This window comes from Prionailurus viverrinus, chromosome D3 (assembly GCF_022837055.1).
Source record: "Prionailurus viverrinus isolate Anna chromosome D3, UM_Priviv_1.0, whole genome shotgun sequence".
In the NCBI taxonomy this organism is placed as follows: Eukaryota; Metazoa; Chordata; class Mammalia; order Carnivora; family Felidae; genus Prionailurus; species Prionailurus viverrinus.
The window spans coordinates 29,487,577-29,548,050 of NC_062572.1; the positions used below are offsets into that span (position 1 = coordinate 29,487,577).

At 47.5% G+C, this 60,474-nt stretch overlaps 2 protein-coding genes across 7 annotated transcripts; one reads left to right on the forward strand and one right to left on the reverse strand.

Annotated features, from left to right (window-relative positions):
• Positions 1-420: 420 nt before the first annotated feature.
• Positions 421-34,056, reverse strand: CDC45 (cell division cycle 45). 4 transcript variants are annotated; one of them, XM_047828553.1, is made up of 19 exons: positions 33,718-34,054; positions 33,528-33,587; positions 32,669-32,761; positions 31,085-31,222; positions 29,976-30,122; positions 23,934-23,989; positions 22,253-22,301; positions 20,419-20,480; positions 18,638-18,688; positions 17,169-17,288; positions 15,439-15,570; positions 15,069-15,167; positions 14,315-14,476; positions 8,687-8,825; positions 8,520-8,603; positions 6,797-6,915; positions 4,190-4,266; positions 2,154-2,220; positions 421-1,638 (listed from the first exon to the last, which is right to left on the reverse strand). In XM_047828553.1, the coding sequence occupies exons 1-18, from the start codon at positions 33,766-33,768 to the stop codon at positions 2,156-2,158; spliced, it is 1,704 nt and encodes a 567-aa protein (XP_047684509.1). In that variant the 5' UTR covers positions 33,769-34,054; the 3' UTR covers positions 421-1,638; positions 2,154-2,155. The 4 variants fall into 4 exon arrangements, with proteins under 4 accessions (XP_047684509.1, XP_047684508.1, XP_047684510.1 ...); XM_047828552.1 differs by having other exon boundaries at positions 421-549; positions 33,718-34,053; XM_047828554.1 differs by lacking the exon at positions 31,085-31,222 and having other exon boundaries at positions 421-549; positions 33,718-34,056.
• Positions 34,057-34,529: 473 nt separating this feature from the next.
• Positions 34,530-60,027, forward strand: UFD1 (ubiquitin recognition factor in ER associated degradation 1). Of its 3 annotated transcripts, none has more exons than XM_047827668.1 (12): positions 34,530-34,664; positions 38,110-38,242; positions 38,621-38,653; positions 42,187-42,308; positions 45,462-45,592; positions 47,935-48,007; positions 52,342-52,410; positions 53,715-53,780; positions 54,051-54,098; positions 54,870-54,958; positions 56,367-56,448; positions 59,909-60,027. In XM_047827668.1, the coding sequence occupies exons 1-12, from the start codon at positions 34,662-34,664 to the stop codon at positions 59,981-59,983; spliced, it is 924 nt and encodes a 307-aa protein (XP_047683624.1). In that variant the 5' UTR covers positions 34,530-34,661; the 3' UTR covers positions 59,984-60,027. The 3 variants fall into 3 exon arrangements, with proteins under 3 accessions (XP_047683624.1, XP_047683626.1, XP_047683625.1); XM_047827670.1 differs by lacking the exon at positions 59,909-60,027 and adding an exon at positions 56,555-59,896; XM_047827669.1 differs by having other exon boundaries at positions 34,547-34,664; positions 38,110-38,216.
• Positions 60,028-60,474: the final 447 nt, after the last annotated feature.

The following is a 60,474-nucleotide window of genomic DNA, read 5'->3' on the forward strand; positions in this document are numbered from 1 at the left end:
GCCTGGGGGTGTTGTGTGTCTATGGGGGTGCCAGGACAGGAGGTGCTGGAGGGTAAGATGGCTGTGGGAGGGTGGGCCTGGCAGGGGGACACAGTCAAGAAGGTGGGCTTGAGATGTTGCCAAGGCCAAGTGGACAGGAAGAAGTGATGGGAGAGCAGAGTGAGGTCCTGGCTGGCATCACTGGGCAGTGGTCAGCGCAGGAAGTATGTAGAGGCCCAGGTGCTGAGGCACCTGACATCCACCACCCCCTGCTTTCCAGGGAGCCTGTAGGCCACCGCCCCCCCCCCCCCCACATGCTGTTTACTGCTGGGCCTTGAGGTTACCCAGGACACAGGAAAAGGCTCCTCCACATCCACAGAAGGCTCAAGACAAAAACAAGTCCTGTCCCTATGACCAGAGCCAAGACTGAGGCACCAAAGCTAAAACAAACATTTTATTCCATTAAAAACCCACTGTGGGTGTCTAAAACCATGTCCATAACTTATAGTCTAAATAAAACCCAGTTAATATAAATTAGGAGAAGGAGGACGCATCAGAAGAAATCAAACTCTAGAAAAGAAAAAAAAAAGTAAATTTCAAACAATTCTAACGTCTTTCCAAATTAAGCAAACTGCTCAGGCCTTGCCTCTGACACGCTGGGCTTGCTTCTGAGTAGCCTCCACCACTCACATAGGTGAGGAGTGGTGACCATGGGTGGAGGGCCGCCCCAGAACTGAAGTGCCCACTGGCCAGGTCCAGGCTGTCATTTGCTTGAGAACCTCCAAGGCCTCATGGCCCTCCACCACTATATCGCCCTGCAGACCCTGCCAGTGCCCTGTCCAGTCTCAGCCCCGTGGTACCTTCACAAGGTTTCTCCCCTGGCCTGGAACGTCTCCCCATACTGTCCCCCCACCCACCTTCCTGGCTGGCTCACTGTGCACACTGTCATGGTGGCAGGGCACACAGCAGCACTGGCATCATCACTGAGCAGGCCGCAGGGGAGGAGTATGCTTCAAATACCAGCCCCCCACCCAAAAGCCCCCACTTGTAGCCATTGATTTGGGTCATAAACTTACACCCTGCCCCCATCTGAAGGCTCAGTGCTCATTGTCCAAGGGGTGTTAGCCCCACTTCAGATGAGGAACCCATCATAGCCTGGTGATGTACCCAACAGACCTTGCTGAAGACCCAAAGGGTCTGAGTCCAAAGTTCCTCCCCAACACGAGCCCCTTTATGCCCTAGCCTACTCTGAAAGAGGGACTGTGGGGTCCCTGAGACCCCCTGTATCATTCTCAGCAGAGCCCACTGGGGCCCTGACAGGGGAAAGGCACCTGCCCTCCACAGTTTCCAACTCACTATGGATAGTGGGGGAGCGGGAAGACCCTGGGCCAGAACAAGGGTACCCCTACCTCAGAGTCTTGACAAGGCCTGTCTACCACAGCAGTGGCTCCAGCCCAGGGCTCAAGGAGATGCAGGGCTGGGTGTGAGCATCCACTGTGTGTGGGGCCCTTCAAGAGAGATGGCATGAGTGGCACTGGAAAGAGCCCCAGCTGGTGAGCATCACTGTGGACTGCCAGTGACAGCCTCATGCTGGTGCAGGCCCACAGAGATGACATTTTATAGTTATTGATGAGTGGCTGCCAACAGCTTTGTTTTCTCCTAAGTCAAATGCACAAGAGCCCAGATAGGAGCCTCTGTGGTCTCTTGCCCAGAGCCTGATACAATGCTGCAAAAAGCAGCAAAGCTCCAGGTGTCCCTCCCCTGCCCCCCTCGCCCACAGGGGTCACCCTCTTTCCCGGCAGTGCCAAGGAGGCCTGTATTTCATTCACTGATGCCCAGCCCATAGTGTGGTCAGGAGAGGGTAAATGCCAGCTCTTGCTGAAGGAGTCCCAGGAAGCTTAATGAAATGAGCTCTTTCAAAAATGCCCCGTTGTGGCACTGCCGCCAGCCCAGGGACATCCTTGGGAAAAATGTGTTGGTCCCAAATCTTAGAACACTGCTTGGGTCTGAAACCCAAGTAGAAAAGCCTGGCTTGAGGAGGAAAAACTCAAAGCAGGGAATGAGGGGCCCTCTTTACACTTCAACAAGGCTAGCTTTGTGGCAGGGCCACCCCCAGCCTCTTCTGGGGAGCCCCCCTGAACTCTCCAGCACCCCACCCCTCCCCCACATCTCACCATCAGGACAGGAGAGAAACAAGTGCATCCAGAAACTTGCTCCGATCCTCTGCTTTCAGTTCAATTACTGAAGTAATGAAAGAAAAACACCTCATGAGGTGGAGGAGTAGGGCTGAGGGTGAGGGAGCAGTAGGAAAAACAAGTCAGGGTGTTTGAACTCCTTCTTCCGAGTCATCCAAGATGGGAACCACCCTCCAGCACATTTCAAAATGTACTCAGCTCCTTGAGGCCTGGAAAATTTTGAACTCAGAGGTTGTACTTCACTGTCTGTATTTAATCCTCAGAAACTGCTGGCTGCCCTGTTAGTGGGGCTAGCTGGGCTTATAGTCTATGGGGAGGACCCTCTGGGCAGCTAGGAGATTGGCAGTGACAGCCAGTAAGGGGGACATGGGATGTGACAGTTTAGAACAGATCTAGGCAGAGACAGGCCTTCCCATCCTGCTGGACACAGAGCCCTGCCCCATCATGGGTTGCAGGAGGCCCTGAGTCTTGCTCTGGCCAGTCTCTCGGCTTCAGTGCTCTCCTCTGCACAAGGGGGACACGATGTGAACTGCCTCCATTTCTGGGGGGCCATCAGACTCAGACAAGCACATGGACCCTCATCAAACAGGGCAAAACTGGACCAGCCTGGTCCTGTGAGCCATCTGGAACCCCAGGCCCAGTGTACCCAGGTGGGTGCTAGCCTGGCTCCCTCTGCCGTGTCCCTCCTCACTGCTCTCCACCCATGGGGGAAGCCAAGTAACTCCCAGCCTGCAAATCTTCTGTGAGAAGCTGGGACATCTTGCAGGCCAGCCAGCACCAACATCTCCCACATTGGTGTGTGCTGCTGCTGGGGTTGAACCCACCCAACATAGAGCCACAGCCCAAGTGGGCCCAGCATGAAAGAGCTGGCTTTAGATGACTGAGGCAGCTGGGATAAACACTGGGTCACTGATGGTAGGAACTCATTGTAACAAATCAGCTGATGGTGATGAAAGACACTGTCCTTTCTCACAGATGGGGGTTATGGGCTGAAGTATATTCTCCCCAAGTTCTTGAGTAGAAGGCCTAGCCACCAGCGCCTCAGACAGCATGTGCTTTATTTGGAGAGGGGGCTCTTGAAGGTGTTTAGGTTCAATGAGGTCATATGGGGGAGCCCTAATCCAGTCTCACTGGGGCCCTTATAAGGAGACAAAGACACAGACGGAGAGGGACGACTGTGAGGACACAGCCAGAAGACGGCCATCTGCAAACCAAGGAAAGAGGCCTCAAAAGAAAACGATCCTGTGTACACTTTGATCTTGGACTTCAGCCCCTAGAACGGTGAGAAACGTACTTCTGTTGTTTAAACTTCCTAGTCTACGTATGATGTTATGGCAGCCCGAGCACACTAATACAAAGGGTGAGGGGTCACCATGTCTGTTTTACTTAAAAATCTGTCAGTGAGAATAAAAAGTAAATATGGCTAAATGTCAACCATGTTCCACGCTGGCCTATGGAGAAAACTGTGTGGTGTTGTGGGGGGCACTGGTCAGCTTGCAAAGCCACCCCCTGGACTGGGCTCTTCCATTCTCTGGGTTCATGCAACATAAGGGTGGGGCCAGTACCTGGGCTGTCACAGGACTACGTGGGACCCTTCATGATAACACAGATAAGAGCTGCTGGCCTGCAGTGGTGGCCAGCATAGCCTTAGAGGCAGTGCTCTTGGGTTGCCATAAGCCCTGTTTCCATACCCACAGAAGAGGCAGGTGACCCTGATGGGTGAGGCTGGCCCAGGAGGCTCTAGAGGCCAGTCCTCGGGACTCCTTTGTGAAGTGGTCTCAAGGGCTGGACTGTAAGGCCGAAGCCAGGCTTATGGCTCTATGGGCAATACCCGTTCTCTCTCTGCCCTGGGAGCCCACCAGAGGCAGGGGCATCCTAGAGCTCCCTGAGCCACCTGGTCCGGGGCTGGCTCCAAAAAAATGAGGGCTGCTTGCAAGGTATTTCTAGCGATGCCAGCTTCCCTAGTTCAAGGCCAGCGCTGACCTTGAAAGGGCCCCAGTACAGCAAACTCTTACCTGAGAGGTCAAAATGGTTGTGCAGCGTCCGAGAATTGGTGCCCTCTGCTGCCTTCTCAAACGCCCGCCCAAAAAAGCTGCAGACATATAAAAGGTCTGTTGGGAACCCATCCACTGTAATGGACCTTCCTAAGTCCCCAGAACAGACATTAGACTTGGCCCAGACTCCTCCCTGGCTGCCGGTTCTACCTGTTGGCACTCATACTCCTTCCTGGGCCACTGTCCTCTGAGGTCTCACCCACACTCACTAGATAGTCACCTTCTCTTGCTGCTGTTCAGCATCCAGCTGGACCCTGTTCAGCCCTCAGGGCATGAGTGTCCCTGGGCACCTCCCAGGGTATGCCCTGACTGTAGCCTCTCTCGTGCCTGCCACCGTGCCGGCAGCTGGGACAGAAGCAGAGGCTCAATGGGAGGCATGCTGGGATGGGAGTCTCGGCCAAGGCTGGGTCACACACAGGGTGGAGATGGGAGGAACCTGCAGGGCCGGGCTACAGTGTGTGGCCACAACTCAGGGGCGCAGGAGCATCAAGGGTGCAGGTGTGCGGCAGGGAGGCACACCCAACCCCTGGGGGCTCAGGGTTGCTGCAGGTAGTAAGGGCTGGCAGTGGAGGGAGAGCATCATGGGGAAGGGACTCGGGCTGGTCACAGTCAAGGAGAACAGGAAGAGGAGGAGCGAGTGCTTCAAACCTCTGTGGCAACTCTCACTCGAGACTGCATACCAGCCAGAGTGAACCACTAACCACAGTCACATACAGCAACAGATTGATGACTGGAGTGAGGAGGCAGGCAGCTGTGGTGGCCTGTGGGGGAAGGGCTTGCTGGCTGTCTTGGGAACACAGCCCAGGAGCCCCTGGCCAGCTCCACCCCATATGACTGAATCCAAGACCCATGGCATAGCTTTGGAAAGCAGCCCAGCAACATGGAAGCATTTGTCTTAAAAAAGTCCATTGTCTCTCCCAACTTGCTACCTAAATGGCCTTTGCAGACACAGAAGGAGGTCAAAGCTCACAAACCAGAGCTAGGATTGATCCAGATCCAAGACCAGCGTCTTCCACAGCAGAGGCCAATAAGAGCTAACCGGGAAAACTGACGAGCACAAGACACTAGTGGTCCTTGGTCCCCAAGCTGCCCCACTTGGGGGCTAGGTGTCTTGCTGCCAGCTGTCACTCAGTATCTGACCAAGGTCACCTCTTGGGATGTGTTGGGGAGCACTGAGACTCTGCCAGAGAGGCAAAGGATGGTCACACATAGCCCCTGGGATTAGTCACAGGGCTCTCTGGCCATGCAGAGCATGAAGGGGGCAGCAGGGAGAACTGGGGAGCCCCTCAAGGCCCTGCCTGTTGGCCAATACAATGTCTGGATGGAGTGGGCAGGAGAAAACCTGACCTTGCTGCAGGAGGAGAATGAGAACCCAGCCCAACAGATGCAGGGAAGACGTTTAGAAGACGGTGGGAGAAGCTTCTCAAAAGCACAAGAAGATGAACCTATGCATTCACAAACCCACTGGTACAATGTCCACAATAACAAAAAGTTAAAAACAGCCTGAATATCCAATAGAAGATGACAGGTAAACTGTCACCTTCATTTAACAGGTTTCCTACTGCTAGAAGTCACTTGAAAAAATGTGCATAAAGGGCTGATACTCGGTGAGAAAACAAAATGCAGAAGTACACCACTGATGAAAGTCCAAAACGTTTCCTAGACGCTAAATAAAGAAAAGGTTGAGGGAGGACAGGGAGCCACGACCCCAGTCTGGGTGACTACAGCAGTTCTGCAGGCTTCTGCCAGCATGCAGGCGGTGGGGGGTGGGGGTGGGGGTGGGGGTGGTGGTGTGCTGGATTCTCCACCTGCTGCCCAAACCATGGGGGTGCAAATGAGCTCAACTTTGGAATTGCAACTCTGTGCTGGCAGGCAGCAGCCTGGGTGTGCACGCCCCTGCACACACTCTAGTGAATGATCTTTGGTATTTCAGCTCTTACAACTAAACTTTTAAATGTTTGGCAAATGCCTGAAGTGGGGATTTAGTGAATAGTGACTCTGACTCACTGGGGTGGGGGAAGGGATGGGAGACACTGCCTGGATCTCCTCAAAGGTTAGTGTGAGGCCCCAACAAGATGGTGATCACTCATGAAGGCTTTGAAGGCATTGTACAGAGTTGGTCTCAAGGATCCTTACAGGTGAAGCCTAATTTCTGGGGTGGCTGACCTGAAACCCCTCAGATTTTCAGTATAAACCATTTGTACCTCAGAAGAGGGTTCTGGCCCAGGAAGGGCTGGGGTTCCTGCCCAAGGCCACACAGAGCCAGGATACCTTATCACACCTCGCTGTAGGTGTGGAGCCCATTCTGGATCCTGGAAGAGCCAGACACTCTTGTCTGGGAGGCCTTGAACAAACTAAAAGAATTCAAAAGTCCAGTCAAGGGGTAAGGCAGAGGCTCAGTGGCTAACCTGCAGCCCACATATTTAAACCCTCACAGTCCCACCACATGGTGGAAAAGGCTATGCTTGGTGTGGCGTTGAGGGCAAAGATCACCCAACTCAGCAGAACCCATGGGCCAATAACACCCCTTGAGATCCCAACTCCCAGGAGATGCAGAACCCGGCTCACTTCTTCCTGTCTGAGCTGTCGGTCTCTGGGGGGATGCCCACCACAGTCACAGTGCCCTGCTCCACACTCAGGGGTGCGGCCATCACCAAAGGCAGCAGCTTGCAGCGCCGGTTCTTTGTCTGCGGAGGTAAATTGCACCCTTAGTCACAGCCCCATAGGGCAAGCGCACCACTCCATGCCTAGAAGCTCTAACAGGGCCAGCCACCCACTCTCCAAAAACCTCCAGGGGCTTTCTCTCACCACAGATGCTCAAGTCCCCATGCAGCTGCCCCCCATGCTGTGACACCCTATTCCTAGCCTCCTTCTGTGCCAGTGTCCCTTGGTTGTTCCCTCCCTCACGTCCTTTAGGTCCTGAAGCAGTTGTCACCTTCTCCAGGAGGACCCCCCCCCCCAACCAACCCCCCTCCGTCATCCTGCTTCAGCTTCTCCATGGCGTGCCACCATCTGACACCATACATAATCTTTCGTCATCTGTCCCCTTGCCAGCATGCATCCGCCTTCAACATGGAGACTCATGTGTTTCCTTCACTGCTGTACCCATTGCACCCATACCCTATAAAAGAGGTGACCAACTATCCTGATTTGTCCAAGACTGAAGGGTATCCAAGGGTCATTGGTCACCCTATGATATCAGAGCCTGGCTGGTGGTGACTGCTTAAGGAATATTTGATAAATGATGGGTCCTGTGAAGCGGATATTCATTCATCCTTTTTACAGATGAGGAAACTCAGGCCAGAGATCAAATAATTGACCTCACATCACACAACTGGTAAACAAGGAGGCTGAGATTTAAAAGAAGCCTAGACAGGGGCGTCAGGGTGGCTCAGTTGGTTAAGCGTCCAACTTCGGCTCAGGTCATGATCTCGTGGTACATAAGTCTGAGCCCCATGTCAGGCTCTGTATGGACAACTCAGAGCCTGGAGACTGCTTCAGATTCTGTGTCTCCCTCTCTCTCTCTGCCCTGCCCCTACTCACACTCTGTCTCTCTCAAAAATAAATAAACACTAAAAAAATAATAATAAAAGAAGCTTAGACAACTTTAGAGCTCATGTTTTGTCTCTAGTCCAACTTTTGTCATTATTTGACTGTCTTCACATAATACTCAGATAATCATTTTATAGGTCAGTTCAGTGGTATGAGATAATGTCAACATCCTATTAAACATTTTGTTTAGAGTAGCCCCCAGTGTAAACTGTCATACAGGAAGCAGAGTAAGACTTTGATTGTTGACATGTGTGGGATCATCCCTTTTGTGATCATACCCAGGGGGTGTGTTAGCCTGATGTTAGCTGGGTAGGGGTGGGTGTCCCCAGGCCAAGGCAAAGAAGGCTGTTAGGCCATACAAAAGATGGAACCACACATGGAAAAGGGAAAGCCAGCCCAGAAAACAAAGTTTTGCTAGGAAGCAAGTCTGTGCTACAACCAACTTCATCTCTCCCTGATCTGCCACAGCTGAACATAAGCCATAGCCTCACATTCTCCATGAGGTCCCTTCCTACTTGCCCAAGAGACCAGGATGGCCAAGTAACAAAATCAGAGCTTCTAGGAACTAGAAGATTCCAAAGGGTCAGCTGAGGAAAACACAGCTCAGAAAAAGTGAGCGTTTTCCTCAGACCCCACAGCTGGTGCACGGCCACCAGTACCTCAAGGCCAGCCTCTAACGCCTAGTCCAAGCTCTGCTCTGGGCATCTACCTTCTGGCACCCACCCACCCAGTTCCTCACCGAACACACAAAGGACTTCAGCAGGTGTCTGCTGAGCAGGCTCAGGGATGCTGGCTTGGAAAATAGCACAATGTCCGGAGTGCCCTGCAGGGGAAGGACACAGAGACAGTCAGACGGGGCTGCTGGCAGGCGTGGCCTGGTGCTCAGCTGTCCACAGGAAGCCTGACCTCCATGAGGGAGCAGTAGAGGAAGGGCCCCTGGGAGATGACAAGGTTGGTGCAGAGGCAGCTGGCGATGGTCTGCTGCGTGGCTCGCAGCTGCTTCTTGGCGAGTTCCAGGCCATGGTAGAGTTTGTCCAGGTTACTCCTGTAACACAGCAGACACACAGCTTCAGCATAGTCACAAACAGAGCACTTGGCTCCTGGGAGGGTATATGGGGATGAGAGTTTCTTTCTTTCCCTCCTGAGTTCCCTTTCATATGAAAGGAAGGAATAAAACATACATAAACCCAGTGACAAACATGAGATGTGGGAGGGACATCAGAAGACAGGAAACTGAAAGCCAACAGAGGGAAGACACTGTCCAGCAGGACCTGGAAGGTGTCCAGAGGGCTCTGACAGAGGGGCCAGGGCAAGGTCCAAGAGGAGGATCAGGGACACCTCACCTGACGGATGGATTATTACCCTTCCCCCCACGAAAGGAGGGTTCTCCTCTAAATACATTAAAATGAACTCTGTGGAGGGGCGCCTGGGTGGCGCAGTCGGTTAAGCGGCCGACTTCAGCCAGGTCATGATCTCGCGGTCTGTGAGTTTGAGCCCCGCGTCAGGCTCTGGGCTGATGGCTCAGAGCCTGGAGCCTGTTTCCGATTCTGTGTCTCCCTCTCTCTCTGCCCCTCCCCCCATTCATGCTCTGTCTCTCTCTGTCCCGAAAATAAATAAACGTTGAAAAAAAAAAATTTAAATAAAAAATAAAATAAAATAAAATAAAATGAACTCTGTGGAGAAGTGCCCCAAGAAGTTAAAGGTCTCAAAGTGTCATATTGGCTCTCGACCTGCCAAGATGAAGCAATGCCTTCTAGCCTGTATGCTATACCCAAAGACCCAGTGCCTCACCAGGTTTCCACAGCTCCCCCTCTTGATCATGAGGACCACCAGGTATTTGAGAAATGCCTATGCCCAGAAAAAGTGACCCTAGATGAAACAGATAATTTGGAGAACAAAAGAAAACTTGAAATGAATTCTAATTAAAATCTTCAAAGGAATTTGGGCAACTAAGATATTTGTAAACCAGTAACAGGATGCCATGAAAAAGGAACAATCAGAAACTCAAAGTGTTTGTGGAAAGTAAAGTGATTGCAAAAAAATAAAAAATTCACTCAAAGGATAAAGTCAAGAAGCTTCCTTAACACCAAGAATAAGACAAACATGGAAAACATAAGGCAAAAATCAGATAGAGCATTATTCCAGGAAAGAAAGAATAAAAAAAAACACATATGTATGTTTGAGAGGAGTAATAAATAGTACAAAAGAATTCCCAAGCTGAAAAATCTGGGGCGTTGGATCAAAAGGGCTCGCCTGAGAACCCAGTGCAATCCATGAGGCAAGATCTACCCAAGACACATCACTATGAAATCACAAAACACTGAAAATAAAAGAAAAAATCCTGCAAGCTTTTTTAGGTGGGGTATGAGGCATTGATAAAGAAACAAGAACTAAGATAGCTCAGACCTCAATTAGCACCACTGGCTGCTAGAAGACAGGGGAGCAATAAAACCCACATTTAACAGGAAATTACCTTCAACCTTGAATTGTATACAAGCTATACCAGGGACCAGGTGAGGGTAGAATAAAGATATTGTCAGATGTGCAAGAACTCAGAACATTTACCTCATATGTGCTCTTTCTTTAAAGAAAGAGAAGTATGCTCTAAAAAAATGAAAGGCTGAAAAAACCAAAGACAAGGACCCTAAGAAACATTGGCTCCAACCCAGGGCAGAGTCAGTGCCTGGGATTGGCACAGTCAGTGCCAAACATCAGTGGTGGCAGCGAACAGCAGGCCTAGAGAGCTGCAGGTCCAGGCTGGTGTCAGAAGGCAGAACCCCAGGCTCTCCTAGACAAAAGGGACTCAAGGAATAGCTCCTGGAAGTAGAGCTGAGGAAAAAACTGGATATTATAAAGAAGGCAATTAAGAGTTCCAGGAAAAACAAAGAGCAGCATCAGAAAGTAACATAATCACTGCACACGAGTGATTCTGGAACATTGATTTTCATCTTTTAGAATAAAATCTATAGTCAAGGATGAGATGACTTGCATTCTATTCTCTAACCAAGTGTTATTAACCCTAAAAATATAAAAGCATAGATTTCATAAAGTAGAAGGTATAGGGAAGAGAAAAGTAAGAATGCTAATATCTTTTTCTTACAAAGTAGGGAGAAAAGAGACAATGGTGATAGAACAAGATGCAAGTATGTTACAGTTACAAAGGAGCTAAAAACAGTGGCACAGGAAGGGAAAGGAGCACAAAAGAGGAATAAATATTCTGTCATAGCAGGAAGTCAGTAAACAATGTCTAAAACTGCTCCATCAACTCTGGGATGAGGGCATCAACAGTTGATACTATAGTTTTGGGATTTCCTTATATTTCTAGATAAAAATAGAGCAACCACATTGTAAAACCAAAAATCTAGGACTCTCACGACAAGAGAATAAGGGAACACTGTAGACCCCAAAATATAAGCAGGGGGAATAGACCACCAACTGGCCATAAGACTGGTGTATCTTTGGGAGTTAATGTGGGAGGGAGCAGAGAAGCAGCAAGAGCTAAGAATGTTTAAAAACACCAGGCAACTGGGGCACAGTGGTTCAAAGTGAGAGTTTTACCCTGTCCAATAGCAGGTGAGTGCAGGAGCTGTGATAAAGTGCAAGGGGACATGGTAAAGACTAGGGGGCCGTAGCAGTCTAGCTCTGACCAGCCAGAGCTCCTTTCCACTCTGGGTCCCTCACTGAGGAGAAACTGCCAAGATGGAATCAAAATTGAGTAAGACAGAGACAATATGAAAAAGGAAAAAGAAGGTACAGATAAAAATGTACCTAGGATTGTAGTGAAGGTTCTAGCAGTTGGAAAGGAAGAAGTAAAACCATCTCTATTTGCAGATAACATAATCTTGTATACAGGAAATCCTAAGAAATAACTAAAACCTACTACAACTAAAAACAAACAAAAAAACTATTAGAGCTAATATATAAGTTCAATACTGTTGCAAGACACAAGATAAATATACAAAAAGCAACTGTATTTCTATGCAATAGCAATCAGTAAACAAAAATAAAATTAAGAAAACAAGTCCATTTACCATAGTGTCAAAAAGAATAAAATATTTAGGAATAAATTTAACAGGGGCAACCTGGGTGGCTCAGTCGGTTAAGCATCCAACGCTTGATCTCAGCTCAGGTGATGATCTCAAGGTTCATGAGATCAAGCCCCAAGTTAGGCTCTGTGCTGATGGTGTGGAGCCTGCTTGGGATTCTCTCTCTCCCTCTCTCTTGTCCCTCCCCTGCTTGTGAATGTGCTCTCAAAATAAATAAACATTTAAAAAAAAAGAATAAATTTAACAAAAGAAGTACAAAAAGAATTTATTCTCTGAAAAATACAAAACGTTCTTGAAAAAAATTAAAGAGGATCTGAGTTAATGGGAAAACATCCCATGTTCATGGACTGGAAGACTTCCTATTGTTGAGACAACAATACTCCCCAAATTTATCTATAGGTCCAAAGCAATATGACTTCTTTGCAGTATCTGACTAGCTGATCCTAAAACTCATATGGAACTTCAAGGAACACAGAATAACCAAAACTAGCTATAAAGCTACAGTAATCAAAACCGTGTGGTATTGCCACAGGACAAATACACCAATTGATGGGACAGAACTGAGAGTCTAGAAATAAATTCTCATATTCACAGTTCACTGATATTCAACATGGGTGCCAAAATGATTCAGTGGGAGGAAAGAAGTCTTTTCAACAAATGGTATTAGAACAATTTGGATGTACACATACAAAAGGATTAAGTTGAACCTGTTCCTTGCACCAGACACAAAAATTAACCTCAAATGAATCATACACCTAATGTAAAGGCAAAAACTATAAAACTCTGAAGTGGTTTCTTAGATATGACATCAAAAACATAAGAAACAAAAGAAAAAGGATAACCTGGATATGACTGAAATTAAAACCTTGTGCTTCAAAGAACTGTATCAAGAAAGTGAAAAGATAACCCACAGGATGGGGGAAAATATTTGCAAATCATGTATTTGGTAAGGGATTTATATTTAGAATACAGGAAACAATTCTTACAGCTCCATAATAAAGACAATTTAAAAATGGACAAAGGACTTGAATAGACAGCTCTCCAAATGAGATCTACAAATAGCCAATAAGCACATGAAAAGCTGCTCAACATCATTAGCCATGAGGGAAATGCAAATCAAAACCACAATGAGATCCCACTTCACGTCACTTCACACTAGGATGGCTATCGTGGGTGTGGAGAAATTCAAACTCATACACTACTGATGGAATGTAAAATGATGTAATCACTTTGGAAAACAGTCTACCCATTATTCAAAAGATAAAACAGACTTAACATACGACCCAGAAATTCCATCCTCAGGCATATACGTAAGAGCAATGAAAACACGTCCACACAATTTATATATGCGTATTTGTGGCAGCATTATTCATAACAGTCAAAAGGTAGAAACTACCACTGATCAATGGATGAATAAAATGTGGTATATCCATACCATAGAGTCTTATTTGCAAGAAAAAGGAAGGAAATTTCTTCATGTTGCAACATGGATGAACCTTGAGAACACTAGTCTAAGTGAAAGGAGTCAGTCATAAAAGGACATGTATTGTTCAATCCCGTTTATACGAAGTGTCCAAAATAGCAAATCTATGAAGACAGAAAGTAGATTAGTGGTTGCCTAGGGCTCAGAGAGATGGGAGATTTGGGAGGTGATGGTTCAGGGGAATGGGGGGCTTCTTTCTGATGCAACGAATATGTTCTAAAATTAGGTAGTGGTGATATTTGCACAACCTTGTAAATATACTAAAAGCCACTGAATTGTACACTTTAAATGGGTGGATTATATGGTGTACGAATTATAACTCAGTAAAGCTGTTTAAAAAAAGTATGTCAGGGAACAGGGCAGGAAACCCCAGAAAGCAGACCCCTACATTTTTTAACACTGCACAGCAACAGAAGTGGCAGTTCTCTGAAGTTAGAAAGCTGTCTGAATCATGCCTCCTCTGAAAGTCAGGGAAGCTAAATTTACACACAAAAAATGAGAAACAGACAAGGAGCAAGGTCAAATCCTCTCAAAGTTACTATCAGAAAAAAGGGAATAGGGAGAACAGCATACCTATATCGATAATGAAAGTACTCTAGAAAGATGTGCCCCCAGAAGGTCAACACTGTAATGTTCTATTTCAAAGCAAGCTCAGACACATTAAAAACAAAATATAAAATGAGACATCTCAGGAAATGAAATAAAAAAATTAGAAATAAGAGGCAAATAATTGATAAATGAAGATTAAACTAGAAAAAAACTCACAAGAATGAATAAACACCACAAATAATGACTGAAGAGGTCAAGGAGGTAAGAAACGATGATTAAAAATCAAAAAGAAAGGAGAAGGAAAGGGTTTGAGAGGAAGATGGACAGGAAATGTGTCACATGCTCCCCTGGTGGACTGCAATTACTTTCTGCAGGACACAGTCACCCCCATGCCCCTGGGGTTCCTGTGACTTGCCTCCTTGAAGAGTATTAGGATGAGGGATAGTGGCCCACTACCTGGAGAGACTGTCCAAAGCCTGGATGAAGTTATCTGTCCCTGAGCCGTCCTTCTCGGGACTCTCCATCAGTGACATGGTGGCAAAGACCACGTCACTGGCCAGGAACTTATGCTTGAACCCGAAGTGAATGCTGAAAGTCTGCATGCGCATGTCCTTCATCCTGCAATGGGAGCAAGCAACATGGCTGATATCCCTGTGTGCATGTGGGAATGCTCTCAAGTTGTGGGTGCTCTCACTGCCAGGCCGGGCCAGCAGATGTATGGCTGTCTCTCCCTGGCCCCTGCTAATGCACAAGGCAAGACCACTGTGGTCCAAGAATGGAGGGGGGGAGAAGACCTGACATAATAGCCCTGTAACCTGGGGCACTGAGTGCCTTGTCCAAAGCTGTCCTATTGGTTGGGGGAAAAGAGCAGAGATGTGTGTGCAGCCCCTCCCATGTCCCAGGATGCTAGAAGCAGCCACAGGACCCTCTAGGCAGAGCGCACCTGAACCTGGCCTCAGGGGGCCCTTCCCACAGCTATTTCCTGTGTCCAGTCAGGGATAGACCAGATTGACCTAGAGGTCTACACCTCAGCCCCAGGATGTAAGGACCCGGACTTCTCTAGACCTGGACCTACTTTTAAACCAAAGAGAACTCAAAACTTTGGGAAAGATTAGACAGGTCATATTTGCTTGTGTATTCTTGTTTTTGCATTATTTTAGGTTAAAGCTGAAGCCTGAACAAAGCTTAATGCCGAAAAACATGTGTTTACCCAAATTTATTTGCAGACTCTTCAATCATCTCCCGCAAATTCTCCTTCAAGGAGACGTCCATGGACTGGAACTTCTGCTTCACCTGTTTCAAGGGGAGGCTAGAAAGATGACAAGCACCAGTCACATGAGTAACCTGGCTTCAGATGGAGGTCACCAAGCACCAGTGGGACTGAGAGCACCCTACAAGGAGTCCCAGTGCTCATGAGAGGGGTCTTCATATGTAGGCCTTTGGGCAAATTCTGGGGTCTCCAAGTGAGACACTTCAGGTAGAAATAGGCAGCTTCTGAATGTTGGTCACAACCAAGGGAAGGGACCTTTCCCCTGGTGGGAGGAGTGGGGGGGGGCCTCTGGGCCAAGGCGGTCACTCACCCCACATCTGCAAGGAACTCCTGGAGACGCTTCTGCCCATGCACAGACCAGAGCTTGAACCTGGCTGCAGTGTAGCATGTGTTGCATAGGCTGTCATGGAGGGACCAGTGCTGGTAGAGTGCCAGGCGGAGGCTGGGCCCAGTCAAGGAGGCAGTGGCTGGGCAGTGACCCGTGGCTTGGGCAGTGCACGGCCCTACCCATCCCCAGAGAGCCTGCCTGCACAACCAGTTACACCTCCTTAGCTTCATTTGACCCGTATGGAGAGCTTATAAGGGGGTGTCTGCACACCATTATCACTGTTGGACAGACGGGGAAACTGAGGCGCAGGGGTTCTGAGAGTCTAGGTACTGTGGTGACAGAGACAGTCCTCATGGCTACACAGGGCAGTCCATGCTGTCATCACATCTGCTCCCTGCATGCTACACCTAGCTTGGCCCTCTCCCACACCCGCCTCTCTGCTGGACGCCCCCTGAACAAAGCCCCCTCTTCTTAAACACACTGTTTACTGCCAGTGGGGCTGTGAGCATGGCTGTGTGTGAGGGTGATCCTGTCCCCACCCCATTGTGTGCCCCTTCTTCCCCGTCCCAAGGGTCTAAGCAGGATGTCAGGCTGGTTCTGCCTGCCTCCCAGTGTCATGCTGGTGCCCTGACACCATTTCTGCCAACACATCTCCCCTTGAGGCTTGGCTCTGACCACATGGTGGGCTCTGTCCTCAGTGCTGCCCAGCCTGATGGCTGGGACCTGATCCCTGGACATCCTGTGTCAGGCCGTGGTGGGCTCTCCAATCCTGGGAGCTCAGATGCCTCACATTTAACACCTCTTCCTAGACATGACCTTCTACTCACCTATCCATATCCACGTTTATTGGTCCCCATCCATCCCAGCAGGCATAGGACAGCATCATTCCTGCCATCACTACCTACCACTGAAGCAGCAGGCCCCAGCCCTGCCTTATACCTATGGCTGCCAGTCTGTCTCCCTGCAACCAGCAGTCCAGGGACCTTTTAAGCATAAAGAATTGAACTCAACAACCTCCTCAACCTCCCACTGCCCTGGGATCTCTGACCTTCAGACTCCACTCACCTCTCCAGTCCCTTCCTCAGGGCCTTTGCACAGCCACGGTCTTGGCCCAGGCTGTCCTCCCTCCCACCCCGTGTGTCTGAGTCTCAGCCTGAGATGTGGCCCCCCCCAAAGGCCTTTCCTGAGTATTGCCACCCAACAACCCCCTGGTTACTCCATCAATGCCCCACCTTCTTATGGAACATTTGTGCTCTGTAATCACATGCTGGCTTACTGCTTCCTGACGGGCTTGGCAAGAGTCTGCACTCATCATTAAACTGCCCGCACTGCACAGATAGGCCCTGCAACACACCAGGCCTACAATGAGCCGTAAATAAATAGATGATGCTTCTGAACACAGCACTGGCATTTAGGAGCCAAAGCCATACAGAAGAGCCAGGACAGAGTCCGCTCCCCAGTACCTGGTGCTTTGCCCAGCCTGGAGAGCACACCAGGGCCCCTTTCTCAAAGCCTTTTGTTTCATCCACTGCCTGCCTGGGTACACAGTAGACACAGCAGTACAATCCAGGCCTGTGACTTCACAGCCACAACCACAACACTCCCAGGGTGATGTGGGCTGGACTTGCAGAGGTGATAAAGTGGTGTGTGGCTGAGCAAAACTGAGGGCAGGGGTGCTGCCTGTGCTTGGCCGGCCTGAACAACAAGGATACTCGTACTCGAAGGAGATCCGTGTACAGTCCACAGAGAGGGAGTTCTCCTCATCCTCATTCCGGTGGTTGTGCCGAGACACATGGCGCTGCAGGATGCCAACGTCCGTTACGTACTTCATCCTGGAATGAAAGCACTGCCAGCCGCCTGGGTGGATGCCTTCCTCCCTCACATGCAGCCAGGCCACGTGGCTTCCCTCCTTCCCTCGGGGGACCCCCCTCACAGGCTAAGGGGCTAGCCCACCATACAGGCTGTTCCTATCAGGATGAGGGTCCACCACCTCTGCAAAGCCAAATGTGGCTGTGGCACCAGGGCCTTGGCAGCTAGGTTCTAAGCCCTTCCTCCACGACGAGGATCCAGGCCCAAGGGGGCATGTGAGTAGACAGAGCTGGGAGGGGTGGGTTTTGGCCGCAGCCCCTGCCCCCTTGCACTCTCCTCTGTGTGGCAGCTGTCCTGCCCTTACTTATTTGAGGCTTCCTGAAGGCAGGCACTGCGGGAGGCCAGAGCCCTGTCCAGCAGTCACAGTCAAGTGGACGGACTACATAGTGACAGTAGTCCACAGCAAAGGGTGTGGATCCTCTCAAGCACAGCAGGAGAGGGCAGACCCCAGTCCAGGTCCACCTGCAGATGGCCACTGAGCAGGACAGTGACAGTGGAGCCTCATGTGAGGGGCTGCCATAGGCCAGGGACAGTGCCTGGCGCTGCACACAACGCATGCCATCTTTAAGAGAGAAGGGGGAACAAGGCCCAGCAAGGTATCCATGCCTGTGAGACTCAGAACCCTCCTGGTCCCTAGGCTACACCATATGACTCAGGTGGGCAGAGTGGGGTGGAGAGGCAGGGAATGGGGGTGCTGGGGCCTCTGTAAACTGCACAAGGAGTGTTCTTGGACAGGGTTAGGGTAGGGGTCCCTGTCAATTCTCTTAGAGTCCTCACCTGATGGCCACCAGAATGCGGATGAGAGGGGGTGCCGGCACCCCCTGCTTCCCAGGTATTTCTATTCTGGGGCAGCCCTTCAGCTCTCCATCAGGAGTGATGGGGAGCACTAAAGCCCGCTCACCAAGGGGCAAAAGAGAATTTGGCTCCATGCCAGCCCTCCTGGCAGTCCTTGCCAGCCTTCCCCTTGCCTTTGAGATCACATCCACCCTCCCTGGTAGGACTCCTGGGGTCCTCACCTCCTCCTCCCAGCCCCCATGTCTACCTTGCAAGGACCACATGGAGAGCCAGGATACTGAGCTCCTCCTCTCACCTCTGGCTCCACCTGCTGGGCTCCCCGAAGGTGGATGAAGCATACACACAAGGCCTAGTTCTAAGCCCTTCCTCGGTGACAAGGATCCAAGCCTAAGGCCAGCCCCCTCCTCATCAGGGCTCTGCCACCCATCTTCCCACTGCAAAACTGGGCTGCAGCCAGGCCATGCACATGGCCACAGCACAGGCCAACCTCTGACAGCCTGAGTGAGTGCATCCTTACTGGGTGATCTTGTCTTGCACCCACTGGTCCGTTAGTCCAACAATGGCCCACCTGGAAGAGAAGAGTGCAACAAAGCTCACAGGAGCATGGCCTGGCCCAGGCCCACCGCCCGACAGTCTCTTCTCTGCAGGATAGAAGGTTATGGAGCCAACTCAGGGCTCGCAACATAGCAGCACAGCAGTGGGAGTTTTTGGTGCACAGGAGGGAGCGCTCCCAGGGCAAGGATGGCAGGCCTGACGTGGTCTCTGGGAGCTGGCTGACCCCAACACTCTCCACCCTCATCTTTCTGGAGCAGAGCTGCGGCAGACTCGGTGCTCAGTTGCTGGTGGGTCCTGGTGTGTCACTCCACCCCCAAGCCCCTCATGTCACCTGCCCCTCTGCAATATGGCTTGCAGCACAACAGACCCTCATCAAGTCCATGTCTGTTGTCCTGGTATGAAATGGCAGGACATAGAGTCACAGAATTTAGGCCTCACAAGAGCCTTCCAAGGTCCTGTCTCTAAGCTCATCTTTTGTGGATGAGATGATGGAGGCCCAAGCTGGCCTGACCTCCCCAAGGACCATGGCCAGCCCATGGCAGAAGGAACCAGGACCTCAGGTATTATCCTCTGTCAGTCCCCAGGCAGCGTCCTTCAATAACCCCCTCTGGGACCAGAGCCAAGAATAGTCAAAGATGCTGGGAGAAGTGAGATGGAGAGGCCCTGGAAGGTTCATGTGGGGGCAGGGCCTTCGAGCACCCCACCATATCTGTCAGTGCAGTGAGTCCCTTCTCAGAAGGTCTTCTTCAAAACATGCCACCATGGGGCGTCTTCCCAAGCCCACCCTTTCCTCCTTCCAACCTTCCCATGCATATATTTTGTATCAGATTATTTTGTATTTGTTCTTGTGCTATATCTGGAGTTTTCTGGAGGCATTTCAAGGGGGCATATTCTGACATCAATGCTAAACTGGAGGTACTTGTTGTGAGTGGGCCATCAAGGGTGCCCCCAAGCACACAGCAGGGGGTGCAGGTGAGGCTAAAAGAGCTGAACCTGAGGATGGCAGGTAGGCATCTGCTCAGGGTGATGACAGAGCACCCTGGGGTGTAGGTGTAACCAGGGCTTTGGTCCTGCCCCAGCCCCCGGCTGTCATAAAACCCTGATTCAGCAAAGACCATTACAATCCCCACCATGGGCTCAGGCCTGGAAAGAATATCCCCTCCTCATCTCGTAGAGGAGAAAACCAGAACTAGAGCAGAGGACCGAGGGGGTGGAGCAGGCCGGACCTGTATTTTTTTCCCTCAGACTCTGGGTTTAGTTTTTAAACCAACCTGTGTACAGCACCCCAATGTGCTGGGTGCTCCTGCTTGCAGCCAGTGCAGCAAACTCAGAGGTGGGCTAAGGGTTATTCCTGTACCAGATTTCACAGCACGCCAGGGAAGCAAAGCTGCCTGACAAAGGCTGCCATAGTCAAATCTCCCACTCCTACTGTCACCTGAATTTACGAGGCAGCAAGGCTGAGTGGTAGGATGGGAAGGTTAGAGTTGCACTCGGGCCCCACCCCCTGACCCTCTGCACCCAACAATGCTCCCTACATTTCCCCTAGGAGTTTGTATGCAGACAAAAGCCTCAAAGGAAGACAACCAGGGCTATGCCTATTCCCAGAAAGGGGTTGTGTCCAATGTTCCTGGTGGGGACCACACAGTGATGTCTTCTTCCAGACCCTGTTCTCACTGTGGAAGGACAAGGCTACTTGGAGAAGAAAGCCCCACACAGCACTGGTCTTGACTGGGGTCTACATACCACAGCATGTCGTTCAAATCCTTTGACATCATCCACGCCAGGTCAAACATCACCATGGCTGACTGAAAGAAAGAAAGAAGCCTGAGGTCCAAGGCAGCTGTGCTCCTAGGCAGGGTGTGCACCAGGGCTGGGTTGTCCAGGATCCCAGCCAAGCCCCTGCAGATTGAAGGTTTTCCCAACTAGGGAAGGAAGCATTGGTGGATTCCAGGCCAAACCAAGGGAGGAAGACAGAGGAACTCAAGTCATCTGCATGGTCTCCTCTGTTAACTAGTCATTTCTATGTACATACTTCATCATGCAAGGGAGAACACCTGAGTACAGCACTGTGCTAGTGCCTCTACACATCTCACTGGGTCCCTCAGTGATACCTGGGGAGGCAATGAAGCCAGGAGGTTAGGGACCTTTGTCCACACACTCCTCCTGGCTGGCTGGCAGGCTTACACACACTCTCAGGAAGGCTGGATGAAGCAGGGCCTTGGTTCTCATCACCTGGTCGTTAAAGAGGAAGGGTGCTTCAGGACCTCTGTGAGGAAGATCTTTCTAACAGGGCTGTCTGCAGACAGAAGCAACTAACTCCCTGTGAGCATAGTCTGGGTTTTGGTAGGAGACAACAAGGGGTATCAGTGTCTGACCAGAAGATTCTAAAGTCCCATTGGCTGTGCGATGCTGGGCTGCCCACCAGAGAGGATTTCCAAGGGAATGATTCACAAATCTGGAGGGAGCTGGGCGTCTGCTGCCCCACCCACCTCCCACTGCTTGGAATTTTCCATGTGCTGGGGCAGAGCAGAGAGGGAAAAAGATGATCTTTCAAAGGACAATGAGACCTTGATACTAAAAGGGATACTGGAAATATGGCACTCAGAGTTCAAGGCCCCAGGGCCAAATGCTAACACCGAACACATATTTTACTGGAAACTAATTTTCTAGGGATCCTTACAGCCTTGAGCTCTGCTCAACAGTACCAGAGTCAGGGGCACCTGGGTGGCACAGTTGGTTAAGCGTCCGACTCTTGATCTCAGCTCAGGTCAAAATCTCACAGTTCATGAGTTCAAGCCCCGCATCAAGGTCTGCACTGATGATGCAGAGTCTGCTGAGGATTCTCTCTCCTTCTCTCTGCCCCTCCCCTGCTTGTGCATGCTTTCTCTCAAAGTAAGTAAACAAACTTAAAAAAAAATTTTTTTTTTTAATTAAACAAAACAAAGCAAAAAAATCCCTGCCACAGTCAACACAGTAGGTTTTCCATGTGAAATTCTGTTCCATAACACATGCAGTGATGGGCCTCGGTAATTATAAACAGACTTGTCCTGTATTTTTGATGGTGAACAAAAATAATAGCTGTTGTCCTTTGGGCACCTATTGGGTGTGCAGGATCATCCTAACAACTGCCTTTGAAATGAGGGCTGTTCTCTTCCTTTTATGGAGGAGCAAAAGTTTAAGTCTCAGAGAGGCTGCCCCACATGCCCTAGGTCACACAGCAGAAGTTGTGAGGCTCAGATTCAAATCAGGCTTTTATGGTTCTAAAATTTTTTTTTTTTTTAACATTTATTTTTGAGACAGAGAGAAAGCATGAACGGGGGAGGGGCAGAGAGCGAGTGAGACACAGAATCTGAAACAGGCTCCAGGTTCTGAGCTGTCAGCAGAGAGCCCAACGCGGGGCTCAAACTCATGGACCGTGAGATCATGATCTGGACCGAAGTTGGACATCTAACCACCTGAGCTACTCAGGCACCCCAGGCTTTTGTGGTTCTAAAACATATGCTCATTTCTCCTCATGTTTTAGGTCACTGACCCTTGAGTCAGAACTTTATGGTGAAGTACACCTATTCGTACATACCGACGTCCCATGATATTCATACTGTTCATAGTCAAAGAGGATGTCTCTTCTGTAATGACATAAAATGCAGTTCTTCAACAGGAAGCAGTACAAGGAACACAAACATTTGGAAAATGCTAAAACTTGACAGTAATCAAAGAAACACATTAAGTCACAGTACTCTTTGTATTCGCTTATGGACTGTTTCAGAGTGCACATGTGCAATGCAGGAAAGGGAGCAATATTGACATAAAAGGCTTGTGGCAATGAAAGAAGTAAAATGGCATAGAATAATCTTAGAATCCCACTTTTATCCTAAGACAACAATTCAAAGGAACAAGCAAGACAACACTATGTGCACAAACACAATTGTTCATTGCAGCCTTATTTGTCATGGCAAAATACCAGAAGTAACCTCCAGTTTGAAAAGGAGATTGGCCATATAAGTATAATGCAAGTCATAAAAGTGTTGGAACTATCAAAAATGGTTAGATTAAGTAAAAACAATGCAAAATTAGGTGCGTGTTATGATCACATAAAAAATACACAAGTATGGATACCCCAGGAAGATTGATTCAAAACCAGAATCTCTTCCAATCATTGAATATGGATTATATTCACTTTCCTTTTCATTGCACTTCCCGAAATATATTTTCATTGTCCTTTCATGAGGGAGTAGCCAAGTACAACGCCCTCAGCTGGAACAGCAGAGACTTTCAGGGACTGGATCAAGTAACGAATACTCAACTCAACGGCACTGTGGCACGGTCACCTCAAGCTACAATAATCTTACCATTTTTTTATTTTAGAGTGCTTCAATTTTTTAAAAATATTTATTTACTTTTAAGAGACAGAGAATCAGCGCATGAGTGGAGGAAGGGCAGAGACAGAGGGAGGCACAGAATTCGAAGCAGGTTCCAGACTCTGAGCTGTCAGCACAGAGCCTAAAGTGGGGCTGGAACAAATGAACAGTGAGATCGTGACCTGAGCTGAAGTCAGACGCTTACCGACTGAGCCACCCAGGTGCCCCTGGAGCACTTCAATTTTTTAATTTGCAATATGAAGAGGAATTATAGATAATTCAGTTTTCTTCTCATTCACATTTTCTATGAAAACTTTTATACAATTAGCATCTATCTCATTTAGGAAGAACTTACAAATAAAACTATATCTGGAAAAACAACAAAAATAAAAGACAAGGGGCTGTTATCCCTAACAGAAAGCAGAAGACCTCTGGGCCCAGTCCTGCCACTTGTAAGACCACAGCATGACACAGAGGGGATCCAGAGCTCTTCTCCGATACAGGGAACACATGCTCACTCCTGGAGCCACCAACCCAGAGACTCTAAACTAACTGAATTGGGGGTGCCTGGGTGGCTCAGTTGGTTAAGCATCCAACTCTTGATTTTGGCTCAGGTCATAATCTCACGATTCATGAGATTGAGCCCTGCGCCAGGCTCTGCAATGACAGCGCAGAGCCTGCTTGGAATTCTCCCTCTCTCTGCCCCTCCCCTGGTCGCATGCACTCTCAATCTCTTTCTCTCTCTCTAAATGTATTGTCCTCAAATGAAAAAAAAAAAAAAAAAAAAAAAAAAAAAAAAAAAAAAAAGAAAGAAAGTATCCAGTCGCCATGAAAAACATAGGTATCCCAGAGGGATTGCAGACTCCATGGCACAGGGTGCTGCTTGAAGTACACACTCACCTCCGAGCCTCCCACTCTCTTCGCTGCCTCCTCTTCATGGTTTGTGCCACTATCTCCTGATGTAGGGACAAAGAGAACAAAAGGTTGAGCAAATAGGGGAGGCTGGGTGGCTCAGTTGGTTAAGCATCTGACTCTAGCTCAGGTCATGTTCTTAGAACTTGTGAGTTCGAGCTCCACATCAGGCTCTGTAGTCAGAGTCTGGAGACTGCTTCGGATTCTGTGTCCCCCTCTCTCGGCCCCTCCCCTGCTCATGTGCTATCTCTCTCTCCTTCAAAATAAGCATTAAAAAAAAAGTTGAGCAAATAAGCCAGGAATGTACCCCTGTAGCCCGAGAAGGTTCCGATCAGGCAGAAGCCACTGGGCATGGACCCCTGAGGGAAAACATGGGTCATTCATTCCCATGTCCTGAGCTCAGCCTGGTCCTAGAGAAGAGAAGAACTGAAGTGGGGGATGATTGAGACCTCTCTAGCCCACTGGCACTACAGACACCATATGGTGGACAGAAGCAGATGCTTCCCCAGTGCCTGCTCAGGCTACACTCTGTCCATGTGCTCTGTCTGTCCACTCCAGCCTTCCATCATCCCCATCACTGTGTGATCCAGAAGTGCATAGCTACTTCATACTGGCTTCCCCGCCAGATCACTAAGCACTAATGTTACCAATATCCTTCCAGCCACTGGGTTTTTTTTTTGTTTTGTTTTATTTTGTTTTGTTTTGTTTTGCTTAGAGATCCTAGACTTGGAGCTGAAGAAGCCAGCAACCTGGAAACCCCAACAGGCACAGAGAAAAAAAATTCTCAACAAAAGCCAAAGGATCCTGAAGAGCAGCCTTGAAAGACAAAAAACTTTTAGACAATAATTGGTCTAATCCAGCCACCACGACCAAAAACTGTGGCCCCACCCCTATCCACTTGGCAAAGACGAAGTAGAAGCCTAGACTCCCACGCTGGTGAATACCTCCCACCTGTAACACTTCCACCTTTCACTTGTAACATCTCCCAACATGCTCACTGGGGTGGTATCAGAGGAGGCCAAGTAGTGAGCCTAGACCTTTCTTGCCCAGTGGTAACAAGGAGCCACTCCTCTTGGTGGCTAATGGAGGTTAAGTGGAGAATCTTTACTTCTATCTCCACCTGGCTATAAAGAGACATGCTGCTCACCTGCTCTTTTGCCAGAATGATGCCAGAGAAAGCAGGTAACACAGAAGGCTTAATTAAGATCCAGAGTCTCAAAACATAATATAAAAATGTCCAGGTTTCATTTGAAAAGCACTCATCACACCAAGAGCCAGGAAAATCTCAAATTGAACACCAAAACAGGAAATCCATAAATGTTAATGCAAAGATGACAAAGATGTGAGAATTATCTGACAAAAATTTTTAAAGCAGCCATCACAAAAATGCTTCAATGAGTAATTAAAAACACAGCTGAAACAAAAGAAAAAAATAGGAAGCTTTAGTAAATAAGTAGAAAAATGAAGAAGAACCAAAATGAAATTTAAAACTGAAAATTACAATAACTGAAATAGAAACTCAGTAGAGGAGCTCAAGAGCAAAATGGAGGAACAGAGGAAAGAACCAGCAGATACGATGATAGAAAATATCCAGTCTGATTAATAGAGGGGTAAATGGACTGGAAAAACAACAAACAAACAAACAAACAAACAAACAAACAAACAAACAGTAACATGTGAACCTACAACAAAAGACCTAACTTTCCTGTCATTGGTGTCCTGGAAGGAGAGGGAAAAAAAAGGGTGAAAACACCCTGGAATAAATAATGCCTGAAAACAAAGAAATATAGCTCAAAATCTGGCAAGAGATATAAACCTACAGATTCAAGAAGCTGACTGAATCCCAATAGGTTAAACCCAAAGAAATCCACACCAAGACACATCGTAATTAAACTTCTGAATATTAGAGCCCCCATTTTTTTTTTAAATCTCAAAAAAAGCAAGAGAAAAATGACATCTTATGTACAGGATAAAACAGTATGAATGCCAGCAGATTTCTCACTAGAAACCACAGGGGCCAGAAGTAGCATAACATTTTCAAGCACTGACCAAAAATAGCTGTTAACCCCAAATCCCATACCCTGTGAAAATATCTTTCAGGAATGAAGGGAAAAGTCAAGAAATTCTCAGGAAAAGGAATACTAAGAGAATTTACTGCCAGCAGAGTGCCTCTAAAAAAAGTTAAAGGAATTTCTGTAAATAGAAAATGACAAAAGAAAAAACCTTGGAACATCAGGATGGAAGGAAGAATGGGTAAATACAATAGGCTTTCCTTATCCTCTTGAGTTTTAGAATAGAATCATGTTTGATTGTTGAAGCAAAATTTATACCATTGTATGAGGTGGATCTAAATGTACACAGAGAATATAAATAATAAACTCACATAAACAGAGAAGAGTAAGGGAAGTAAAGGAAGGTAACGTTTCCATATTTATAGCCTGTTGTCTCTAAATCTCTTTGAGTGTACACTCTTATTAATAAAAATATTTCTGGGGCGCCTGGGTGGCTCAGTCGGTTGAGCGCCGACTTCGGCTCAGGTCACGATCTCGTGGTCCGTGAGTTCGAGCCCCGCATCGGGCCCCTGTGCTGACAGCTCAGAGCCCGGAGCCTGTTTCAGATTCTGTGTCTCCCTCTCGCTGACCCTACCCCATTCATGCTCTGTCTCTCTCTGTCTCAAAAATAAATAAATAAACGTTAAAAAAAAAAAAATTAAAAAAAAAATATTTCTGAGAATATATCTTGAATCCACGTATATTTACAAATCATGAAGATTTAATTACCGTTGAGGTAGTCTCAGAGGGCTAACTTACCAAAATCAAATATGTAGCCCTAAACTTGGATTACAGAAAACACAAGGATAGAGGAGCAAGTAAAAGTATTCCACAAACAAGTGATAAATACTAGACAACTGGATTGGCCTCCAATGTCATTCAAAACAAAACAGAAAAAAAAAAAAAAGAAAAAACAAAAAGAGTGGGGTCCTGGTCTAGGTGAAAAGACAATTAAGAGGGGTGTCTGGCTGGCTCAGTCAGAGAAGCGTGTGACTCTTGATCTCAGGGTCATAAGTTCCAGCCCCATGTTGGGTGTAGATATCACTTTATTTAAAAAAAAAAAAAAAAAAAAAAAGAGAAATAGCTAAACGCAAATGTGCCAGCCCTGGTTGGATGACACTTCAGAAACAAAAGCAGCTGCAAAATCTATTCTGGGGAACAAGTGAAATTTGAATATGGGTTGAATATTAGAGGACACCGTTAATTGCTTACATACAATAATGGTATTGCATTTATAGAGGAGAATGATCTTAGAAGATGCATTTTTTTGTTTTTGTTTTTTAACATTTATTTATTTTTGAGAGACAGAGCATGAGCAGGGGAGGGGCAGAGAGAGAGAGGGAGACAGAATCCGAAGCAGGCTCCAAGCTGTCAGCACAGAGCCAGATGCGGGGCTCGAACTAACAAACCGCGAGTTCATGACCTGACCGGAAGTCAGATGCTTAACCGACTGAGCCACCCAGGTGCCCTGAAGATGCGTTTTAAAGTCTATTTATTTAGGGGCATCTGGGTGGCTCAGTCAGTTAAACATCCAACTCTTGATTTCAGCTAAGGTCATGATCTCACAGTTTGTGGGATCGAGCCCCCCATTGGGTTCTTTGCTGACAGTGTGCAGCCTGCTTTGGATTCTCTTTCTCCCTCTTTTTCTGCCCCTCCCCTGCTCGCATACATGCATGCTCGCTCTCTCTCTCTCTCTCAAAATAAATAAATAAACACTTTAAAAAGTAGATAAAGCTTATTTATTTTGAGAGAGAGAATGCATGTGCCTGGGGGCGGTGGCGGACAGAGAGAGAAGGAAAGAGACAGAATTCCAAGCAGACTCCACACTGTCAGCACAGAGCCCAATGAGGGCTTGAACCAACAACCTGCAAGATCATGACTTGAGCTGAAATCAAAAGTCAGATGTTTAAATGACCAAGCAACTTAGGTCCCCCTGCAACTTATTCTCAAATGATTAAGCAAAAGAAAAAAATATACATATATATACATATATATATATATATATATATAAAAGAAGGCAAATGTGGCAAAATGTGACAAATGTGCAAAATTGCTGAATCTATATGAAAGGTATACGGGCATTCATTGTACCATCCTTTCAACTGTTGTATACATCAAAAATTTTTTTAAAATAAAAAGTCGGTGGGAAATTATGCATGTTACACATGCATAATTATGCATGTGAATATCATAGAAAGCATTCACAAACTCAGATTCTAAATAGATGCATTAAACATGTCAATGGAGGCTCTGACATGTTCTGACATCTCATCAAGACCAACGACATTCTCTTTACTGACAAACCCTCCCGTCAGTTCTAGCCTGCCTGTTCTTCCCTCAGAGCCCTCGTGTCTGGGGACACTGCACTGGATGTACCTTCTAGGGATATTCTTGGTTCTTTCCTTCCTCATTCAGGTCAAGTGTCCATAGCCACCTTCATAAAAGCAGCCCATTCCCTGTCCAGCCCCTTACCTTGCTTTATTTTTCCTGATATGACACAGCTCTCCACCTGAAACCATCCTTGACCTGTGCTCATTCCTGATGCCTCCCCCACTGGAAAAGAAGCTTTGTGAAGACAGGAATTTGTTCTCTCCCAGAGACACCAGGGCCTTACTGACACCTGGCACAGAGTAGGTGCTGAAATATATTAGTCAGGATGGAGAATTCTAAGACTCTTATCTGCAGAACGTGAATGTTTCCAAAGAAAATCCCCCAGATACTGATATTTGGAGCCTGATGAAAAGCAGTTCGTTAATAGTTAAAAGAATGCTACAACAAAAAGGAGCTTTAGATAACAAAAAAAGAGCTGTTAGAAATCAAAGATTAGAAGATAAAGACCAGATGTTGGCCAGAGAGTGGAACAGATAAAGAGCTAGACAAGATGAAAGAGAATCTAAGAATGTATCTGAGGTCTCTGATCAGACTACCCAAAACTCTAGAGAAAGGATGGCTCAAAGGCAGGGAAGGTAAGGAGAAAACACTCCCAGGACACACCCCTCAGATGGACAGAGTGTACTGAATGTCCCCAAAATGGCTCAAAAGAGCTCTGCTAAAGCACCTTATTGGGAAATGTCAGGCCAAGGATGAAACATTCCAGAGGCAAATTTCAGCATGGACACCCAAGACTGGGAATCAGAGGGCATCAGCTTCTTCCACAACACTGAACACTAGAATAAAACATGGCCCTATTAGAGGAACAACCACCTCCCACCTTTAATTTTCCATGTAGCAGAAGCCACCAGTGTTGGGCAGGCCACTTCTGTTGGCCAGGCCCCAGATCGGGTAAGCATCTCAGACCCAAGACTCACGAGGCTCAAACAACTCTAATCTTTGCACACAAGATGCTTCCCCTGGAATCACCACTGGAGACTGAGCCTGGCTGAGGGCCATAGATCCATGTCGTTCCTTCATGATGACTGCAGAGAATCCGGAGGGGAGTGGGGAAGGGAGAGGATGTTTATGCTATTTATCGTTTCTCTGTATTGCTGCCTTTTTTTTTTTAATGTTTATTTACTTTGAGAGAGAGAGAGAGAGAGAGAGAGAGAGCATGAGCGAGCATATGAGCAGGGGAAGGGTAGAGAGAGGGAGAGAGAATCCCAAGCAGGCTCTGTACTGTCAGCGCAGAGCCCAACACGGGGCTTGAACCCACAAACTGCAACCCCACGACCTGAGCTGAAATCAAGAGTTGGATGTTTAACTGACTGAGCCACCCAGGTGCCACTTTCTGTATTGCTCAGCAAAGAGCTGAGCTATCCTAAGTTTCATTTCATCTGATGAAATTCTACTGTACAGACAAGGATGCCAAAGCTCAGAGAAGTTCGGTAGCCCGCCTGAAGCCATGCAGCCAGGGGATAGCAGAGTCCAGGGTCAATACCGGTGCCTGCTGAATCCCAGCCACGCCTGGACCCCGAAGGCTCCAGCCTGAGCTCTGACCTCTGGGAACGACGTTACTCAAGACTGTGGTGAGGCCAAAACCCACCTCTTCTAACCGTGTGCGCTTCACAGAAGGCTCTGACCCATTGTCACTTTCATTTCCTGAATGCTCTTCACCTTCTTCTTCATCCCTGAAGATATCATCATAGGCAGGAACTTCGAGATCATCATCTTGTTTAATGAGTAGTTTGATCTAAGATTAAAACAAAAACCAATCAAGGCTCTCTTCTCTCATTGACAGAAAACTCTCCATTACATGTTTTCTCTTACAGAATCTTATTTCCCAATGAGCTGACTCATTAAGGTTTCTGTACAAAGAGCCACTTGAGAATTTCAGACTTCTCAAACATTTTCTTGCTTTCATTTCCTCTCAGAGGCATTGGAGTTGCACCACGCGATATGCAAAAATTCCAAAAATTAAAAAACTATCCAGTCATGTAAGTCTGGGGAAAAGACTCCCTCTCATGCCACACTCCAAGCAAACAAAATGAACACCCCACAACTTGGACTCTGAGAGAAGACAGGGAGGTGTGCGACCCCTAAGGGAGTAAAACTGCTGTCTCTAAAAGCAGTTCCAGGCTGACTTCACTTAGAGTGGTCCTTCACATGAGAAAATCAGGGCCAACACTTTGATAACATGGGTGGGATCAACTCAGAGAATGGTTAGGTGGCTGTCCTGTGCCAGGCTCCATGTTTGCTGCTGGGGGTTCAAAGAGGAAGCACAGCATGGCCATGTTAGGCTAACAGTGGTCTCTTACACTATTGTCTTGTTGGTCCTCACACTACCCTTTGGATGGGCAGGGCAGGCCCTAGCACCACTTGTAGGGCTAACGCCTCTAGATCCCCTGGTATTCAATGACACCAGGCTGGGCCTCAGCTCCCAGGGCAGGCTCAGTGCAGGGTTCTGGTCCCTACACTTTCTAGGCTAAGTGAATTCCAAAATGCATTCTGAGCGCCTCCAAGACTTACTTAGGTGCTATGTTTCTCACCACAGATAAGCAAGACCAGATTCTTGCCCTCAGGCTGGTCTAACTCTTGTAGGAGAGGTGGATACATGCCTTGCTTAGAACATCAGGTGCGATGTTGCCCATGGCATAAAAGGTACAGACAAAGGATAGAACTTGGGGAAGACATGGGCCCCAAAGGCCTAGTTACCTGGGTGTCATTATAGACATTCACGACATTAACTGGCCTATGGGTGTCACACACAAAAAATATGGCATCTTCATCAGGCTGAAGGATATCCAATAGGTCTACATTAGCTCCACAGTTTATGAGAATAAAATAATGGAACTGAAAAAAAGAGAGAGACATTGGGAAGTAAGTGCCTTGAGTAGATCCTTTACCTTCAGCATATTAGGTCTCTGAGTCCTTCTGCTGAGACATATCAAGCCCCTGACACCAGTGAGGCCCTGATGGCAAGGGGCTTTACACAGCTGGCCTGTGTGAAGTGCTTTAATATACTACATATGCCATTTCATTTCCATGATGACACCTTGAGATAGGCCCCATGGGCAGCCCTGTGGCTGTCTCTGCTTCACCAAGGAGCACATGGAGGTTCAGCATGACTCAGTCTCATGCACAGGGTCAAGAAGTTGATGAGGAGCATAACAAGACTTCAAATGCATAAATGGGCCTCTGCAGGGGTACCTGGGTGGCTCAGTCAGTTAAGCATTTGACTTCTATGTCTCTCTCTCTGCCCCTCCCCGACTCACGCTTTCTCTCTCTCTCAAAAATAGACATTAAAAAATAATAATAATATGGGGCATCTAGGTGACTTCGGCTCAGGTCATGATCTCACTGTTGGTGAGTTTGAGCCCCGTGTCAGGCTCTGTGCTGACAGCTCAGAGCCTGGAGCCTACTTCGGATTCTGTGTCTCCCTCTCTCTGCCCTCCCCTGCTCATGCTCTGTCTCTCTGAAAAATAAATAAGCATTAAAAAAATTTTTTTAATAAGTAAATAAATGGGCCTTTGAAGATCTCAGTCACTCTACTGTGTTGCCTCTCTATACTGACAGTGTCGTACAGGTTTAAATTTGTAACAAGTCTCGGGCACCCCATGCTTAATAAGCATCTAAATATAATTTTAAGTCTTACTATATCCTATCTCTATAGAGAACCTTTTGCTTATAAATATCAGGTTGGTACAGGTAGCTCCTTCCGTGATGACAGGAGCTCCAGGCAAGGATTATCTCTGGACAGTCCTAAATGTTGCCACAGACTCCAGAGACCCTCTTCCCTACTCCAGTCCCATCCAGTGGGATCTAAAATGTCCCATCTCTCAGCATAACCCCATGCAGAGGTGGTAAGAGTCCTGGCCTCTACTGTTTAAATTGCAAAGGGAGAAGATATGTTCCTGGATTACCAGTTGGAACTGGGATACTTTCTCTTGGAAAGATAATGTAAAATAGCCACCTTATCTAACATAATTTTAACTAGGCCATATCAAAATCAAACTGCTAAACTCTAAGCACCTTACAATGAAATGTCTGCAACACAAATTCAAAGTTAGACGGTGTCCACATTCACTATCTTTTTCGGTTATCAATTCTGTCTCTACAACTTGAGAGTAAGTCACTCTGCATATATCTCATTTTTTCCTTCCATATTGGCTAATGTAGTTGATACTTAAACATACAAGCAACCTATTGAGGACCTAGAAAGAATGCTAGTGTTAAATTGCAACTGAATAAAAAAAAAAAAAAAAAAAGACTAATGACTCTAAAATGCTTCTATCATACCTGTTCTTTATGCTCAAGAAATGCAGTTTCAAGTTCTTGCCACCCAGAAACCGGAACCAGCGTATACTGCACGTGATCACACTGGAACAGAGCCTGAGAGACATCATTTCCAAAAGTTATCATATTTAGGACGTCTGCAATTTACTTTGAAATGCACTTAAAAAAAAATAAGGTTGAGAAACGAATGACCTGTGATAAGTTTAGTAAAATGTTAATGGAAGAAACTAGGTGATGGAAATATGAGTGTTGACTATATCATTCTGTGAACTTTAATGAATTTTTGAAAATCACCAAAGGAAAACATCGAGGGTGGGGGAGGCTTATTTTATTTCTAGGTCTTCGGAGAAGTAGTTCCTGACCCAACAGCCTGATCAAAGGTCATGTAAAAATTGCACCATATTCAAAACCGAACCAATGATCTTCCCTAATAGAGAAAAGAATCCTGTATTTCCTATATTGCTTATGACACCACTGTGCCCTCAGTTGTCACAGACTCCTCTGAAACCCCACATTTGAGAAGCCACTCCAGGTCTAACGGTCTCTCCAACGCAACCATTTTTCAGCCAGGTTATTGCAAAAATACTAACTGCCTTGTGCCGCATCCTTCTCTAACCCACCCAATACTCTTGCCAGAGAGGCGACCTCTAAAAGTCCCTCTCCCCAGATTTCAGTTGCTCCAGCACCTTACCCTAGCCTGCACTCTCTCCTGGCGGGTGGGGAGAAGAGCGGTTCCCTATGCGATCCTCACCTCCTGCGCCGACTCCCAGCCCATCCTGCACTCCTAAACTCTTCCCAGGGCCCCGCCTGCTCCCCCACCCTTTGGCCCTGGCCCTTCCCTCCCAAAGTACGCAAGGCTCACCTGAAGAATCTTGCAAGCGCACAGAGCGTCCACGTCCGAGGCCACAAAGAGAAGGACCCTCTGTCAGGAAAAGAGAGGGCCAGTTGAACGCAGAGAACAGAACTCGGGCCCCTCGTGCCCTCCCAGGGCCGCTCCCCCGGATCCTCCCCCCCCCCCGCCCAAGGCCACGAGATGTAAGAAAAAGGGTCACCTGGTTTTGAACCACCTCGTAGAACTCCTTGCGGAAATCGGACACAAACATGGCCACGGCGGCGGGACACCCAGAGCTAGCGCTGAGGATCCAAGAGCTCCGGCGGCGGTCAAGACTCCCGCCAAACAGGGACTCTTCCGATTAGCCCAGAAGCCAACCAATACCTACTTAGTTCTCAGCTTTTCCCTCTTCCCGATTGGGCCATATTGGAGGCGGGCCTAGCGCTCCGCCAACCGGGCTGGAAATGTTAGGCCCGCTCCTAAAGGAGCGTCATCCACAAACAAGACGCAAACAATGTTGCCCACTTCAGTTCTGACTCCCTTTTACCCACAAATCCGACGTTTGGTGGACATCTTTAGTTTGGGAAGAGAAGCCTATTGCCTCCCACTGGGCCCTCCAGGAAAAGGAAATCACGCCATAAATTCAATTCACTTACACATTGAACGAAGTCGTCAGTTTACGATTTCGGTAAACTCTCGGCATAGTTCGAAGGCAAATGTGTAGCTTACTTCCGCCAGCTTCCTCGATGGCTGACGCAAAGGCTGGAAGGTCTACGTGCATTCTGGGTAGTGTAGTAGATAAGGAGAATGGGCCCCACTAAATTGGTCTAGAGGGGAGTACTATAAAAATGTAATTTTAAAAAATTACACAAATTACCCTAGAGTGAACAAAAAATTATGAAATAGTATTTTAGTAAATATCCCAGTGAAATTTTAGGCCCTAGAGCCACTGCCTGGCCTTTTCTCTTTTGTAGCCGACCGCTGTCCTCCGTACCTACCCCCGGGTCCCGGGTCCTGCACTTCCGGTGAGCCTCCCAGGGCGTCGGAGCGGAAGCGGCGGCGGCGGCTTCGGCGGCTTCGGCGTCTGTGAGCTGAGAGGGTCGGCGGGCTCCCATCCTAACATTCTCTGGGTGAAGCGGCATCTGGCAGGCAGAGGTGTCCACCATGGTGAGTGTGGCCTGTCAGGGTCTGGGAGCTGGGGCTGGGGCCTGGAGCCAGGGGCCGAGGCCGGGCCCGGCGGGGCGGACAGAAACGGCCACGGAGATGCCGAGTCACCCCCGCCGGGCGAGTGCCGGACTCTTGACCACGATCGGCCTCAGCTTATCTCTGGTAGTCCTGGGCATGGTTCGAATTTCCTCTCAGTTGGACTTGAACTCCTTCAAGGTGAAAACTCTTCTACGTTTGTGTCCACTCACGGGTCTCATAAGTGCTATACAGGTGACAGATTTCCATTCCACCAAATTAATTGAAAGGTTGGGCGTGAGCAGCAGAGTCAGCCCCCCCTAGGGAGAATGCTTGGGAACCATTCCGGTGGGCCGGAACACTCAGCCCTTGAGCCAGTTCCTCAAGCGCAGTACCTCTTGGTCTTGGCTGGTTTGCAATGATGCCTTCGGCTATTTAAGTGATTCAGTGGATAACAACAGTAGTAGCTAATTGTTGCTGGCGCTTTTTCTCTTACACTTCTTTCAACACCCACAGTCCCTTATTACACCTTATCCCATTTAATCCCTATTATGCTCTTGGAGACAAGGACGATTAGTATGATTTTAACCATGAAAAAAACAAGGTTTAAAGAAGTAGGTAGTTTACTGGTAGTCAAAGAAGCTGGTAGTGGAAATGTGAGGCCAAGTCTGTCTGGATGCAATGCTGAGTCTCATTACCGTTGTACAGCATTGCCTCAGTGTCATTTGCTTATTTTAGCAAAAATAATGACTACTAGGTTTTGTCCCAAGTATTGCATTGTTGAATCATGTTTCCATTCTCAAGTTCATCCTCATCTACTTAAAGACCCTGAATACCTGATAGGTCTAGGCAGTATACTAGACATTGGGATTATGAAGGAAAGTAGGACTTGGGGTAGGGAGCAGCAGAGAGGGGCAGAAGGTCAGGTTCATGGGTGGATTGAAGGCAGATTGTTAAGGGTGTTAAATACTTCGTGGGGATTTTCTGACTTAATGAGGAACAAAAGCAAAGAGAAAAAATGCCTTGGATGGGGTGGTGTAGTGAAAGCCTCAGGGAAGCCCCACTCCACTGCTCTACCTTCACATTTGCTATGCTTCTGGCCAAGACTTTGTTGAACAGAGTTCTGCTTAAAGGAAGGAGAGACAAAGGTTTGAAAACTACTGTGCTAAAGCCCCAGGGATTGAAGAGCCATTTGAGATTTTAAGCAGTAACTTGCTGTGTTTGCATTTTAAGAAGACTGCAGATTCATCTTGCTAATTTTGATTTTGGAATTGCTAGTAAACTACCTAATCAGGCTTTGTCTCTACTTGATGTATATTTGGAATCAAGTCAAGAAATATTTGTCTATTGTGAAATACTTGTAAAAACCACATAAATTTACCATCTTAACTGTTTTAAAGCATAGATTCTGTAGTGTTAAGTATATTCGCATTGTCGTGTATTAGATCTCCAGAAGTTTTTCATCTTGCAAAACTGAAACTCTACCTATTAAACAACAATTCCCGCCATTTCCCCTCACTTACCCCCTGGCAACCAACATTTTAATTCTTGTCTCTATGAATTTGATGGCTCTAGAGACCTCCTATAAGTGAAATCATATAACATTTGTCTTTTTGTGACTGGCTTATTTCTCTTGAGCATAAAGTCCTCAAGGTTCATCCACGTTGTAGTATGTGATAAAGTTTTCTCCCTTTTAAAGGCTGAATAATATTCTATTATATGGGTGTACTACATTTTGTTTATCCATTCATCTGTTGATGGACACTTGGATTGTTTCTATCCCTTAGCTATTATGAATAATGTCGCTATGAGCATGTGAACATCATACAAATATCTTTTCAAGACCCTGCCTTCAATTCTTTTGGGTTTATGCCCTATAGTGCAATTTTATATTTGGTTGGGGGGGACGTCATGGCAATTGCAATACTTTGAGAAGACTCCAAATTGCTGTGTAAAATGTTTTCTAAGCCTCACCATAGTCCACAAGTTAAGAGCTGGGATATTAACTTTGGTGGCACAATATCTTGGCTCTACTTATTAGCAGGAGGGACTACCATGGCATAACACCATGAGAGCACATTGGAGGGGCATCAGTCCAAACCCTGGGCAAAGCAGGGAAGGTTCCTGGAACCAGGAAAGGATGGTCGTGGAAGCCAGGGGAAAGGGACGGGGTGCAAATGCTGGGTGCCTGCTCTTCCTGTTGTCTGGAATGCCGTTCCCTGTTTTTTACCTGGCTCCCTCCTGGCACTCAAGTCTTTGCAGAGTCCCTTCCTGACCACCCATTTAAAATAGCATTCTCAGGAGCTCTTTCCCTTACCCCGTCTTGTCCTTAGAACATTTATCAGTATCAGACGTGGAAACATTTTCTCTTACTTGATTCCCTTGTCTTGAATGTCAGCTCCTCCAGGGGCAGATGTTGTACCTGTTTTGTTAGTGAGCAAACATCATTAGAGTGTTTTGCTAGTGCTTAGCTCAGAGCCTGGCAGATAGTGGGCACTCAATAGATGTTTTGGCGGAGGCATCTAGGTGGCTCAGTCGGTTCAGCATCTGACTTCGGTTCAGGTCATGCATGATCTCACGGTTTGTGAGTTTGAGCCCAAATTGGGTGAGCTCAAGCCCCGCTCCAGGATCTGCACTCTCTCCCTCTCTCTCTCTCTGCACCTTGGGGGATTCTGTCTCTCTCTCTCTCTCGCTCTCGCTCTCTACCCCTTGCTCACTCGGGCACTCAGATAGATAGATTTCTTTTTTTTTTTTTAATATTTTTTTTTTCAACGTTTATTTATTTTTGGGACAGAGAGAGACAAAGCATGAACGGGGGAGGGGCAGAGAGAGAGGGAGACACAGAATCGGAAGCAGGCTCCAGGCTCTGAGCCATCAGCCCAGAGCCCGACGCGGGGCTCGAACTCACGGACCGCGAGATCGTGACCTGGCTGAAGTCGGACGCTTAACCGACTGCGCCACCCAGGCGCCCCGATTTCTTTAAATTAACAAGAAGAGGGCAAGTGTTTCTGTTGGAGAAACCAGGTGTGGCCGGTATAGGAGATTGTAAGGGCTGTCAGTAGCCAGTCCTGAGGTGTATGTGAGATCTGGCCTGGATCCTTGGGGAGCGGAGGCATGGGAGACTGAAAGAAGTTAATGACAGGCTTGACGTGGCCAATCATATATTTTAGTAAGATTTAGTAAGAAAGCAGTAGACTCTAGATTGGAGGGATGATACTGGGCATGGCAGAATGTGTAGAAACAGATTTGAGATTCACTGTGCCACCGGGAAGTGCTTCAGGCAGACTGCTCTGGTCCATCAGGATTGCCGTGCATCTTGCCCTTTATGCACGTGCAGCAGCATCAACTACCCTGACCTGTTTGGGCTTTTGACGTGAAGAGATGTACCTTTGTTCGGTTCTAACTCCAGTATCTCTTTCCTTCCTTGCAGTTCTCCTTCAACATGTTTGACCACCCGATTCCCCGGGTCTTCCAGAACCGCTTCTCCACGCAGTACCGCTGCTTCTCCGTGTCCATGCTCGCAGGGCCTAATGACAGGTCAGATGTGGAGAAAGGAGGGAAGAGTATGTGCTCGTTTTTATTTTGAATAGTAACCTTTCCTGCCCTCAGCCTACAGTGCTTGCAGTCTTCAGGAGCCCTTGTTTTGCATGTGTAACCAGAAGCTAGTTACAGTGAGAGTCTTGCTTGCCCCAGACTTCCTAAGGGGGGCCTGGGGTGGGAGGGAGAGTTCTAATTATGATTAGATTTATGACTAATAGCTATCTGGTTCCCGCAATAAATTACAGCAAGTAAAATTTCTTATCAAAGATCATTATGAAATTCTGGCTACTTTACAAGTATCGTGTAGTACGTTTTAAAGATATGACAGCAACTAAATTTTGGCTTTGTGCTGCCTTTTTAATTTTTACTTTCTTAATGTTTCTTAAATGTTCTTTCCACAGTAATTATGCCGCCCTCAGCCCTCGATCAACTCAGTAAGTATTTTCTCCATGACCTGGGAACTGAGGTCATTTAAGTATGGACATCAGAAACTTGGGCATATGTTCTTCAGTATGTCCAGACGTAGGCATCCTTCATTGTGTCTGGATGGGAAGTGTCCCTGGAGGTTGCATACTGGGCTGGACTGCTGGGCCCACGGATGCCTGGTGAGGTAATGGCCAATGGCGGCCAGCTGTCCAGTTGGGGGCCAGTGAGTACTCAGCTCTAGATTTCTCCCCTATGAAGGGGGCTCTCTACTCTCCTGACACCGACCCCCCCACCTCCACACACACACACTTTATCCAGATCCCATCAGGACAAGGAAAGTTTGAACACAGTGCTTTTCACCCTGCGGAGGCAGCTGACTCTGTTGGCTGGGTTCACTAGGTTTTTCCCTAAAGGAGGCTGTCAGCTCCCAAGAGAATGCTGTGCATAGGCTTTTCACCTCCTCCCCAAACATGTTTCTTTAGTTCCAGGCCCAAATTTCTAGCCCTGTCTGCCCCACTGCATCGACAGCGCATTATCTTCTGCCCCAGAACCTGCCCCTCTCATCAGGTTCTGTCTCTTATAGCAGGAGCCAGAAAGTCCCAAGGGTTGTGAGAGTGGCCACACTTCCTCTTTCCTCAACCTCTCATCCCCTGAGAACAACCCATAGAGACACCTCATGCCCCTGACTACAGGCACAGTCACTGCTTTTTGAGATTCAGTGGTGTTTCTGGTGTGAATTCCTCCCATCCAAGGGAGGACAGTGGAGGTCACCAAAGCACAGGTCCACACTTGGTATCTGCTACATGTGGGACAGCACTGTAGAGAAGGGGTGCAGCCTGGCCTGGCTATAGACTAGTGACTTGGCCTCTGAACTTCAGTGTTCTCATCTTTAAACAGGGACACATGGCACCTGTCCATCAGAGCTGCTATGTGGCAGGAGTGCCTCCTCTAGATGGTGCCCTGTGGCATGTGTATAAACAGCCCAAGCCCATGTGACGCCAGTCAGAAAACAGGAGGTGGCCTTTAGCCAGCATCGCTTAACCAATGCCAGCAGTGGCAGTGGCCACACACAGTAGAGGCCTTGAATTCTGGCATCTGCTTAGCCAGTGGGTAGATAGAGCACCCTGGAGTTCATAGCCCTCAGGCTGTCATCATAGAGGAGGGAACAAGGCCCCCCCAGAGAGTCTGCCCTTCCATTTGAGCTGACCCAGGAGCTGAGTGCCAGGAGTGACCTTTGGTACAAGTGTCTAAAAAGTGACTTGGATTGGGACAGTAGAGTTTAGATCAGTGTTCAGATCTTTTAAGTCTTGGAAGAAATTTTGTCTAAATGAAATCTTACAGGGAGTCTTAATTTATAAAAGTGTCACTACTCAATTTGGAGGAGGTGAGGGAGTGCAGAGGGCTCAGAGCCTCAAGGCACTTCTCTAAATCAGGAAATACACTTTGAAAACTACTAGACTGAGGAACATAGGGGTTTCCTCCAACGACAAGAATCTTGGATCCTTGGCTACAGCCTGATCTACTTCACCCTGACTGACCATGGTTCTGCTTCATAACTCCACAGCTGAGAGGTGCCCTGGGGACAGAGGGCCTGGCCTCTGGGCACTTGGCCATTGTACTCCAGCATCCAAGGCACCCTTGGTGACTGGCGGGGGGTGGGGGGGGTGGGGGGGTACCCACACCCACTGCTGCCACTTCTGAAGGCTCTTCTCCCTCATCTGTGGCTTCCTGCCCAAGCTTCTTACTTGATCTGCATCACCAGAATCCTAGGCAGAGTCTGCCATACCTCCTGGTGCTGAATGGAACTTTTGTTGCCATGTTTAAACCGACAGGCCAAAGTGGGCTTTAGCGGTTAAGCCAGATCAACCTGGGCCAGTAGCCTGGGTTGAATCGCAGCATGGTCACTCCTGGGCTGTGTGATCCTGGGCTTCTTGCTGACTGGGCATGTTAGTTCCCCATAGATGAAAAGGGTAATGATTGTCCCTACCTCACTGTTCTGGGAAGAGTAAGCAAGAGCCTGGCACATGGCAAACAGTGTTGCTTGTCACTGCATCAGTCTGTTGCAGAGCCCTCCACCAGGTCCCCGACTCTTGGGTTCTCCTGCTTCACATTGCCTGCACCTCCTACACTCCTGAGTCAGCCTGCCAATGGTCCTGTTGCCTGCCTCTGGCCCTCCATGGGGCTTCAATTTGGGACCACTAGAGTGAGGGGACGGACGGACTGTGTGGTGACCTTGCAGAGAGCCACATTGCTGAATGCTTCCACCCTGCATAGTGTCTGGCCCATCCCTTCTCCTCCTGACCACATTCACACCCTGTCCTGGTGCCCCAGCCTCACCCAATTGCCAGCCATTCCCAAACTGGCTGGGTTTCATGCCTTTGTTCAGGCTGCTTCCTCTCTGGCATTCCCTCCCTGGCTGGCCTGCCCATGACTCTCACAGAGCACTGCAACATCTAGGTGTACATGTTTATTTCTTTTCCACCCTTCTTTTTTTTTTTTTTAATATATGAAATTTATTGTCAAACTGGTTTCCATACAACACCCAGTGCTCATCCCAAAAGATGCCCTCTTTAATACCCATCACCTAACCTCCCCTCCCTCCCACCCCCCATCAACCCTCAGTTTGTTCTCAGTTTTTTCTTTTTTAAATTTTTTTTTTAAACGTTTTATTTATTTTTGAGACAGAGAGAGACAGAGCATGAACGGGGGAGGGGCAGAGAGAGAGGGAGACACAGAATTGGAAGCAGGCTCCAGGCTTTGAGCCATCAGCCCAGAGCCCGACGCGAGGCTCGAAGTCACGGACCGCGAGATAGTGACCTGAGCTGAAGTCGGACGCTTAACTGACTGAGCCACCCAGGCGCCCCTGTTCTCAGTTTTTAAGAGTCTCTTATGCTTTGGCTCTCTCCCACTCTAACCTCTTTTTTTTTTTTTTTTTTTTTTTCCCTTTCCCTCCCCCATGGGTTTCTGTTAAGTTTCTCAGGATCCACATAAGAGTGAAAACATATGGTATCTGTCTTTCTCTGTATGGCTTATTTCACTTAGCATCACACTCTCCAGTTCCATCCACGTTGCTACAAAGGGCCATATTTCATTCTTTCTCATTGCCACGTAGTACTCCATTGTGTATATAAACCACAATTTCTTTATCCATTCATCAGTTGATGGACATTTAGGCTCTTTTCCACCCTTCTAACTAGAAACCCTTGCAGGCATGGATTTTGTCCAGCACATGGGTGGCAATGAAATTATTTATGAATAAATGAGTTAACGTATCACTTTTTAAAATTGGGGTTTCAGAAAACTTCAAGTGTGAGCCGGTACTGTGTACCTGGGTCACCAAACATTCCTGAGCTCTGGGCCAAGTGATATGTCAGGGGAGCATGGGGTCTACTGGGTGGGTAGGCACTCAGGGGCCTAAGCACCTTGTGGGTTTGAGTGCCTGCTCTGGGGAACACCCAGGGAGGCTGATTTTCAAAGGAGCTCATTCAGAGAATAGAACTCCCTCACCGAAGCTCTGCCTCAGCCTCTCTCTCCTCTTCAGGCCGACTCAACATTACCTACCCCATGCTGTTCAAACTGACCAACAAGAACTCAGACCGCATGACGCACTGTGGTGTGCTGGAGTTTGTGGCCGACGAGGGCATCTGCTATCTCCCACACTGGGTGAGTGGGACTGTGCCAGTCTCTGAGAGCCTGAGAGTCTCAGGTTGGGGCTTTGAAGTAGGGAGGACCCCAGCACATGGGAGAGCCTCGCCCCTGGAACAATGACATGGCTAATAGAGAAGGGTTTCGGAACAAGGTTTTGCATGCTGGGGGGTGACCTTTCTTTGACAGTAAACCAACTGGTAGCCTAGAAACCACAGCCACCTGTTTACCTGCCATTTCCTAGGCAAGGCTTTTGCGAAAATAATGAAGCAGGAGTATTTTTGAAGTGGTCTGTGTACAGAATTTTAGGTTTCTTTTTTGATTTATTTTTTAATGTTCATTTATTTATTTTAAGAGCACAAGCGGAGGAGGAACAGAGAGGGAGGGAGAGAGAGAGAGAGAGACAGAGAGAGAGAGAGAGAGAGAGAGAGAGAGAGAGAGAATCCCAAGCAGACTCTGCACTGTCAGCACAAAATGCAAGGCTGGAACTCAAAAACCATGCATGATATGAGCTGAGATCAAGAGTTGGATGTTTGACTGAGCCACTAGGGCACCCCTGGAATTTTAGGTTTTTATACATTTGCTCCCCAAGTCTAATTTCTCCCCCAGTTTTGTCACATCATCGTGTGTGTGTTTAGATATTTGTCTGTAACTGAGTCTTTCCAAAGTGTATCACTTCCTTGCCATAAAAACAAAGTCTCTTTTTTGCACTCAAACTTTCTTTTGAGCCTGGGTCCTTCCTTAATGGTAGGCCCGGCCAGCCTCTTCCCCACGGGAGCCCTGCACTCCCATCACACCTGCTTCCTGGTCCCTCCTGTGTTGTTTCCCAGCCTCTGTCCCAAAGGAGCTCTTACTCACGCCTCAAAGCCCAGACTCAATTTGCTTCCTTGCTCAGTTGCCCTTCCCAACACTTGCCACTTGGTACCTTATTGTCCTGTAGGTCTGCAGGTACCCCTCCTGGGCTGGACGACTTGTCCCACTCATCGGATAGAGTGATGTGGGTGGCTGAAGTGTTGCACACTGACAACTTCTCAGGGCCACTCTGGATCCTCAGAGCTGCTCTGGGACCCATGTGTAGAGGTAAAAGAGGAGGTGGTAACACTGGGGTACACCGTACCTCCAAAGTTCTCTCTCCAACCCACAGACTTGGTGGCCCCTTGTCCAATCTCCCAGGATGCTTTGGACCAGAAAACTAATTGGATCCTTTTTGCCAAGAAATATCATATTCCCTGGGAAGCTTCTTTAGGTAGCATAGACCTGCCTCTTCCTGGGCTGGCCTTCCAGCTCTTGGCCAGAGCAGATGATTGCCTAGGGGTTTCCAGTTGCTGCTGCAGAGCTGGCCTAAGGATCTTTTGACCCTCAGTGGTACGTGAGCAGGTACTTTCTGTTAGGTGCTCTGTCCCACCCAGAGCTCCCAGGCCTCTTCAGGACAAGTCAGCCTGGAGCAGATGCTGGCCTTTCTTCTAGCACCTGAGGCCTCATCTGCTGGCCTAGATCGAGATCTCCGCCCAGGACCACTGGGAGTGCGTGGAAGCCTGCTGCCTTGTGCCTGTCCTACTATGTGTACTACATTTGTTGGAGCGACCACACCAGCCTGAAGAGTGTCCTTCAATGAGAGTGTGTCAGGACCTCTACAGGCCCACAGGGCCCTGCTCACCCTCTAGCTTCACTCATGACCTCTGCCCTCCTTGGCCCTGGCCTACCTTCCTCTTACCTGTATCTTGTCCTTGGACTGTTAGAGTCACCTCCTAACCGCCTCTGTGAGCCACAGTGCTGGTCCGTCAGTGCCGCCTGGGTGAAGCGTTCTTGAAGGGATGTGATGCCTGGGACTGGCTCCAGGGCAGCCCAGTGTGGGATGCGGTCAGGGAGTGGGGTGTTGAATGAGGAGCCGAGGTTAGCTGTGATCTGTTGAACCCAGGGATGGGTGTGTAGAGGCTCACTCATACGGTTCTCACTGCGCTTTTTTTTTTTAAGGTTTTTTTTTGGTTTTTGGGGTTTTTTTGGTTTGGTTTTGGTTTTTGGCTTTTTTTTTTTTTTTTTTTTTTTTTTTTTTTTTAAGCTACACCCAACATGGGGCTCAAACTAAACCTCAGGATCAAAAGTTGCATGCCTTACTGACTGAGCCAGCCAGGTGCCCCTGGTTCTCTCTGAGCCTGGGTGGCTCAGTCGGTTGAATGTCTAACTTCGGCTCAGGTCATGATCTCGTGGTCTGTGAGTTCAAGCCTGGCATTGGGCTCTGTGCTGACAGCTCAGAGCCTGGAGTCTGTTTCAGATTCTGTGTCTCCCTCTCTCTCTTTGCCCCTCTCTTGCTCATGCTCTGTCTCTCTTGCTCTCAAAAATAAGTAAAACATAAAAAGAAATTGTTTTTTAAATAAATAAAATTAAAAAAAAAAAAAGAAAGTTTAAAATAAAAAAAGCAAAAAACCACTCCCAAGACATGCAGGGTTCCTCATTCCTGGCCCACCCTCCTTGTGTCAGACCCTTGAGTGTCAGCCTTATGGTCTCTTGACTTCCTGCACACCAGGTACTCACAAGCCTTTGTTCGTATCTTTCTGCCTTGTTCCTCACCCAGCACCCACCACACAGGGTGGTTTCATAGAAGTATGAAGTTATCTTGTCAGTTTTATGTGACCCCCTGTAGCAGACACCTCTGGGGACTTGTCACCACCCTGCACCTGCCTCAGCTATATGGCCATTCCATGTGAGGTAAGCCCACCTGGTGCCATTATTATCCTACTCCCGTTGCAGCCATGTTTGCTCCAAGGCCTTGTAAGTTGTGTGTGAGACAACTCAAAGGTATGGAGGGGTGAGCTTCCCTGGGGAAACACTGTCCCTAGGAGACCTGGAGCTAGTGGCCTTTCCTTCTAGGGGACCATCTTTTCTTAGAGGCTGACAGAGACACATTGCTGGCTGCAGGCACCTAGGTAGTACCCCAAGGCCTCCTTCCTTTCACGCCTTTGACTCACTTGCTGGTTGGCTTTACCTTCTTTCCTAACATCAAATCGCAATTAAATTACATGTCCCCAAGTCCTCATCTCAGGCTCCTCTTCCAGGGACCCAAGGAAGATCCATCAGAATGCCAGACTTTGGCTTGCTGAGTGTGTGGTTAGATGATGCTCATGCTGGCCACTTGATTTCCAGGAGCCTCATGTAGCTTTCTTCTTCTTTTAGATGATGCAGAATTTGCTGTTGGAAGAAGGGGGCTTGGTCCAGGTGGAGAGTGTCAACCTTCAAGTAGCCACGTACTCCAAATTCCAGCCTCAGAGCCCTGACTTCCTGGACATCACCAACCCCAAAGCAGTGTATCCTTTTGAGATAAGGGTTCTTCTCGACAAGGGAAGGGTGTGCTGGCAGTCTGTAAAAAGCGAGCTCTTTGTTGAGCATGTGCCTACTTTGGGGACCACACATTTGTTTCTGATTGGAGTTGTGGTTTGAGAATAATGGTGTTTAGCCAGCATGTCCACCCTGGCCTGGAACTGGGCTTGGGCCTGGACAAGCACACGCGGCACTCTCTGGGCCTCTTCTGGACACTCTCCAGACACTTCCTTGAGAGCAAAGTGGAACCCTTCCTCCAGGTAGACTGGGCCACCTGGCACAAAGCTCAGTGTATTTGGTGGAAGGAGGCTGGCTGGTTTGCCTCTAAGGCCCAAACCCTCACGGGCCCCTCGTGCCCCACCTCAACCATGAATGCTACTCAGCCTCACCTTTTACCCAGGGTTAATGCTTTTCACTCCAAACCATTGGGGAGCAGTGACACAGTACATTTTTCTGTAAGCAAGAGAAAAGAAAAGGTTTTAGGTTTTAGTGGTTTTTGATAATGTTCTCTGAATGTGAGCCAGACATGGGTGTTGATAATTTAAGAAACAACTGGTGTGGGCAAGGAGCATGCTGTGTGTGGTCTGTGGTCTAGACCTCTAGATTGGAGGCCCTGGCTTGCTTGTTGAGATCTTGTTATAGGGCAACCACTCCACTATCTGTTTTTAAAAGGCTCGATGAAACACAGTTGAACAATACAGACAGGTAGGTAGTTTAAAAAAAAACAAAACTGCTTCTACCCGCCCTACTTGCACACTGTCCCCAACCCCAACCCAGGAGCAAGCTGATGTCGGCTACATCCTGGACGTGTGGGCTATGAGTCTCCTGCTGACTATGTCTGGACCAGCGTATTGAGTTCCCTATGACTTGGTCCTGGACATGGTGTGGGCTTGGGGAGCTGTGCTCGCCACACTCATTGTTGGAGGCTTCCCGTTTTACAGGCAGGGTGACATACTGTGACATGTCTGCTCACCTGATGCCTCAGAACACTGCCTTGGAGGTGCTTGTCTGGTGATCAGTGCCCAGGAGTGTCTGCCTCGATGACCATGCCCCCTTTTGATCTTCTCTGGATTTTCATGTGTGTTGAGGTGCAGACTTTCCAGATTATTTTCAGAGGCTGTTTCTATCCGCATGGTTAACTTGTTAGTTCATGGAGAAAGAGTGTCAGTTTCGTCAGCGGAGAGGCAGTCTGGTGCTCCTGGGTCTGGCTGACAGGCAGGATAAAGGCACTCTTAGTAAAGGCAGACTCAGCACAGAGCCAAGAAGGTTGGGCACGTAGAGCTGTGATGCAGAAACCAAGTGGGCTGGCTCTGACAGCTGGACTGGAGCTAAGGGAAGGGCACCCCAACAGCATGGCATTTTATGCAAGGGAGCGAAGACAGTGTACACAGAATGCCCTTTCACAAAGCTGTTCTCATCTTGAAAGGCTATCTGACCAAGAGAAGGGATCCTGGACAGGCTGAGTCTTCTCCCCTCAAGTCAGACTCTTGAGAGCCTTGCCTGGTATGCCATGTCACAGTGCTAGGTTCTGGAGGAGTGTCGTATGTTTGCCCATTCTATTTAAAGTAATTCTCTGAATTGACAAGGATGATATGGTTAAAGTATTCCGTGTGATTAGGCATAACTCCCTTGCCTGGGCATTTGGGTTATTCAGTTTTAAAGAAATTATTATTATTTGCAATTATAAAAAGGGTTTACAGGTTACCTTTCCCTCTTTAATTTTTATTTTTTTAGTTTTTATTTTAGAACATACTGCCCTAAAGTTGGGTTACCACCCAAAAGATAGAAGAACAAGTGTCAGAACATCTTTGATTTTTGATGAACTTTTGAGGGGGCCTATTTATGATTCATTCAGTCTTTTTTTCTTCCATGCTCCCATAGAATTTTTAAGATCAACTTGTTGAGTGTAATTTACATACAATAAAACTCCCAGTTTGGTCAGTTGACAAACGTGAACACCCATGTACCCAGAACACTTCCATCTTCCCAAAAGGTCTGCTGTGCCCTTGCCTGCCCCTCCTCACCTGATATCCAGCTCTAGGAACCTCCCTGCTGCTTCCCACCCCTCAGAGAGCTGCCTTTCTTGAAGGAACACTTTGTGGCAGGTTCTTTCCCTCAGCAGTGTTGGTGAAATTCATCCATCTAATGAGTTCACCCTCTCTTATTGCTGAGTAATATCTCACTGTATCAAAGCCGTGTGTTTTAGCACCAGCCCAGTATATGCCTGTCTGGTATACTTTATGACAGTGATCATCTAAACCTTTATAGAACTTGTTTCAGATTTAAGGTACCCATCTTGCCATGTTGCCTTAACAGTGTGTGTCTGCAGATTAGAAAACGCATTAAGAAATTTTGCCTGCCTGACCACAGGGGATGTGATTGCCATCAACTACAATGAGAAGGTGAGTGTCTCAACCGCGGGGCCAATAGGGCCCAGAGCCAAGGTCAGCGTAGGTCACACCTGAAGACTTGCAGTGTCCATTCTGATGTTTGAATGGTGGAGGGAGGGATCTTTCTTTCTTTAAAAATATTTTTATTTATTTTTGAGAGAGAGAGATAGCACAAGCGGGGCAGGGGCAGAGAGGGAGGGAGACACAGAATCCAAAGCAGGTTCCAGGCTCTTAGCTGTCAGCACAGATCCTGACCCGGGGCTCAAACCCACGTCATGAGATCATGGCCTGAGCTGAAGTCGGTTGCTTAACCGACTGAGCCGTCCATGGGTCCCCTTTTTTTTTTTAAGTTTATTTATTTATTTTGAGACAGAGAGCATGTGGAGCATATACACACGAATGGGGGAGGGGTTAAGCGGGAGAGAGAATCCCAAGCAGGCTTCCTGCTGTCAGGCTGTCAGCACAGAATGAATGGGGGTTCTTTTTAGGCAGGGTATGCATGGCTTTTATCAGGATTGCTGCGTACTCTTTGCTTTTTAAAATCCTTATGCGTTCATGTTTAAACCCCTGTAGTAATTCATTCAGCACCTCTGTTTTGAGGATTGATTGCATTTACAGGTGAATGAGCTTAACATTATTAATCATAGTCTGTATCCCATGGGGCCAAGGGTACTGATTGTGCCTCCATTAGAACCTCTCCACTGCACCTATGATCTGAGCTAATCCCTTTGCTGGTCTGTGGGAACACAGAAACAAAGTAGCCTGGGTCCTTGTCCTTGTGATTCCCTCCCTTGGACGGGCCCTCAAGGAGCTGGCCCTGCAGGGTGCTCCAAGTGCTGTGGGGCACAGGGGAAGCAGAACCTGGCTTTGCCTGGGGACATTGTCACTTGACACCCAAGCAGAGACAAGAAAAGCAGATATAGACCCTTAAGGAAATCAGTATTGGCATTTTCAGGTGCAAACATAAAGTACTTATGTGTAAAATGTTCAAAGATATTTTTAAAAACAGAATCATAAAATTTAGCAATCAATAAAAGACTACCAAAAATAACCAGGAGGGTTTGAAAAACAGTCAAAGAGTTAAATAACAGCTGACAAAGAATTAATGAAATGAAAGCTAAATCTGGAGAAATGCCTTAGAATTCTACATGGAGGGGCACCTGGGAGGCTCAGTCGTCCGATTCTTGGTTTCGGCTCAGGTCATGATCTCATGGTTTGTGAGTTCGAGCCCCACATCAGGCTCCATACTGTTAGTGTGGAACCTGCTTGGGATTGTCTCTCTCTGCCTCTCCCCTGCTCACTCTCTCTGTCTTTCTCTGTCTCTCTCTCTCAAAAATAAATAAGATTAAAAAAAATTTCTACACAAGAGATCAAGGCAATGAGCATAGGGGAGACTGAATTATTGGGTACACTGAGAGAGTCACACACACTGTGAAAATCCCAGCAGGAGAGAATGATGGAGCCACAATATTGTGAAGAGATAATAAATGAAATTGTTTTAGAACTGGCTTTCAGCCCACAGTAACAGGGAGTATAGTATATATCAAACAGGGTGAGTTGCATATACCAAATAAGCAGAGAGAAGGTACTTAGAAAAGAACGGTAAATAGTAAGCCTTTGAACAGCAACTGTTACAGCCAAAAATAGCAGAATACAGTTTGCCCTTGAAGAATATGGGGTTAAGGTCACCAAACCCACAAATAACTTTTCAGTCCCCAAAATTTAACTACTAATAGCCTACTGTTGGCTGAAACCCTTACCAAGAACATAAACAGTCGATTAACACATATAGTTTATGTTATATGTATCGTGGAGCTGGACAAAAGAAAATGTTGTTAAAAGAGTCACAAGGAGGGGTGCCTGGGTGGCTCACTTGGTTGAGCATCTGACTTTGGCTCAGGTCATGATCTCATGGTTCATGAGTTCCAGCCCCTAATCAGGCTCTGTGTTGACAGCTTGGAGCCTGGAACCTACTTCAGATTCTGTGTGTCTCTCCCTCTGCCCCTCCCACGCTCACACTCTGTGTGTGTCTCTCTCTCCCCAAAATAATAAATAAACATGAAAAAAATTTAAAAAAAGAAGTCACAAGGAAGAGAATATACATTTAAGGTATTGTGCTGTAAAACTGCATGTAAGTGGACCAGCGGCAGTTCAAACCCATGTTGTTCAAGGAGCAACTGTATCTTCAGAGGCTGACAGAAAGTAACTGTCACCAAAATCTTTAAAGAATGCAGGCAAAATCAAAATATTTTCAGAAAAACCAAATCCCAAAGAGTTTATTTACTAATGGAACTTCAAAAGCATGTGCTTCAGGAATAAGCATTCTCCTAGAAGGAAAGACCAGCATGCCAGAAGGAATGGTGAACAAATAAACTAGCAAATATGAAGTAAATCTTGGTAAATGTCGCCACATAAAGCAGTAATAACGTTTGAGAGCCTCGAGCAAGAACATCTAAAATATTAGAAAAGAATAAGCCTGAAGAGTTGTTCAGAGTGAAAGTGTCTGCAACCCAAGAAAAAGTTCAATCATTAAAACTAACTGGGAACTCCACATATATGTTGAACGTTTAAGAATAATACAAAACACTAGAAATTGTCACGGAAGTATAGGAAGTATACCTCATGCAATATATTCTAGCATTTCTATGGTGCTCCTTCTAAGATTTTTCTTTCCCAGCTCTGGTTGCAACATAGTTGGTATTATGGTCCACTAATTCCTTGTGACCTGCAGTTTGACAGCAGTACTGTAGCAAAATGAGAACATGTTCCTCCGGAGACAGGGGTGCATGTACAGATTTCATAGCAGTTTTGGTAGTAGTGTGGTGCTGGCAAACCCATTGGAGTCAGCCCAGATTTTGACTGGAGAAATTGCGTTACATCTGTACAGTAGCATGCATTCATTTCTGTTCATCTTTTTTTTTCTCCCAATTTTTTTAACGTTTATTTTTTTTTAATTTTTTTTTTTAACGTTTATTCATTTTCTTGAGACAGAGAGAGACAGAGCATGAACGAGGGAGGGTCAGAGAGAGGGAGACACAGAATCCAAAACAGGCTCCAAGCTCCGAGCTGTCAGCACAGAGCCCGACGCGGGGCTTGAACCCACGGACCGTGAGATCATGACCTGAGCCGAAGTCGGCCGCTCAACCGACTGAGCCACCCAGGCGCCCCAACGTTTATTTTTGAGAGAGACAGTTTGAGTGGGAGAGGGGCAGAGAGAGAGGGAGATGCAGAATCTGAAGCAGGCTCCAGGCTCTGAGCTAGCAGCACAGAGCCTGATGTGGGGCTTGAACTCATGAACCATTGAGATGATGATCTGAGCCCAAGTTGGCCACTTAACTGACTGAGCCACTGAGGCGCCCCTGTTCATTTTTTATTAAATAATGAGGAAACTTTTAAAAACAGACTGGGCACACGAAGCCTTCTCACTTTACTTTGGGGACCCTCCCCCTAATGTTGAGGCTTTTGTTTAATGGTGGGACTCTCCAGACTGTTCTTTGTAAAAGCAGGACATACTCAGGTAAACAGAAAACCAGAAACGATGCATGAAAAAGCAGATTCTGCTACTTTTTGTTCTTACCCTTCTGAATGTTTATTTGTTTGGTTTTTGTTCATGTTTATTTATTATTGAGAGCCAGAGAGAGACAGAGCATGAGCAGGGGAGGGGCAGAGAGAGGGGGAGACACAGAATCTGAAGCAGGCTCCAGGCTCTGAGCTGTCAGCACAGAGCCCAACACAAGGCTTGAACCCACAAACCGCGAAATCATGACCTGAACCGAAGTCAGACGCCCAACTGACTGAGCCACCCAGGCACCCCGCTTCTGGATGTTTTGATACACATTTTTGACACACTTGAGATCATCTTGGACATACAGCAATATGACTTTTTTTTAACTTCTCCCATTGACTGCATGGTATTCCGCTGGCGACTATAATTTCTATATATGTGAACAAATATTATTCATTTAGCCAATTTATTGGTAGGTATTTTGAGAATGCACTATTATTAGCAATGTTGGAGTGAGCATTCTCAGAATTTTCTCTTTGGGTATTTAGCTAATTATTTGCTTAGAATAAATTCCTAGAAGTGAACTTCCTGGGATAAAGGTTGTGTCTTTTGCAATTTGATGCATAACTACCTTGTCTGATTTGAACCACTTATGGGCATCAAAGCAGCCTTCCCCCACAAAGGCAGCCCCCTTGTCATAGCAAGAGGTGCATCTGGGGGAGGGGGTCATGGAGGTGAATGATGTGTCTGCGAGCCTAGTAGGGAGCCACAGTAACATGAATGACGACAGCCCCCAATGCTGCCATGAACTGTGAAACTGATTTTTGTTTTTTTCCTACAGATTTATGAACTGCGGGTGATGGAGACCAAGCCTGACAAAGCCGTGTCCATCATTGAGTGTGACATGAACGTGAGTACCTTTGCTGCTTACAAGTGCGCTTGGGGTGAAGGAAGATGGGCAGTTGATGGCCCCTGCAGGCCAGTTCCCCTCGAGGGTGTCGTGTAGCCCCTGGGACTGTTTGGGTGAAAGAGGAGGAAGATGATATCAGAACATTATAAGGAGGCTGCTGACCTTATGATCCTTCTTAGACCGAGAGAACTGGCAGAGTTGTAGCCAGTTCTGAGATGGCTGCACCCACCAGCATCTTAGACATGCTAAAGAAGGAATATTCTTTTTTTTTTTTTTAAATGTTTATTTTTGAGAGAGTGTGAGCAGGGGAGGGGCAGAGAGAGAAGGAGACAGAAGATCCGAAGTGGGCTCTGTACTAATGGCAGAGAACCCAATGCACAGCTTGAATTCATGAACTGTGAGATCATGACCTGAGCCCAAGTCGGATGCTTAACCGCACTGAGCCACCCAAGTGCCCCTAAAGAGTGAATATTCTTAAAAGCTGAGGAAACTTGGGGCACCTGAGTGGCTCAGTCAGTTAAACATCTGACTCTTGATTTCAGCTCAGGTCGTGATCTCACAGCTTCATGGGTTCGGGCCCCACGTCAGGCTCTGCACTGTCGGCAGTGTGGAGCCTGCTTGGGATTCTCTCTGCCCCTGCCCCACTTGCACTGTCTTTGTCTCTCTCAAAATAAATAAATACACTTAAAAAATAAAAAGCTAAGAAAACTTAGCTCCTGTGTAGGAAGCAACTACTGGTACACACAACAGCCTAGTAGATCTCCAGGGAATGCTGCCGAGCAAGAGGGGCCAATCCCAAAAGGTTATATTCTGACATATGTTATATGTCCCATGTGTATTACATTCTTGAAACTGGCAAGACTTTAGACTTGGAATACAGAGTAATGGTTGCCAGGAGTTAGGAGAGAAAGCCAGGAGAGAGGCGGGTGTGGTTGTAACAGGACAACTCAAGGGGTCCCTGTGATGTTGGAACAGTCCAGTATCTCAGCTGTGGGGATGGAGACATTGCCCTACACTTGTGATAAAATTGTGAGGCCTTAACATGCACACACCAGTGAGTCAGTATAGAACTGGAAAATCTGAACAGGAAGGTGGGATCATGTCACTGTTGCTATCCTGGTGGTGATACTATATGCAATTTTTCTAAAACACTACCATTGGGAAAACTGGGCAAAGCATACAGGGCAACTTTCTGTAGCATTTTTTACAGCCACATGTGAACCTACAGTTGTCTCCATTAAACTAGAAAAGCTAAGGAAGCCTAAGTGTCTCCACATCTCAAAACTACTTTTCTGACACCACAGGTAGACTTCGATGCCCCACTGGGTTACAAGGAGCCTGAAAGACAAGTCCAGCATGAGGAGTCTGCTGTAAGTTGTTTCACCAACATCCCTCCCCAGCTCCAGCACTGTTTGCCCTCTTTGGTAATGGGACTTTTGTGGGAGGGCGTCCTGAGTTTGTCCTGACAGCTGATTCTCGTTTGGCCTCTGCCGGTGCTGACATGGCCACGTGCCCTGCTCCCGTGGAACAGTGTGTCCCAGCTGTTGGGGTGCAGGGTTGGCAGTAGCAATGAGAGGCCCAAGAGAAAAGCTGGGGTATCCCTGCTGAGAGGCTTATCGCATGATTTCTGTCCCTATCAGGAAGGTGAAGCTGACCACAGCGGCTATGCTGGAGAGCTGGGCTTCCGTGTGAGTACCAGGCCACACATTTAACTTTCTGTATGCCCACTGTGCCATCTGGGGACCTCCGTAGGGACTGGGGCTCTGGGCATCGTGTACACACATATCTGGCACTTTCTCGGTTACGTGGCACTTTACATCCATTTTCTCCTGGAATCCTCCTGACAGTTCTACAAGGCTTTTCCAATTTTTCTTCTTCTTTTTGAAGATTTCTAACTTACCAAAAAGTTAAAATAGGACACACGTATTCTTAGATTGACCAGACATGACGACATTTGCTCTATCCCTAATAACATGGCCTCTGTGAAAGGAAGTTGCAGTGTGACCTCCCAGCGCTGCCGCCAGCCAGCCTCCCTGGGAAGAGGTAGAGGTGGCTGGTGTGCTGGCACCAGGGTGCTGGGAGGCAGCAGAGGAGATGGACTAGAAAGTAGAGCTGTGGGGCATTGCAACAGAGGCCTTAGCCCACCCCACCCCTGGGGCCCTGAGCTGGGTGGCCCTGCAGAAGCTAGGGCCAGACCTTTCGACCTGTCATTAGCTATTGGCTGCCCCCGTAGGGTGGCTGTGTTTGGGCCAGGAGGCTCCTTTCATCTCACTGTAATCCTCTGAGGAGCTGGGCGGAGAGTTCTCGGCTGTCCATACTCCAGCAGCTGGGGAGTGAGGGCTTCAGTTCTTAAGGGGTCTGGACAGCCCACCTCCAACACACATCCCTGCAGCGATCTCTGGGCAAAGGGCATGTGTATGCTCACTAGCTCTTGCGCACTTTCTTGCTCACCTGTCTAGGCCTTTTCCGGCTCTGGAAATAGACTGGATGGGAAGAAGAAAGGTGTAGAGCCCAGTCCCTCCCCAATCAAGCCTGGAGACATTAAAAGGTGGGTCTGTCCTTACTCTGCTCCCGCCTGATGCTTTCTCATCCTACAGGGAGGCTCTGTGCCAGATTCCTGGGGTGGGGCCACCTCACTGGAGCACTAGAGACCAAGCCTGGACCAAGGAGGCTGGCAGTATTAATGGATGACCCCTGCCTGTTCTCCTCAGTGGGCTGGAGCACCACCAGAGCCACTGTTTCTGGAGGGGTGGGGAGGGGGACAGTGGGTATTGGTGCCCTTCCTCAACTGCCAAGCCTCTCCCACAGCCTCCATTGGTGCTTCCAGTTCTGCCTCCACCTGTTCCCAAGTAGTACCTGATCAGCTTGCTTTCCTGTTTCAGGTCATTCTACTACCTGTTTAGTAATCTCCCTGTTTTCCTATTTTGTGACTTCAAATAATTCAAGTCACATTATGTCAACTTCCCTCAAACAGGAGGCAGGAACTGCCTTACTTAATGTGTTTCTGTTTAGGGGCCCAGAGACTCTTAGAGCAGTTTCCCTGCTCTGGTGGCCTTCATGGAGGTAGCAGGGATATGTCGTCACCTGTCTACTCTGTGTGTTAGAGCAGAAGGAGAATGCTGGCAGTGTCTTTACCCAGTCTCTTAAGAGAGCTTAAAGAATTCAGTGTGAGTGTAGCCCTTGCAGGCTCTATGAGGCTAGAGGACAGAGATGATGAGGCCCCCAAGCCTCCAGGTGACCCCTCCCTGCAGGCCAGGCCCCAGGTCTACAGGCCTCTTCCCCAGTTGCCTTCAGGTTACTTCAGGAAGGATGCTGGGGAGCACCAGAGGGCTGGCCCAAGGCCAGAGTGGGTACAGCAGTGTACCCCAGAATGAGAGTTGTCGGGAGGACACTTGTATCTTCTGCCTGCCTTCCTCTTGATTGTCAAGAATGAATTTTAGGGGTGCCTAGGTGGCTCGGTCAGTTGAGAGTCCGGCTCTTGATTTTGTCTCAGGTCATGATCTCATGGGTTGTGAGATTGAGCCCTATGCCGGGCTCTGTGCTGACAATGCAGGGCCTGCTTAGGATTGTCTCTCTCCCTCTCTCTCTAGCCTTCCCCTGCTTATGTGCATGCTCGTTCTCTCTCTCTCTCAAAATAAATAAATAAACTTAAAAAAAAACAAGGTATTTTAATGCGGGGTATCTGGGTGGCTCAGTCGGGTAATTGTATGAGCCTTGGTTTGGGCTCAGGTCATGATCTCATGGTTTGTTAGTTTGAGCCCCATGTTAGATTCTGTATGGACAGTATGGAGCTTGCTTGGGATTCTCTCTCCCTCTCTGCCCTTGCCCCGCTTGTGTGTGTGTGTGCTCTCTTTCTTCCACACCCCCCTCTCAAAAAATAAACATTAAAAAAAAAATGAATTTTAATGCTTTTTTCTCTTGAAACTAACACTTCTCCTCCTTGCTCTCCTTCACAGGGGAATTCCCAATTATGAATTTAAACTTGGTAAGATCACTTTCATCAGAAATTCACGTCCACTGGTCAAAAAGGTTGAAGAGGTGAGTTTATTTTACTGGTAATGAGAAGTTTTATTTGTTAATGATGACTGGAGAGTTCTTTCCATTCTGAATAAGGATGTTCTGTCATATTTTTCCCCATGCCTAGGGCCCTCCTCTCCCTGGCAGCCTGATTGTCCCGTTGAGACTATGCGGGGAGTGTGTAGGCCACAGCTCTGGTGTCACCTGGCAGTGGTGATCGACACAATACCAGCTCACAGAGCCTTGACCAAGTGCCATAGTTAACTATTTAATCCCCAGCCCCGTCCCTTGAGGTGGCTGCTGTGATTGTCTGCATTTTTACACATGTGAGCCTGAAGATGTGGGGAGGTGAGGGCACCCAGGGTTCAGGGGCAATTCGTGTTATTTCTAGAACACCAGCACTTCAGACCCACCACTCTCCTGGTTCCTTTTCCGTAAGGCTCAGTGTCTTGGGGATCTAGAGTAGGCTAGAGGGCAGATGTTCTATGAGCCCACTCAGGATCCTGGCTGCAGGGCCATCACCAGCCCCTTGGCCACTGAGCTCTTCCCCTCTTCCTGTGGGGTGGTTGGGGATAGAGACCACTACACCTATTACATATTTCCTACCCCTTTGCATCCCGCCTTGGTCTTAATGTTCCTTGAATTAACACGATGTTGGGAAACTTCCAGGCTCAGAGGAACCAGTGTGGTTCCCCAATGAGACCTTACCCTCTGACTCCTCCTTGAGTGCCTTTCCAAGCCTTTGCCAGCTACATGCTGGGCCTTGCTGCCTCCAGCTTGGAGGCCTCAGCAGGGCCGTCCTCCAGGCTGACTTGTGACCTGACTGCTGGAGATACAGGAAAGGGAGGGCGAGGCACAGCTGGAGCTGTTTAATCCATAAGTACTGGAGAAGAAATGTGTGGCTGATGATGGGATTGAAGGCACATGCTTAGCGCTACCCCATCCTGAACCCTCAGGAAAGCTGTGGCACAAGGTAATAAGGTAATAAAGACATTGGCAAGAAGAGGAGGCAGCTGCTACAAAACTTTGAAAGCCCCAGAACAGAAGGGGTAACTGACTTCGCAGGCCATGGAAGCCACATTCTGAGCTGGCTGTGGGGAAAGCCAAGAGGCAGATTGGTGTAGAGAGTAGAGCTCTGAAAGGCACCTCTGGAAATGGGGGACAAAGATGGAATGTGTGTCACAAAGAACCGAACCACAGCACCTCCTCTCCCCAACCCCCCGCCACTATCCCCTTAACCTGTTGGGGATGTACCTGCCTGACCCCAGGAGAAAGCTGGAGGCTCGTCTTCTGGAAGAGGCATCACAACAGGTCCCGAGGCTGGGGCCATCAGTACAGTGGATAGGACTGAACTAAAAGAGCAAATGAGTAACAGTTTGCATCCTGAATGTTGTCACCCTTGATATCCTTCCCTTGCTTGGCTCACACACTGGCTGCCAGACTTGCTTATTGCAGTTGGAGGAGCTTTCTCTGGACAGTCTGATGAACCCTGAGGAATGTGCCAGCCAGCTCACCCCAGAGTGAAGACTGTAGTCAGGAAGTTTCTGCTGCTAACCTCTAAATCAGAAGAGTTCTGAAAAGAGATTAGAGAAACTAAAGGGGCAGGAACCATCAGGGAAGTAATGTCCCCAGACTAAAGGGCACAGAGTTTACAGATTGGAGGGCCCCCTGAGCATCCAACACTGTGAATGAAAATAGCCCCCTATTGAGGCAAAGAAGAGAACCTAAAGCTTTCAGAAGGCAGAAAGTGGCTGTACCACAGATTAAGAATGGCATCATTTTAGCAGGACACAGGAAGCTAGGAGATCTTGGAGCAGTGTCTTCAAAATTCTGAGAGGGAACTTTTCTAAAAAGTTCTGTACCCAACTCTTACAGGCTGAACTATATTCCCCCAAGTCCTGTGTTGAAGCTCTAACACCCAGCACCTCAGAATATGACTGTATTTGGAGATAAAGGCTTTTACGGGAGGTGATTAAGTTAAAATGAGGCCATTAGGGTGGCCCCCCAACCCAGTCTGACTGGTGCCCTTGTAAGAAGAGGAAAGTTAGCTGTACAGAGGGAAGACCATGCGTGTGAGGACATTGCAAAAAGACAGACATCTGTAAGCTAAGGAGCGAGGCCTCAGAAGAAACCGAACCTGTCAACACTTTGATCTTGGACTTCCAGTCTCCAGAACCATGAGAAAATATCTGTTGTTTAAGCCACCCAGGCTGTGATATTTTGTTATGGCAGCCCCAGCAATCTAACACCAACCAAACCTATCAGGGAAACGTGAGAGTAGAAAAGGCTAATTTCAGATATGTAGGATCTCACAAAAAGGTATTCCTCAAACACCCTTTCTCAGGAAGCATCTGGAGGATGTACCCTACTAAAATGAAGGAATAAAATAGAAATAAGAAAGCCTTAGGTCCAGGAAATAGGGAGCCCTGAAGCCATTCGTAGCACCAAGAGGATGGCCAGTCCAGGTAGGGCAGCTTAAAGGCCCCATGAGATGCACCTGCAAACAGACAAAAACAGCGGGATGCCTGCTGTGATTGAATGTATGCAGAAGAGAGAAGCCAGACACAGGGACAGCAGGACAAGACAGAAGGCTCTGCAGAAAAGGAAGGCTGATTGGTTTAGCTATGACTCAACTTGACATGGTTGCCACTACACCAGTACACTCCTGCATGGAGGTCAGGAGGGGCAAGTGCAGGCAGGGGCACGTACTATGGAGTGTGAAATCCTCTTGCACAGATAACGCCTCCAAGTGACTAGCAAATACAAGCTGATGAAAAGATACCTGCTGTTTTCAGGAGTTCAGAAAAAAACAAGCCCTCTTTCTTTTGGTGGGAAAATAGCTTGATTGAATGTTTCTGAGGGCTGGTTAGTGACCATAATATTAAAAGCCTTAAAAATAACACACAGTCCTTTTATGGAAGAATAATACTTCTAAAAAAAAAAAAATCAGAGTTGCGTACAAACACAGTAAGCTGCTCACCACAACTGTTTACAATACCGCAAACCTGGTAGTAACATCCAGTGGTGAAAGACTGCCTCTCCCACATGATGGAATTTTCTGTAGTCTATACGAGAAAAGAAATTCATTGACTTGAGACTCGGGAAGTATAATAGGTCATATATAGTCATATATAATAAAGTGGCTGGAAATATTTTTGGGTGCTGAAATTACAGATGATTCTTCTTTTGGGGTGTATTTTATATTTTTTATATTTTTCCATTTTGAAAATGTGATTCTTCTGCAAAAGGATGTACATTCAACCTGAGAATAAAGGCTGTGGTAGAGGCATAGCTGTGATTCTGTGGTTTTGTTTCTCAATTCAGTAGACTATGATTTATGTTTCCACTTAAAAGACATTTCTTCTTATGTATAATGTGGAAGTGAGGAAAATGGGTGGCTGGCACATGAGTCAACAGAATAAAGCATTTATTCTAAGCCTCCAAGGAGTTTCTGAAAATAGTATTTTATCTTCACACTTAGGATGAAGCTGGAGGCAGATTCGTCGCTTTCTCTGGAGAAGGACAGTCGTTGCGTAAAAAGGGAAGAAAGCCATAAGTTGGGACTGTTGGCTGATTGGAAAATAAAATAATCAATTGCAACATAATGGCTTTTAGTTACTGGCTCTGATGGGATTAGACTGTTGCAGAGGATGCTGTCACTTTGTGTTTTGTTTAGAGTTACCTAAGAATTACTGAGTCTGACCTGGAAGTGGAACAATCAGACTTGGTGGTTGATTTTGGGAAGGAGAAAGCTCACTCTGAGATCCCATAGGCAAGCCTCCTCCTTGCCCCTTCTTGTTTTCAGCCCTTGGGGGTGCTCCCACTGCCTTAGCCAAAGCAGAGTTCCCCAATTCCTGATAAAAACCAATGGAGGGGATTGGGTTGCTCTAACTTGAGGTGTTGTTTCTCTTTTTTCACTTAATCCTCTCTTTTCCCAGGTTGATAGCTTAGAACATTGCCTTTGGCCTAGAAAAAATGGCTAGATATGTGCTCTATAAATAGTGGTTATCCCATTACTCTGGCTGCAATTTAAGTATATGAGGAATG

Bases quoted from the DNA above. Each gene is read 5' to 3' on its own strand.
- CDC45 (XM_047828553.1), bottom strand. From the start codon at position 33,768: ATGTTTGTGTCCGATTTCCGCAAGGAGTTCTACGAGGTGGTTCAAAAC. The intron at 8,604-8,686 runs GTCAGGCTTCCT...CTTCCCCTGCAG, and splicing joins TCTACTGCTCCCTCATGGAG to GGCACTCCGGACATTGTGCT. The intron at 4,267-6,796 runs GTGAGCCGGGTT...ATATGTCTGCAG, and splicing joins GACAGCTCAGACAGGAAGAA to CTTTTTTGGGCGGGCGTTTG.
- UFD1 (XM_047827670.1), top strand. The intron at 38,654-42,186 runs GTAAGTATTTTC...TCTCCTCTTCAG, and splicing joins CTCAGCCCTCGATCAACTCA to GCCGACTCAACATTACCTAC. The intron at 56,449-56,554 runs GTGAGTTTATTT...CCCCATGCCTAG, and splicing joins TGGTCAAAAAGGTTGAAGAG to GGCCCTCCTCTCCCTGGCAG.